Consider the following 72,089-nt stretch of genomic DNA (forward strand, 5'->3'; position numbering starts at 1 on the left):
TGAGGCTTCTGGAGTCCCCATATTATGTCGGTTCACTTTAGCAGGATCATGAAATGTTCCTTTATCACTGAGAATTAACCGTGGTAAAAATGTATCTTCTTCTATGTCCTCAGGCGGAGCACTGCTGAAGTCAACACGTTTCCTTTTATTATCAACTCGAGGAGCTTTCACTAAGTTTAGTCTGTATAATTATAGACTAAAAGGTGCCTTAACTATCGCCAGACAGCCGTATGAGGCATTGCCAGTCAGTTCTCCGCTTATGCGGCGAGTAGACTTTCGTGGACTCCTCTTTCCACCATGTGATCGGAAGTGTGGTCGACCTAGACCGCTGCACATGCATTCTGTCTCTTCAGATTGCCGATAACAACGACTAATGTATTTGGGTGCAGGCGAAGCAATGCTCAAAGGCCGACGAAAAGCACGCAGGACCGAAATCACTGACTCACACTTTGCAAACTGCAGCACACAGAACGCCCTCTGTTGAGCGGACGCCATCTTATTTCTGAATGACTGAGAAAACGTATCGACTGACATCTAACGGCGATTTTCTGGAACTATAGGTTACCCTTATTAAAACAACACACGTTTCCTTGCTGGCACGTCCCATGTTTCGTAATTATTATCGTCCAAAATCGTGTCATTCTTTTTGAAACATCCTGTATATTGAAATATTTCTGTAAAATCATGAATGTTAGATCTTTATTCAAGCGCGAGCGATCGCGAGCTAAACAAAATTCAAACGATTATCGGGGAGATTATGAGGCCGCCGTGTTGGTTTTTATATACAGCCCCCCTCAAATGGCATTGGCACAGTTCTTTATGCAACTTGGCGACGCCACTCAACAAATCGTCATTCACTTCATTTCGTTCACTGATTTTCATTGTCACAGTTAATTTGCATTTACAAACAGTGTCATTTCACCACTTCTGGGTTGAAATCAGTCAGTACACACAATGACGGTGCGTGGCTTCCTGCGACCTGGTGCGAGCCCTAAATTTGCCACGACCCCTTTTTCACAATTAAGCAGAAAATAACTGAAACATTTGACAATGAATATCAATATCTGCTTAATACTTACAATCAGAAGATAGACACGTTAAAATTTATTTTTCCTGCCTGAATTTGTGAGTGTCTTCTACGCCTTCCGTTATGCTGAACAAATCGTTTCCGGGCTTTATTTACATGGCTTGTTTGTGTGAACTGTCAATGTTCAGAATATTCAAATGTGTGTGAAATCGGCCGGCAGAAGTGGCCGTGCGGTTAAAGGCGCTGCAGTCTGGAACCGCAAGACCGCTACGGTCGCAGATTCGAATCCTGCCCCGGGCATGGATGTTTGTGATGTCCTTAGGTTAGTTATGTTTAACTAGTTCTAAGTTCTAGGGGACTAATGACCTCAGCAGTTGAGTCCCATAGTGCTCAGAGCCATATTTTTGTGTGAAATCTTATGGGACTTAACTGCTAGGGTCATCTGCTCCTAAGCGTACGCACTACTTAACATAAATCATCCTAAGGACACACACACACACACATACCCATGTCGGAGAGAGGACTCGAACCTCCGCCGGGAGCAGCCGCACAGTCCATGACTGCTCTACCTGAGACCGCTCGGCTAATCCCGCGCGGCGTGTGATTTGTCCGTAACCGCAAAGAAAAACATTATATATTTAAGACGATTTCAAAAAGAAAATGTGTTCTTTTACTCACTGAGAAGTAAATAATATGCTACATCTGAACCTACAGGGAATGGGCTTTCATAACAATACATTATGCTGCTCTGATTTAAGTTTGGAGAGTACTTTCACATATATTTAATATACAGGGTGATTCAAAAAGAATACCACAACTTTAAAAATGTGTATTTAATGAAAGAAACATAATATAACCTTCTGTTATACATCATTACAAAGAGTATTTAAAAAGGTTTTTTTTTTCACTCAAAAACAAGTTCAGAGATGTTCAATATGGCCCCTTCCAGACACTCGAGCAATATCAACCCGATACTCCAACTCGTTCCACACTCTCTGTAGCATACCAGGCGTAACAGTTTGGATAGCTGCTGTTATTTCTCGTTTCAAATCATCAATGGTGGCTGGGAGAGGTGGCCGAAACACCATATCCTTAACATACCCCCATAAGAAAAAATCGCAGGGTGTAAGATCAGGGCTTCTTGGAGCCTAGTGATGAAGTGCTCTGTCACGGGCTGCCTGGCGGCCGATCCATCGCCTCGGGTAGTTGACGTTCAGGTTTCATAACTAACCTTTTTCGTAGGACTCTCCATACAGTTGATTGTGGAATTTGCAGCTCTCTGCTAGCTCTGCGAGTCGATTTTCCTGGGCTGCGAACAAATGCTTGCTGGATGCGTGCTACATTTTCATCACTCGTTCTCGGCCGTCCAGAACTTTTCCCTTTGCACAAACACCCATTCTCTGTAAACTGTTTATACCAACGTTTAATACACCACCTATCAGGAGGTTTAACACCATACTTGGTTCGAAATGCACGCTGAACAACTGTCGTCGATTCACTTCTGCCGTACTCAATAACACAAAAAGCTTTCTGTTGAGCGGTCGCCATCTTAGCATCAACTGACGATGACGCCTAGTTAACAGCGCCTCAAGCGAACAAATGTGCAACTAAATGAAACTTTATAGCTCCCTTAATTCGCCGACAGATAGTGCTTAGCTCTGCCTTTTGTCGTTGCAGAGTTTTAAATTCCTAAAGTTGTGGTATTCTTCTTGAATCACCCTGTATAATAATTCCTTCTCTATAGCAGCTTATAAGGCATTTCCACTGCCCATTATATGAGGAGCATCCAGTCTGCGTATGCATAGGCATGCTCCAGTTCGTCGGGTTATCACCAGCTGACAGGATAAATTCAGTTAAACAGGGCTTTGTTGGGTTCAGGAGAATTTCACCGCTGACAACAGCTTACGTCGACGTATTAACTTTTCGTAAGGGTCGAATGAAAATAATAACCAGTAGCCTTCGCAAGAAGCTGTGAAAGCGCTAATAGCAGAGAGGAAAGTGCTAGTAAGAGATGAGAATGACAATGCTTATACTGGGGTGGAAACCAATCAGTCTGTTACCAATCAGTCTGTTGTCATCCTCGCCGCTTCAGCAGGAGGACTCGGTCTCGTCCATGTTAGAGCCACGACATCCGTACGTATTACGACGAGGCATTGGCGTTGATCTTCCACATCCCTTATGCGCGGACTCTTGGAGGTTTTTATCCGAGTCTTCCCTGTCTCGCCGGTCAATGTGGACCACATTGCCCAACGCTTTCCCACATATCGTCGTACTTTATCGAACTCAGCTATGTGAACGACGCCCTTCCGACCACGCGTGTACCACAAGCGAAAGACATTCACAAGTTTATTTTCGCAACGCAATCCCCACAATACACTGGGAAACCTCCGCACAGATGTGTGTTGGACAACAGTATGGAATAACATCCATTTGATGCTTCGGGTCACGTTCAAATTTCGTCGAACCGTTTTGAACGGTCCCTAGTGGTTCCAACGTGTATACGACAGCAAAAGCTGCACTCGCGGTGCACTCTTTAAGTGGTGCGACCACGTTTTATGTTAATGCAGCTCCACCGTGTCGTTAGAGAAGGGCTGAGGCGCCCGGGGCTGTTAGGAGCATCAAAGGTTGTCAAAAACGTCGTCCTGCTGCTCACCGCACTCATGACTGTCGATTTCGACCGCGAAATGTCTGGGAATGAACACCCCAAGGAAAGGGGTGGCTTCAACGCTATGCGTCGCAATTCTGATCTCCGTCGCAGAGGCATCGAAAGAAGGGGTGAAATGTGGGTAAGACGGGCTGTCACAACCTTCCCATCGCGTGACACGTCCACAATGGCGTTGGGCAGAGTTTTGGTGAAATTTGGTACCAATGTGAAATCATTAACCCAGTTCACGCGTCACATAAACTTCTGATCTCTGGCCTATTTTTTTCGCATACATCGACACGTTGATGTTCTGACAAGGGAACCTCCCCATCGCACCCCCCTCAGATTTAGTTATAAGTTGGCACAGTGGATAGGCCTTGAAAAAGTGAACACAGATCAATCGAGAAAACTGGAAGAAGTTGTGTGGAACTACGAAAAAATAAGCAAAATATACAAACTGAGTAGTCCATGTGCAAGATAAACAACATCAAGGTTAATGTGAGCCGAGGATCGCCGTGGTCCCGTGGTTAGCGTGCGAAACTGCGGAACGAGAGATCCTTGGTTCAAATCTTCCCTCGAGTGAAATGTTTAATATTTTCAGTTTATGTGACAAACTCTTATGTTTTCATCACTTTTTGGGAGTGATTATCACGTCCACAAGAAAACCGAAATCGGGCAAGGTAGAAGAATCTTTTTACCCATTCGCCAGGTGGCTCGACGACATATTCCTGTCATGTGACGCACATGCCGTCACCAGTATCGTATAGAATATATCAGACGTGTTTTCCTGTGGAGGAATCGGTTGACCTATGACATTGCGATCAAATGTTTTCGGTTCCCATTGGAGAGGCACGTCCTTTCGTCTACTAATCGCACGGTTTTCCGGTGCGGTAGCAAAACACAGACACTAAACTTATTACAGTGAACAGAGACGTCAATGAACGAACGGACAGATCATAACTTTGCGAAAATAAGTAAACTTTTCACTTGAAGGAAGACTTGAACCAAGGACCTCTCGTTCCGCAGCTGCTCACGCTAACCACGGGACCATGGCGCTCCTTAGCTCAATTTAACCTTGACGTTGCCTATCTTGCACACGCACAACTCAGTTTGTATATTTTGCTTATTTTTTCATAGTTCCACACAACTTCTTCCTGTTTTCTCGATTGATCTGTGTTCAGTTTTTCAATGCCTATCCAGTGTGCCAACTTATATCTAAATCTGAGGGGGATGCGATGGGGAGGTTCTCTTGTGAGCGTCGTCGAGTCCTCGAGTGACGTCGGAGGGTGGCACTCTTTTGGGCCATTACAGAGGAAGGTTGCAGGCATCTTTGGGCCAAATTTCAAATTTACACTTAGCAATGGGGTTCAGTTGCGGTGTTTCGAGAAAGTGATCCTTTAACCGCGATGCGCATTGTAGAACGAGTACAGTGCCACCGGCGGTGAGAAGGCGGTGTCTTAGCGTAGCTGGCGATGATGTGCTTGAGGTTACTGTCCAGAGAGGACTGACTGTCGCTTACTTTGCGTTCGGTTATTTGGCCGTTTTCGTAGCTCTCAGGCTGCCCATCTGCGTGTCAGACGATAACGTGGCTTAATTATCGCCGATTGTAGCGGAGACGCCAAACTAATGACATCCGTGGTCTCTGGTATTGGTTCATCTCTGTCCATCGATGGCACAGACGTAACAGCAACACTTGAAGAAGACGAGAGGGCCATTAGCCGCAACATTGTCCACCAGGAAGAATGTAAGTGCTGGGATACACGATAAATCTTTTTTCTTCTCAGACAGTTCGGTTCAGTTCAGATAGTACTCGTACAATTGTTCACACTAGGGGCGAATTTTCACTAATAGTTGCTGTCTGATAGTTCCTGCAAGTACTTTCTGTAAGTGTCTGAGATTACTGCGAGAGCAGACGTCGGAAGCGTTTACATACAGTAGGATGGGAGTGTCACTGAGAGACGAGAAATCAGTCTCTGCGAGATTTTCTGTGGTTGTTCTGTGCGCGAAGGAAGAGGTTGCAATGGAAGACGGTCGAGCTACAGCTGTAGTTTTATTATTCTTAGTAGCAAAGAAAAAAACCATAAACGACCATGATCGTGTTGAATAAGAGAGCAGTTTAAGCCGCGAGATGGTTTTGGAGCATTCAAGAATCTCATTGTAGAGCTTGTGATGAAAAATCAACAACGATATCGCAATTTTACGAGAATGGCAGCGTCGGAGATGGAAGAAATACTCATTACAATTGGACCCAAAATTGCCAGTCTAGATACTGCTATGCGTAAATCCGTTAGTGTCAAAGATAGACTACATGTGACACTATTGTTTCCAGCATCAGCTACGTTTATTCTCTTTAATCTATATATATAAAACAAAGTCGGGTTTGTTACAACACTTATAACTCGATATCTGCTGGACCAATTTTCATGGTTTTTGATTTGTTGGATTTGTCTCCGCCCCGAATAGCAGTATACATCTTAAAAATAATGAAAAATTGACGAATAAAAATTTTCATGGTTTTTGATTTGTTGGATTTGTCTCCGCCCCGAATAGCAGAATACATCTTAAAAATAATGAAAAATTGACGAATACTTGAAAAATGCGTTATTTTCCCTAAAAGTTCTTTAGTTTCGGAGCTGTCAAATTTTTTTGTCAAAATCTGTAAGTAATGATTAACATTTATACATGCGTTCATAAACTATTTAAAATGGATGAATAAACTATTATGTGTATTTTTTTAAAAAAAAGATTGAAAAATATTACGCGTGCGTTCAGAAATGTGTAATGAATACTTAATCATTTCAATAAATGCTCATTTGTTTATTACATGTCAAACATTTGTTGTCCAATCCTGTCAAATACTGTAACAATTATTTATGTGTGCGTTCAGAAATTTATTTTGTGTATAATGTCTCGAAAGTTCAGGTAGGTACTGTTATATTTGTTTGTTTTAGACATTAATTTGTGTAAATTATTTATTAAATTAATTAAAGATTTATTCTGCAGGTTAACAAAAGTGTAAATGTCTTTTCATAGGTTGTCTATGATTTTTCTTGATAAGCTATTGTCTATGTCTCGATTGTTTTATGTGGTTTTGTGCGAGTGCATATTCAGTATTACTATTAATAAAAATGCCGCGTCCTAGAAGATCTAATCTTTCCCAGCGGAGCCGTAATGCAATTAGGCAACGGAATATCGCGAGTCAATTATCTGACGAAGAACGAGAAATTGCACGAGAAGAGCGCCGCGTTAGGATGGAGCAAAGAAGGGCCTTAATTCGTGCTTCTCAAACACAAGAGCAAAGAGAGGCAGCCCGTGAAACGGCTAGATTAGAAACGAGAAATCGTCGAGCTTATCGTACAGATGAACAGAGGAATAATCTTCGAAGTGCAAGAAGAAATGGTTCAAGTATTGATTTGAATCGAGCAGCGTTTCGATATGATTGCACCATCGACTACAGCTTGCATCGATTAGTTTGCATTGGTCCAATGGACATTGTTTGCCAGCATTGTGGCGCATTGAAGTTTGCTGGTGAAACGCCTGGTTTGTGCTGCCTTAGTGGTAAAGTGACATTTCCATTAGTGGTCCCGCCACCAGAGCCATGGCGAAACATTAGAATCACGACATTTTCTAGCGAACACTCAAAAATACAATGTCTGTTTACAAATGACTTCATTTGGGGCGGAAATTATCGAAGAACACGGATATAATCCGATATTTAACGTAATTTACGTTAAAAACTTTATTTTCTATGATTGTAAAAAAAATTTGGAATGTAGTTTGTTAGATTTCTATATTTGTCTCTAAAATAAAAATGGTATGTTATTATTTGAAAAAAAAAGTGTTTGTAAATCTAACTATAACTATGGCTTTGAATTTACAGATTCAAGGCCAGATTTGCCATCGCATTGGATCATTGCAACCTACTGAAGGTGCATAGCACTAATTCTTGCAAATATACTTCATGGGCAATATGGAAGAACAACTTGACCGGCGTCGAGGGATCAACACAGCTACGAAAAGAGCAATTCTCCAAGATTTGCAGCAAATGCTTCATGAACATCATGCATTGGTCAGGCTGTTCAAGACTGCTTTAGAGCGCATGCCAAGTGATGACTATAAAGTTGTAATCAGACCAGATAAAAGACCAGCTGGAACACATGAACGCAAATTTAATGCTCCAACAATCGATGAAGTGGCAATCCTGATTGTTGGTGAAAACTTGGAAACACGTGATATTGTGCTTGCACGACGCAATACTGGGCAACTACAAAGAATATATGAAACACACCGTTCATATGACGCGTTACAATACCCGCTGATGTTTTGGCAAGGAGACGATGGATATCACTTTAATATCAAAATGATTAATCCATTGAAAGGTAAGATCAATATCATTGTTTTCATTTTAACTTGATACACATTTTATTCTGTTTGCTTTTGGTACACAAAAAAAATTGTCACTCCTAATTTAGTAGAGAGTAGCTGTAAGAGTCGTTAACCTATTAGGGGTTCTAAAATACAATTTTTACTGTATTTGTTTCAGGTGAGGAAACTACCAAGAAGGTTAGTTCGATGAATTATTACGCATATCGTTTGATGATTCGTGAAAAGTCTGACAATTATTTGTTGCGATTTCGTCGACTGCTTCAACAATACTGCGTTGACATGTACGTTAAAATCGAAACGGAGCGCCTGACTTTCATCCGGTTGAATCAAGCTAAATTGCGTTGGGAAGAGTATATTCATTTACGCGATGCAATAAGCACAGAAGGAGATTCAGAAAATGTTGGTCGATTGACTATTTTACCAGCGACATACACAGGTAGCCCGCGTCATACGCATGAATATGCGCAAGATGCAATGACATATGTTCGTTATTATGGTCGGCCAGATCTATTCATTACATTTACATGTAATCCGAAATGGATGGAAATTATTCAATTGCTGCTTCCCGGACAAACATCAAGTAATCGACACGACATCACCGCACGGGTTTTCAAGCAAAAAATTCGGTCACTAATAAATTACATTGTTAAGCAACACGTCTTTGGGATTACTCGATGCTGGATGTATTCAGTCGAATGGCAAAAACGAGGCCTACCGCATGCTCACATTCTAATTTGGTTAGTAGACAGAATTCGGCCAGATCAAATAGGTGACATCATATGTGCGGAGATTCCTGCTCCTGAAACCGATCCAGACCTACATGATGTTGTAATCACGAATATGATTCATGGACCATGTGGCACTATCAACCGCCAATCACCGTGCATGATCGACGGCAAGTGTTCCAAACGGTATCCGCGAAAATTCACGGCAGAGACCATTACAGGCAACGATGGTTATCCATTGTATCGGCGTCGATCGCCCGATGATAATGGTAGAACTATCACAACTAAAGTGAAAGGAAACGATTTCATAGTTGACAACAGTTGGATTGTTCCATATTCGCCACTTCTTTCCAAAACATTCAAGGCACATTGTAATGTTGAGTATTGCAATTTGGTCAAATCTATTAAATACATTTGCAAATATGTCACGAAAGGGAGCGACATGGCGGTTTTTGGTATCCAAACATCCAATATCAACGATGAAATCACGCGCTATCAAGTTGGTAGATATGTGAACTGCAATGAAGCAATTTAGCGTATATTCTCATTCCCTATTCACGAACGTTATCCCACTGTTGTACATTTGGGGGTGCATCTAGAGAACGGTCAGAGAGTATATTTCACAGCCTCGAATGCTGCTCAACGTGCCGAAACACCTCCAGCGACAACACTGACCAGTTTCTTTGCGATTTGTCAAAACGATCCGTTCGCACGAACGTTGCTTTACTCGGAAATGCCACGTTATTACACTTGGAACGCTACATCGAAGAAATTTCAACGTCGGAAGCAAGGCGATGCAGTTCCTGGTCATCCAGATATGCGTTCTGCTGATGCTCTTGATCGTATTTACACAGTTCATCCGAAGAATGATGAATGTTTCTATTTGCGGTTGTTGCTGGTACATATTCGAGGGCCAACATCATTTGAATCACTACGAACTGTTAATGGTATAGTGTGCCCCACATTTCGTGCAGCATGTCAAGAGCTGAATTTTCTTGAAAACGATACTCATTGGGACACGACAATCGCTGAAGCAATTATTTCTGCATCTCCAAGTCAGATACGCACATTATTTGCTATCATCATTTCGACATGCTTCCCATCGAACCCACGTGACCTGTGGAACAAATACAAAGATAACATGTCAGAAGACATTTTATATCGAATTCGTGTCAGCTCAAGAAATCCCGATCTTGAGGCGAATGAGGAGATGCATAACCAGGCTTTGCTCTTGATCGAAGATATGTGTTACCTCATGTGCGGCAGTTTGTTAGTTAGGTTAGGAATGCCAGCGCCAGATCGCGGAATGAATGACGCATTTAATAGAGAATTGGAACGTGAACGTGAATATGATCCACATGAACTAATCCAATCAGTTCAAACGAATGTGCCACTGTTGAATCCTAAGCAGAAGGAAGTCTATGATACACTGATTAATGCAATTGATGATGGAAATGGTGGCTTATTTTTTTGGATGCCCCCGGTGGAACTGGGAAGACATTCCTCATGTCATTGATTTTGGCCACTGTACGTGCGAGATCCGAAATTGCGGTAGCAATTGCTTCTTCTGGAATAGCGGCCACATTGTTAGACGGATGCCGTACGGCTCACTCAGCGTTAAAATTGCCATTAAACCTTCAAACTACTGAACAACCGACATGTAACATTTCGAAACACTCCGCAATGGCCAAAGTTTCAGTAGCATCAAAAATCATCATATGGGACGAATGCACAATGGCGCACAAACGCGCATTGGAAGCACTAGACCGAACATTAAAAGATCTGCGCAATGACTCGAGATGTTTTGGTGGTTCAATGATTTTATTATCTAGCGATTTCCGACAAACACTACCAGTAATTCCAAGATCTACTGCTGCCGACGAAATAAACGCTTGCCTCAAAGCATCAAATCTGTGGCGATATGTAAACAAACTTCAACTGTCTGTAAATATGAGAGTTGCATTGTTGAACGATCTATCTGCTGATGATTTCTCGAAGCAATTGCTGACTATCGGTAATGGCCGTGTTCCTGTTGACGAATCGAGCGGTTTGATTTCATTTCCTCCAAATTTTTGCAATTTCGTCTCATCAAAAGACGAGCTTATCAACAAAGTATTTCCGGATATCATTGCTAACCAGAAAAATACTAAATGGTTAAGTGAGCAAGCAATTTTGGCGGCTAAAAATAAAGATGTAGATGACCTCAATTTTATAATTCAAAATCAAATCGTAGGTACTCTGTATTCATTCAAATCTATCGACTGTGTGACAAACGAAGAAGAAGCCACTAATTATCCAACTGAACTTTTGAACTACTTGGATGTGCCTGGTTTACCACCGCACAATTTACAACTGAAGGTTGGCTCGGCAGTCATCATGCTTAGAAATTTAAACCAACCAAAACTGTGCAATGGAACGCGTTTGCTGATAAGAAAACTGATCAGCAATGTGATTCAAGCGTCGATACTTAAAGGAAAATTTAAAGATGAGGAAGTTCTTATTCCAAGGATTCCGATGATCCCAACAGATATGCCCTTTGAGTTTAAACGAATTCAATTCCCGATTCGTCTTGCCTTCGCCATGACGATCAACAAATCACAGGGCCAATCCTTGACTATTTGTGGCCTCAATCTAGAAAATGCGTGTTTTTCTCATGGTCAATTGTTCGTGGCATGCTCACGTGTCGGCAAACCATCCGCATTATTTGTTCTTGCGCCTGACCAAAAAACAAAGAATGTCGTTTACCACAAGGTGCTTGAATGAAAATCCGATTAATGAATTAATCAGAGTTCAGCTGAAAGGTAAATTGACTGTTAGGCGGTACGAAGTTCGCCGGGTCAGCTAGTATTTCATAAAGTAACATTTACTATGGAACACCTATAGACGTTAAAAAGCCAAATAGGACAGATATCTGACAAATAATACATTTCAGGACATATATTTATTACGTTTTTACTTATATTGACTTAAGGAACCACTCGTGAATTCTTGAAGGCCTGTTCTTAAACACCCACGATTAATAATACCATCAATAAATATATACAGGGTGAGTCACCTAACATTACCGCTGGATATATTTCGTAAACCACATCAAATACTGACGAATCGATTCCACAGACCGAACGTGAGGAGAGGGGCTAGTGTAATTGGTTAATACAAACCATAAAAAAATGCACGGAAGTATGTTTTTTAACACAAACCTACGTTTTTTAAAATGGAACCCCGTTAGTTTTGTTAGCACATCTGGACATATAAACAAATACGTAATCAGTGCCGTTTGTTGCATCGTAAAATGTTAATTACATCCGGAGATATTGTAACCTAAAGTTGACGCTTGAGTACCACTCCTCCGCTGTTCGATCGTGTGTATCGGAGAGCACCGAATTACGTAGGGATCCACAGGGAACGGTGATGGACCTTAGGTACAAAAGAGACTGGAACAGCACATTAAGTCCACATGCTAACCCCTTTTTATTGGTGTTTTTCACTGACGCACATGTACATTACCATGAGGGGTGAGGTACACGTACACACGTGGTTTCCGTTTTCAATTACGGAGTGGAATAGAGTGTGTCTCGACATGTCAGGCCAATAGATGTTCATAGTGGTGGCCATCATTTGCTGCACACAATTGCAATCTCTGGCGTAATGAATGTCGTACACGCCGCAGTACATCTGGTGTAATGTCGGCGCAGGCTGCCACAATACGTTGTTTCATATCCTCTGGGGTTGTAGGCACATCACGGTACACATTCTCCTTTAACGTATCCCACAGAAAGAAGTCCAGAAGTGTAAGATCAGGAGAACGGGCTGGCCAATTTATGCGTCCTCCACATTTTCGAGCAACGTTGGCAGTTCATTCTGTAGAAACGCGATGTATGTTGCAGCTGTTTGGGCCCCTGCAATGAAGTGAGGACCAATGAGGTGGTCGCCAATGATTCCGCACCATACATTTACAGTCCACGGTCACTGTCGCTCTACCTGTCTGAGCCAGCGAGGATTGTCCACGGACCAGTAATGCATGTTCCGTAGATTCACTGCCCCGTGGTTTGTGAAACCTGCTTCATCGGTAAACAGGTGGAACTGCAACGCATTCTCTGATAATGCCCATTGACAGAATTGCACTCAATGATTAAAGTCATCACCATGTAATTGCTGATGTAGCGCACATGAAACGGGTGAAAGCGGTGACGATGCAGTATGCGCATGACACTACTATGACTCAGTCCACCGGCTCTCCCAATGTCCCGTGTGCTCATGTGTGGGTTCATGGCAACAGCAGCTAACACACCAACTGCACCCGCTTCTCCTGTGACGGGCCTGTTACGGACCCGTTTGCGTGCTACGACCATACCTGTTGCATACAGTTGACGGTAGATCGTTTTGCAATGTGCGGCACGTTGGATGCTCTCTGTCCGGGTACCGTTCTGCATACACCCTGCAGGCTTCAGCTGCATTTCGTCGACACTCACCATAGATGAGAATCATCTCCGCCTTTTCAAAGTTCGAATACACCATGGTCACAGTTCCTACAACACTACACTATCACAGACGTCTGGTAACACGGTGTACTACAGCTGGTCTGCGTGCGGAGACGAATGCAGAATAACAATAGCAGCAAGCGCTACATGCGGACACTGCGACAGCTAGACTAAACCACAACAGTGCACTACAGCCACACTCGTAAACACGGTCGTCATCGTAAACATGTCCCTGCAGATGCTGCTCGCCGACCGTGACCCGTGTTTGTAACAACACGCAACTGAACGTCGGAGGTTTCAAGCGTCAACTTTATGTTACAATATCACCGGATGTAATTAAGATTTTACAATGCAACAAACGGCACTGATTACGTATTTGTTTATATGTTCAGATGTACTAACAAAACTAACGGGGTTCCATTTTAAAAAAAACGTAGGTTTGTGTTAAAAAACATATTTCGGTGCATTTTTTTATGGTTTGTATTAAACAATTACACTAGCCCCTCGCCTCACGTTCGGTCTGTGGAATCGGTTCGTCAGTATTTGATGTGGTTTACGAAATATATCCAGCGATAACGTTAGGTGACTCACCCTGTATATTATAGATACAGACGTATCACTTGAAGTTAATGGGCAATTTTCCGAGTTCCAAAACGATTACTCTCAAACTTATCTTTACTTGTTTCTCTGTGTTAATTAACCCATGTTATAAAACTACTTTGTCTGATTCCTTGAACTGTGGATACCTGATTAGTTTCTTCTACGAAGGTGTTGAAACTATAGCTAATTCGGCCAGCAAACTTTGCTTCTTATCTCATTTCGTGTGGTGCATGAACTGTACACTCCATGACGCTGGCCTTTCCTCGTTCAAACTAATTAAAGGTAGAACTTCGTCCTGAGTGCCCTTTCTGGCAGCTTTCTTCAGTACTATTTTGCTGACACATCGCTGACATTCACTCACAATGCGTATCCATCCCGACAGTAGATTCAACTGGCCTGATATTGCGGGTAAACGTCTATAAAGCGGTTCGTTATATTGTTTATGTGGCGTAGTGGATTGCGCGCTGACAAAACATTCATATCCTCAAGTTAACGCGTAACGGAATCTCTCCAATGACTGTTTTTTTATTTTTTATTTTCGTTTGTTAATGCTCTATAATATGTCTATAATGTTCCTATATGTTAATTGCTGCGTAGCTTTGCACAAATCTAGAATTTTCGAAATAGGCTAACTACAGCCCGCATCTCGTGGTCGTGCGGTAGCGTTCTCGCTTCCCACGCCCGGATTCCCGGGTCCGATTCCCGGCGGGGTCAGGGATTATCTCTGCCTCGTGATGGCTGGGTGTTGTGTGCTGTCCATCGGTTAGTTAGGTTTAAGTAGTTCTAAGTTCTAGGGGACTGATGACCATAGATGTTAAGTCCCATAGTGCTCAGAGCCATTTTTTTGCTAACTACTCGTGCTATTTGTTTAGCAGGTAAAACAGGTGATTTCTTCGCTCAGAAACATGCCACGGCCACACATTATGACGCAAAACACGCAGTTTCGTGGGTGTTTTTATTTGATGCGTGCGTGAGTACGGCAAGATACGTTACCAACAAGTGGTGGCGTACAAACTGTCAAATACGGCACATATCTGGAACGAAACATGGGCGCTCAGCTGTCTCCGAGTAGTCTCTGTTCTCCCGATATGGCGGTATTATTTTTCCTGACTGAGAGTTTAGGCGACCAGCTCTCGAGAGACGGAGGTCGACGCTCACGCGACAAGTCTAAACTCGCAGAGCGCCGCTATCTGAGATCTTGTCCCACCCACGACACTGTCGGCGAGACGACTCTCGACGCCGCTACAAGACACGTTTTACTCGCGAAAGCCCTCTGAGAGTGAAAATCTCTCAGGTGTATCTCTTTTACTTCTGACTGGTTTGATGCGGCCCACAGCGAATTCTTCTCCTGTGCCAGTCTCTTGATCTCAGAGCAGCACTTGTACCCAACGTTCTCCATTATTTGTTGAATATACTCAAGTCTCCGTCTTTCCCCGTAGTTTTTACCCTCTATAGCTGCCTCTAGTACCATGGAAGTTATTCCGTGAGGTCTTAACAGATGTCCTAGCGTCCTGTCCCTTCTTCTTGTCAATGTTTTCCGTATATTCCTTTCCTCGTAGATTCTGCGGAGAAGCTTGTTATTCCTTACGTTATCAGTCAATCTAATTTCCAAAACTCTTCTGCAGCACCACACCTGAAATACTTTGATTTTCTTCTATTCCGGTTTTCTCACAGCCCAGTTTCACTACCATTCAATGCAGTACTCCAAACGTACAATCTCAGAACTTTCTTCCTCAAATTAAGACCTCTGTTCCGGTTTTTTCACAGCCCAGTTTCACTACCAGTCAATACAGTGCTCCAAAAGTACAATCTCATAACTTCCTTCCTCAAATTAAGTCCTATGTTTGATACTAGTAGATTCTTCTTGGCTACAAATACTTTTTTTTCCCGTGCTAGTCTGCTCTTTACGTCATCCTTGCTCCGTCCGTCACGGATTATTTTGCCGGCTAGGTATGGGAATTTCTTAACTTCATCTACTTCGTGACCACCAATTCTGCTCTCAAGTTTGTCGCCTTTCTCATTACTGCTACTACTCATTACTTTCATCTTTCTTCGATTTAGTCTTAACCCATATTTTGTGCTCATTAGGAGGTTCATTCCATTCAGCAGATCCTGTAATTCTTCTTCACTCCATTGAGTATGTCAGCGTCATCAGCGAATCTCATCACTGGCATCATTTCACCTTGAATTTTAAGTCCATGTTGAAGCTTTCTTTTATTTGCCTCGTCGCTTCTTGGACGTATAGATTGTAAAGTAGGGGCGAAAGGCTATGTCCCTACCTTATACCCTTTTTAATCCGAGCACTTTCGTTTTTGGTTTTCCACTCCTATTGTTCCATCTTCATTCTTGTACGCATTTTACATCACCGGTCTTCCCCTGTACATTATCCCTATTTTCCTCAGAATTTCGAACATCTTCCACCATTTGATGTTGTCGAACGCTCTTTCCAGGTCGATAAATACTATGAACGTATCTGGATTTTTTGTTAGTCTTGTAAGAGGTCCATGCTTAAGGAATTTATTGCTAGCGCACTCGAGCAGATATAACTGCGATGGATTGCTCACGCACTGCCTGCGATATGTAAGCTACAATAGAATCGCAGACCAGAGAGCAGCGTCGGCAGCAGCAGTGGTAGTAGGTCGCAGTCGGGCGGTTGGGTCAGGTCGCTCTCAGAGAGCAGTTGTCGAGTTGTATAGCTCGCAGAGAGCACTTGTGTCCTGTGTGGAGTTGCCGGGACAGGTCGTGGACAGCGATGGCGGTGCCTGAGCGATGTAGTATGAGGTAAAACCAAAATTACTATTTTTAGCCGCGTGCATATGTAATTTGTAACAACTGATTTTGTACTATTGTTAAATCAAGTCCCATATAAATGTTTAAAAAATCTTTTAATAATAATCGTTGTTATAATAACTTTTGGCAATCGTTCATCTGAATTTAAACATTTTACTAATTTCTCCTATCCATGGTCATCCCGATTATCGTAGAGAAAAATCAGTTGTTTATTTTTATACATGACAAATCTAGCAGCCAGCATTGCACTAGGCTGTGCCAGAAAAATTTCTTATATGAGCAGATATTGTAACGTCCCCTTAAAAAAAATTTAATGAATTACTTTGCTGATAAAACTCTTACTCTATTTGATTTTCAAACAGCTGAGCAAAACTGAACGTACTCAGACATTTCGCTCTTTACCCATTCTGTTCAACACTAAACTGACTCACAATATTTTTAGCGCAACGCAATCTGACTTTCAGTAGTCGCTACAAAAGAATGACCCTGACTAACAATAACCCACACCTTTCATGAATCACTTACCGGTACCTCACAGAAATCCTCGTTACTCAAACAACTGCAATACAGCGAGCGGCAATACTGCCAGCTAAATAAAAGATTCTAACCCCTGAAGGCACTAACTACTGATAGGCATAGTTAGCAAATGAAAGATTTTGATGGAGAACAAACAATGTATTTACCATAATAGTGTTCAAAAGTCATAAAATGTATATCAGTTCATGACATCCAGTCTTCCAAATATCGTTTTTCTTACGGACACACGTCCAGATCGTCCGCTCTCAAAACTCTGCCATTTCTCTTCCCATATCCACCACTGCAGGCAGCTCAGCTACAACTGCCCAACGCTAAGCGCTGTTCACATCCAGCTGCCCAACACTACAATAGCAAACAACAATGCAAACCAGCCACAGACTGCACAGAGCACAGCCAGTGATTTTCATACAGAGCGCTACGTGGCGTTACCAATATAAAAACCTAAACAGCCTACTTACAATATATATACGCGTTATCCGGCGACTTCATTGAGGTAAGAATTTTCAGTTTATTCAGAATGACTTTTCAGGGCGATGACACGTCCAGAGTTACTAGTTTAGATTCACAATCAGTTAATTCTTGAAAGGTTATATATGAGCCACAATTTTATTAAGAGATTAGTCATTATTATTCCGAGGTTGGGGAAGTAAACTTGGGAGGTGCCGGGGCTAACAGTGTATTTAACACTAAATTCTTCTAGAATCTACCTATGTAAATGACGCTCTAAGCCCCCCCTATTCTAACTCCGACTTTTGCTGTTGCACATGGATTAAAAAGATACGCAAACTGACTGTGATCAACCCTGCAAGTGGAGTAGAAAAGAGTTTGGCACCTGCAATAATTTAATTTGATAATAAGTGAGAAATGATAGGGTTGCTCTACCGATTAACAGAATGAAAGTTCTGTCCAAAATAACAATATGATTTATTAAGACTAAACACAAAATAATAAACAAAAACACATGAAACATTTATAATACATCAAATTGGCTCATATTGGATACTCAAACAAACGCTATGAAGGTGATGTTGCCCTAAACTAGATTGTTAGAATGAGATTTTCACTCTGCAGCGGAGTGTGCGCTGATATGAAACTTCCTGGCAGATTAAAACTGGTAGAGCACTTGCCCGCGAAAGGCAAAGGTCCCGAGTTCGAGTCTCGGTCGGGCACACAGTTTTAATCTGCCAGGAAGTTTCATTTTAGATTGTGAGGTTTATGATGAAGTGGTATGTGGAGCCAATTCCTTGCCACTCAAATCTTAAGAGAGACAGACAGCTAACCCAACATTAATTGCTGCTACTCAAGACAGAACAAAGTTAGAAAAAGACGAACAGGCGCGCTCTGCTGAGCTCTGATTATCATCTAGGAAAATCCCTATCTGCCGGTGCTGCGGACATACATTACCAAACTGTCTTCTTAACTGCCAGAACACGATCTGGCGTACCAGAGGCGATGGCTGGTTGTTTCGACGTCCTCGACCGAAAGGCGAGAGCCGACTACCTAGAGCACCCGTACAGGCCGAACAGACAACATTCCCGCCCCCACGACAGTGGCCGTGGTTAAACGTTCCAATCAGCAACTCGAAAACTGGCGGAAAATTCCACTCTATTGCCGGAGCACTACCATTCCACCAATGGAGATTCTTGGCGCCAATTTCTGCGCCGATTTTGCTACGTCACGGAGCTATGCCCTGAGCAAGCCAATCACAGTTACTATTTTGCAGAAAGCGCGGGAATTTTCCCGCCACAATTGCCTGGGTACACAAGTCATTCCCACGCCTCGCTGGTAGCCCGCCAGAAAGTGTTTTCGCAAAGTTTCTGGGAAGTAACGGAACGTCTAGTCCAGCCGCTACTTCAGACCCCTCCGGGCGTGTCTTTTGACAATGTCGGCGTCTGCAAAGCATTCACTCGACTTCCTCACACCCGTCGGCTTAACGCTTTCCAGATCAGCGGAGCCCGCCTGTCACCGGACCACCCGGGTGACGAGAGACGCTGCGTGGGAAGTCCGCGTGTGAAGGAATAGCGACTTTTCACTGCATGCAATTAGAGAGGAAAATCGTAAGATAGAAATATGAGAGGGGGCTCATGCCACCTCTCATTAAACTGTTGGGAGGTTAGAGTCTTACTTCCATCATCAGCAGCAACTTGTATGTTCAAACCGTGCTGAGGAAAGGTACGGCTGTTAGCAGACTACGTTCGACAGGGCGGCCAGTTTTTCTGTCCTCCTGCGATGTCGGGTGGAGGTGGTTTGGAGGCGGCGCCACCTGCTTAATGAGAGCGGACAGCGGGGCGCCGCGGCAAGAATCCGCGTAACGAGGCGGCAGCTCCGGCGCGGCAAATCGAGTTTGCGAGCGGCGGGTGGCGTGGTGGCTGGTGCCTGGTGCCTGGTGCCTGCTGCCCGCCGATCGATGCGGCCGCGGCGTCGCGGGGCGCTTTGAATCATCAGCTTAGCGACACATGAGCGGCCGACGTCTCTCTGCCGCCCGCCAAATCAGTGCGGCGCGCGGAGGCCCCACCCCCCCCCCCCCACCCCTCCTGCCTCTGTCTGCTCCCACAGCCCCGACGTCTCATAATTGCGCTCTGCGCCACAATCGCTCTGCGCAAAGCGTGCTCCTTATTGCTGTACGCGTCTGTCAAGGAGTTCCACTTTATGTTGTCTGAGGGTGCAAAAGGCAATACACTACGGTGACAAAAGACATTGGATATCGATATGCACGTATACAGATGGCGGCAGTATCGCGTACACTAGGTATAAAAGGGCAGTGAACTAGCGGAGCTGTCATTTGTACAGAGGTGATTCAATTTATAAGGTTTTCGATGACATTATGGCCTCACGACGGAAATTAATAGACTTCGAAAGTGGAATGGTAGTTGGACCTAGATGCGGAAATCCTTAGGGAATTTAGTATTCCGAAGTCCATAGTGTCAAGTCATTACCGTATTTACTCGAATCTAAGCCGCACTCGAATCTAAGCAGCACCTGAAAAATGAGACTCGAAATAAAGGAAAAAAAAATTCCCGAATCTAAGCCGCACGTGAAATTTGAGATTCAAGGGGAGAGAAAAGTTTTAGGCCGTACCTCCAAATCGAAACAACGTTGGTCCATTGTAATAAGAGACACAATTTAGGTCGAATAAATGACGATACAGATACATTAGTTTGGTTAGAGTCGTAAGCTTAGCAGTTAAGCTTTACCAGGTAGCCATTGCTATGCGTCACGTGCTCCGTCCGTATTTATACGGGTACCCTTCCTTTTTCACGTGCTTCGTCTGGTTTGAATCGATTGCTTATTTTGCTTTGATCTGATAAGTGCCGTTTTCTTTGTTATAGGTGTTTACGTCACTCTATGCTGAAAATGCATTATTGTGCTGTGTCATGCATTGTTTGTCGCATTCTGATAGTGCGTGTTTACGGCCTGTCGCCGTTCGCGGCATGGCTTGCTTTTGTGCTCGCTACCGCCGCTTACAATTAAAAAAAAAAAAAAAACGAGAGAAATCGTCTCATTAGCGAAACAGTGGCAAGAGACTGCTATTTGTTCTTACTTACACTGCTGCTTTCTTTGATAATGATCACCAAGGAACCAAATAATAGACTGCGTATGATAGAACATGTTCTGAACGAGAGTTAGGCGAAAATTTTTCTCCGTTTGAAAATCTTTGCGGCCCCTTCTTTAGTACATCAAATTCTGCACAGAAATTAGAGTCATCTTAGATTTAAAAATCTAGTCAGTTGCCGTGCTTCATTTCTGACTGTATCACTATTAGGCATAAGAATAATACGAATATAAACATGACACGATATGTATATTCTTCCGCGTTTGTTGTACTATCACTCTAGTTTCGTAGTTTATTAGGCAGACAGGATTTAAATGAGATAGCAGCAAACACGAAAGAATGCATGGCAAAATGTTTATATTCGTATTATTCTTATGGTGAACAGAATACTGCATGTGATTCACATTTCATCAGGTTCCTATTAGCAACCCTCTCTTCTCACAGGTATGAAAAAATTCAGAACGTAGAGTTGGCCATATTGACAAACATCCTAAACAGTCTTGCCAGTCTGATTTTCGTAGTACATTGAAATGCTGCTACATTCGGAGATGAACAATACGGCATTTGTATTTACTTCGTTGGATAATGTATGATACTGCAGTGGTCGAAACTCAGGGCGGAGAAAAAAAAGCTCGTCTTCCACCTTTTTTTGTTAAATTTATTTACTGACGCAGAGGTTTTGGCGCCAGTATTTATCTTTGTGCCTACAAAGCAGGCCTGTGTAGCGCTACATATATTCGACTGCAGAAGTTAGTTGTGGCGGCACTTACCAACATTTTCAGAACTTCCGCTTGCTTTGCAGTCGATTCTAAGCCGCAGGCGGTTTTTTGAATTACAAAAACCGTAAAAAAGTGCGGCTTAGATTTGAGTAAATACGGTACTTCTCACCAAGGATAACGCAGTGGCCCAGTGCCTTCACATAACGACCGAGAGCAGCGGCGTTTGCGTAGAGTTGTCAGTGCTAACACACACGTAACACTGCGCGAAGTAACCTTAGAAATCAGAGTGGGACGTACGACGAACATATCGATTAGGACAGTGCGGCGAAACATGGCTGATATGGCGCGCGCCGCTATCCTGTGATCTTGTTCAGAGCGCGCACTGTAATCGATTATAGTTCGCTGTCCTGGTGCGGGTGGCGCTGCGGTGGCGATTTGCTATGACGTCGCTGGTGTGTGTTTGCGGTGGCCGGCGGAAAGCGAGAGGGTGGTTGGTTTTCCGGGTATTGCACGGAACGTGAAGTTCGCTCCGCGTCACCTGCTGGTGACTAGCGCTAAGGTGATTGTGTCTCGCAATATGAGCAGAGTGGTCTGGGGCGGAGGCGACTCGCCGCTGTGCTGGCCATCCGGTGGTGATTAAACGGAGTCGGCGTACTTGTTCTGCCTGCCTGTCTGATGTGGAGGTTCGGTGGGGTCCTGTGATACTCTGGCCCGGAGACAACTAGTTGCTGAATTTTGGAGTCGTCTGCCAGGTTAGGGTGTGGGCTCGGTTGGCTCGTCAGATTTTCCCCTGGAAGCTCCAGCAGCGGCTTCTGAACTTTTCTGATGTGGGACGGCGTTGTTGGAACTTTTGCTGTGTGTGTGGCTCGTTACGATATTTGTTGGTACTAATTTATTTGCTCAACTGGAGTCCTGCACGGAGTTGCGTTTCTGTATGGTACATTTGGCAGTCGATGTGTTAGGTAAAGTCTGCCTAAGAAGGGCGGTTTTGTACAGTATATACATCGTGAATTACTGCTGCTTGGTATATGTGGTCTTCTGGGATCTGAACAACACGCTCTCGTCAATTTGGTTGTGTAACAGCATTTAGTGGTATGTTCTGTATTTTTTTTACTGTGTTATTATTAACTTGGTGGAATAGTCGCGTTTGGTGTCGTTAAGGCACTTCCAAGACTGTGGTTTGATTATTCATGTGCGCTTGGCTTTTATTGTTTCGTTTTAAGAAGCGAGAATTATTTGAGATTTGTGTGTTGGCTTCCGGCATTTATTTAGAGCGCCCGAGTTAACGGCGCCGTGGTTATCATGTGCTGTCGGGATGTTATACTGTATTTTTTAATTTTATCTTGTGTTGATATTATCTGTCGTGTGTTACAGAACATAACCAAGGTGAGTAAGTGATGGGCAGTTGTGAGAGGCATGTCGGGCAGTTCTCAGCGGTTTATTTCGGGGACCGTTTCTGGTGGGAAGGCTCCGAAGTGTTGAGAGCTCGCTCGTCTGTGATTGCGTTGGGAGTTGCCCTCGCCCTTTGGTTGTATCAAATTATTACTTTGTTACTATATTTATTGCTTGTGTGTTGCTCTTCTTTCATTTTATGGTGCCAAGCGCCATTTATATAAATCATTTTAAATTGCAATGCCCAGTTAACTTATTATTGGATTTTGTCTTTTGCGTAAAATCTAAAAGCACTATTGTAAAAGGTTCTTGATTTTATGGTGACACACTCTTTAACCATTTGTTAAGTCTTGTAAGTTATATGAGTTTGTTGTTATTTAAAAGAGTTTAGTATTGGCAATTTAATAAATTGTGTACAAGGTCTGCTGTTTGGATATTATTGGGTGGAACTCCTTTTATAGTTGTCCTATAAGAAAACACATTTCAATGGCATTAATAGGTTGCGGCAGCAGACAAGCGACGCCGGTGCCTTTCCTGACAGCACGACATCGCCTGCAGGAACTCTCCTGGGCTCCTGAGCACATCGGCTGGAGTCTAGACGACTGGAACGCCTGTTCAGTTGGAAAGAGCTGATTGTAGGTTTTTAGTGTGACGCAGACTTCACCAAGCCATAGACCCAAGTTGCCAAGAAGCCAAGCTAGTGGTGCCTCCATAATGGTTTTGGCTGTGTTTATGTGGAATGGACTGGGTCCTCTGGTCCAGCTGAACCCGTCATTGACTGGAAATGGTTATGTTCAGCTATTTGGAGACCATCTGTAGCAATTCATGGACTTCATTTTCGCAAACAACGATGATATCTGTTGTGTCCTACCTACTCTTCGAATATGGGATGCCTACGAAACCTGCTTTCTCGGATCGCTAGACAACAATTAATGAATTTTTATTACAGGAAGATAAATGACAATATATAAAGATAGTAACTGTCCTCGAAAGAACAGATACCATTGATGACCGAGCAGATTCTATAGAATAAATGATAATTAACTGTGACCCTTAGCTGCCGCAGGTGTTGTTGTTATACCTCGATGGGGACAGCTGAAAATGTGTGCCCCGGCCGGGACTCAAACCCGAGATCTCCTGCTTACATGGCAGACCTTCTATCCATGGTTCAAATGGCTCTGAGCACTATGGGACTTAACTTCTTATCCCTTGCACGCCCCTCGTGAGACCCACATTCCCAACTGTCCACAATCTACATACGTAATATTCTTAATAGATATTTTGCCGATCCACTAATTACTCGCACCAACTAAGGTGACGATTCCCGAAAGAGTTCGGGCAACCTGTGCGCATTCGCACACACGAAGGTCAGTGGCCGGGTAGCCTAAGTCCCTGCAGTCGCGCTATTCATCTGTGTCCTCGGTGGCTCAGATGGATAGAGCGCCGGCCAGGGTGGCTACGGTCGCAGGTTTGAATCCTGCCTCGCACATGGATGTATGTGATGTCCTTAGGTTAGTTAGGTTTAAGTAGTTCTAAGTTCTAGGGGACTGATGACTTCAGAAGTTAAGTCCCATAGTGCTCAGAGCCATTTGAACCATGGGTAGAGCGTCTGCCAGGTAAGCAGGAGATCCCGGGTTCGAGTCCCGGTCGGGGCACACATTTTCAGCTGCCCTCATCGAGGTAAATCAACAACACCTGTGCGCAGCTAAAGGTTTCAATTAATTATCATAAATTCTAATACTTTGAGAATTTTAAATGAGGAGTCGCGAGCAGTTGGCGACAGACAAAATAAGAAAACATTTTCAGTATACACAACTCCTAATACAAGTGAAACAGTACAGTTCCTAAGTAGCTGTTGCAGAGCTCGTAGTACGGCTGGTCTACAACTGGCCGCGGCCAGGCGGCGCGGTCCTCATGTTCTCTTCGCCTAGAGGCCGCTGCTGTCTCGTTGTCGTCCTAGAGAGGGGTCGGCCAGCGTGCTATTGGCTGACCTCTTCTTCACAGCCCTCTATGCTCTACCGTTCCTGACCGTCGAGTCGGCGCTTGACTTTCACGCCGAAAAAAAAACCTTATGGATGGCAATGCGCCATACCACCAAGCCACTATCGTTAACGATTTGTCTGAAGAACACTCTGCCCACCCAGATCGCCCGACATCAATTCCGCCTTACTGAAAGTGAAGAAGGACTACAGGACATCTTGAATGCAAGAAATAGTCTAATGAGTACAGAGTACCGAGAGAGAGTAAGCAGAAGAACGACAAAAGAATGAGGAGTCGCAGAAATGAGATTAGCGATAAACTTAACATCAAACTTGAGAACCACGCAGTAGAGGAAATTAAGGAATTCTTCTACCTGGAAACAAAACTACACCCGATGTACGAAGCAGGCGGACATAAATATACACTAGCACAGGCAAACAGGATATTCCAGGCCAAGAGAACTCTATTGGTTTCAGACATTGGCCTTAATATAAGGAAAACATTTATGGAATGTACGTTCGCAACACAGCAGTGTATGGTAGTGAATCACAGACTGTGGCAAAACTGGAAAAGAAGGCAACTGAAGCGCTTGAGATGTGGTACTATAACTAGATGTTGAAAATCAGATGAACTGATGAGATAAGGAAGGAGGAGGTTCTCCGCAGAATCGGAGAGGAAAGAAATATGTGGAAAACATAATGTGAATAAATACTTCATATCCTTTCAAGACGTCCTCAGTGCCGATGTTATTTTTGTCATACTACACGTATAACATGCAAAAATAATTTTGAGAAAAATTGCATTAGTCTCTTCTTTTAGATTATAAACAATTTTAATGCTCATATTTACCAAATATATTAGTTTTATTGAAAAAAAAACATAGTTACTGAAATTGATAGCAGGAGACAGTGTTGTACCTAGGAACACACTTAGATTTTTGCTCGCTACTTCAGTCTGTTTTGAGAACCATATGAAGAAGCGCGCACTAAAGATTGCCAAAAGCAATTTTCCTCTTTTTTAAAGACATTGGGTTGTATTTAGCATAGCATTTGTAAATATTTCGTGTTCTACACATTTAAGTACCGTATAGCATACCAATACTATTTGGGATATATTGCTAATTTTTCCTGCTATAGAATTTTATGGTTAGCAACCTGCTATGTAGCACTACTTGTATAACTTATGGCCGGTTAAGCCAACTTCTTCGGTCGTGCACCGCCTCGCACCTTCAAACAGAAGATGATCTTTTATCGTGAAATACTTCAATGAACGGAGTTTCTTTAATATCTTAACAGTGTTAGCTGTCTTCAAAATGGAAATGTGAGTCCCTTTCTAATAGCTTCTGATTCAAAAAATATTTACCTCGTATCTTGTTTTCGACAAAACTTCTGCTTAATTTGATTTCACTTACTGATTATTGGTGTGTAGTAGACTAATAATGAAACAGATACACTATTAAATACAGCACTGACAAAATTTTCTCGATTGCAATTAACTTCAAGATTTTTCTAGGCACATGACTATGTTATATCTCCGAATATGTTATCATACTTGGAAAAAAATATGGAAATTTGTGGTAAGGTCTTATGGAACCAAACTGCTGAGGTCATGAGTCCCTAAGCTTACTAACAACTTAATCTAACTTAAAGTAACCTAAGCTAAGGACAACACACACACCCATGCCCGAGCGAGGATTCGAACCTCCGACGGGGGGAGCCGCGCGGACCGTGACAAGACGCCCTAGACCACGCGGTTACCCCACGCGGCTATTTTTGTAAAAAAAATATTAATTTTCGGGAGTAAGTTTTTTCAATTAAACAAAAGTCTGCAGCACTTAAAAAGTGCATGTAATTGTTTAATAAAAACGCAATAAGAAAATATATTAAATTTCTATCTAGATGCGAAAATCTGAAAAAATACCGAGGTACAACACTCACCCCTTTTAAAAAAGGCTGGCATAGCTACGTGCTAGAGATTGCTTGCATCGTGAAAAGCGAGGCTAGCCCCAAAGCAAGAAGGTCTAAAAACTGCTCAAACCACGTTTCACGTAACCATGTCGCATGTATACTAACAAAACTACAGCTTACACGACATTGTGGACGCGTAGAAAATAAGTGGAGATATGCAAGGCAGAACAGTAATTCTAAGTGTTCCATTCGGTCGAAAAAACGGACCTCACATAAAGAGAAATCACACTTTTCTGTTCATTCGCCTGTGTTGCAGCTGCGTACCATCACTCTTTTAGACGAATAAACCTTTCATGTAGCTGAATGGCGTGCCTACGTGTCTTATCATGCTTGTCACATCTCCCCTACTGTGCCTGTATTGCTATTATTTTGTTACCCAGGCCAATAAATTTTCCAAATTTTCTAGTTGTGTCCAGGGTTAGACTCGTACTGACTTTCATACTGTTTTAGAGTGCTGTCCTAATATTAGTCATGCCTTTTTTACCTTTGCAGTATATCCGTTGAATGTTATTTCCGTATCAAGTAATATTATCGTTACTTCATAAATGTTTTTCTGTGTCGTTTGAGAAATGGTTCAAATGGCTCTGAGCACTATGGGACTTAACTTCTGAGGTCATCAGTGCCCTAGAACTTAGAACTACTTAAACCTAACTAACCTAAGGACATCACACACATCCATGCCCGAGGCAAGATTCGAACCTGCGACAGTAGCGGTCGCGCGGTTCCAGACTGTAGCGCCTAGAACCGCTCGGCCACCCCGGCCGGCTCTGTGTCGTTTCTTGCAGCTCGAAACTAACGTTAGAAAGTCATTTTCGTATGAAATCAAAGTTGCTACTTACATTGCTGACTGACAGATTCCAGGCATGATACATACTCACTAGCTATGTAATTTGCATTCTAAACAATAAGTACTAGGTAAGGGCAGTTGTACTTCTGTCTCCACGTCTAAGATTGAGTAAATGTTAACTATAGAAAATGTTGTTTCACACGCTATACGTTTATATATGATGCATCGTAGTAGATTCATGCTTGTTGGGTCTTACTGTTTGTCAAATGGTTGATATTGCTTACGTTAATATAATTTGACGACTGTCGAAACAATGCCACAAGATAAGTTCCATTTGCCTCGTTCGGTTGTTGGTCTGGTATTACTTACATAATTAATCACCACGTGTAAAAAACGCCTAGTATTCAACGTATTTCATTTTTAGAATAATACAGAAACTGGTCAGCCAGAACATTACGACCACCGAACTACTAGCAATATAAACCCGTCCAGACGGTGGCAGCACCACCTGCGAGGAATGACTGCTAGTCAGACACACACACAGTGCGTGCGGTATCATTGAGCGTCTGTCCATGTGTAGAATGGGGAAGGAAAGCGATATATCTAAGTTTGACCGAGGGCTGGTTGTGATGCCCAAGAGGCTCGGCATGAGCAATTCAGAAACTGTGCGACTTGTCGAGTGTTAGAGAAGTGCTGCTCAACACGTGGTAAAACGAAGGTGTAACCACGGCCAGACTTCGCAGGGTTGGTTGGCCAACTCACATTACAATGCATTACCTTTTTTTTTTCTTTATTGTAATTTCATTCCCCTGCCTCATATGGGCAGGGGAGGGCTGTCAGCAGCACAATCCGCCGCTCTTCAGCCGAGTGACATGACAACTAAAACAAGAATAAAATAATACATACATAAGGAGATAAAAAGGGGAACATAAAACAGAGTAAGGGGAGAAAATGGAGGTTAAAATACACTGACACGTAGACGTTCATTGGGGACAGTTAAAAAAAAAAGTCACCATAAAGTTAAAAAACACAGTTGGCGATTCTTAAAACACAGAGAAGACACTGGATGCGCATGCACAGTTTAAAAGTTGGCCACAGTATTAAAAACACTCCGAAACAACACACTTAAAACCCACTTGGAGCACACACGACGAAGAATAAAACTACCAGGTGGGACCTGCCGAGGGAAAGGTCAGAGAGGATGGGAAAGGAGGGGAGAGCATGGGGCAGCTGGGGAAGCGGCGGGATGAAGAGAGGAGGGGCAACCGTGGGGTGGGTTCACGAAGAGGCAGGAGACATATGGGGTGGGAGAGGGAAAGGGAAGACAGAGCAGGAGGGAGCGCAGAGACACTGAAAGAAGGCGCAAGATATGGAGGGGGAGTAGGAGGGGAAATCCGCTCAGAAGGAGGGAGGGGGGGAGAGGGAGCCCTGAGGAGGAGGCAGGAAGAGGGGGTTAGAGTTGGTAGGAAGGGTAGATGTCAGGGCAAAGCTCATCATCCGGGAGGGGTAGACGGTGGAAGTTGTGTTGGGAAAGGAGATGGAGGGTGTGGAGATGGAGAGAGGGAGGGACACAATGGTAAAGGCACGGCAACTGGTTGGGAGTGGAGAGGAAGGGAGACACCAGGGGGTGAGGGGGATCAAGGCGGCGGACAATATATAGTGTGCGGATGTGTTCAAGGAAAAGGAGAAGGTGCGGGAAGGGGATGAGGTCATAGAGGATGCGCGTGGGGGGCGGAAGGCGGATGCGGAAGGCGAGGCGGAGTGCATGGCGTTCGAGGATTTGGAGGGCTTTATAGAACCGGGGAGGGGCGGAAATCCAAGCGATGCTGGCATAACAAAGGATGGGGCGGATCATGGATTTGTAGGTGTGAAGGAGGGTGGAAGGATGCAGACCCCACGTCCGGCCGGACAGGAGTTTCAGGAGGCGGAGGCGGTTGTGAGCTTTGTTTTGGATGGATGGAGATGGGGAGTCCAGGTGAGGTGGATGCATTACCCGCGATGTGAGCTTTTAATTCATAAAATCTAAGGAGATGGACTCGAGCTTAAATTGTCATCATACTGAAGCAACTTGAGCTGCGCCTGTACGATATCAATACTTAGAATTTATCTAACAGTAGTTTCTTTTTCAGACTAAGAAAACAGTTATGTAACAGTAGAGAGGTACCTAAAGATTAACTTCGTCTTGAGTGCTGAAAGAATACACTGTAATTTTTACACCATTACTGTTGCGATGAACTCCAGAGCGCGTACCTGCAGCTTGCAGGAATAATGCACATTTCTCATTGATAATCGCAGACCAGTGTAATTGGCTTAAACCGAATTTGCCAGCGGCTTTCTATGGATTCCTCTTTTCGTTTGCAGTGAAAGATGAGCAGCAGCAGCAAAGACGAGCCGCTGGTACAGAGCGAGATACCGCGAGGTCGCCCATTATCGGTACACGCTTTACTTTTAAAACGCCAGTGACGTAGTCTAGCTCAGAGCGTTCGACGTTACCACGTGTAGAGCTCCGTCTCTCGACCCCCAGGACATGCAACCAATGGGAGTGGCTCGCTGCCAGTCTAGAGTTCCGTCTTATCTCAGATGACTACGGATGACGCTCAAAGGCGTGGTCGTGTTTTGTCTTTACACATATTAAAACAAAGATTAACTTGCCTTAATTTCTTCATTCATGGTCCCGCATAAAAATATTAGTTTCACTGAAGGTCTTTGTTAAGACAAATGTGTAGGTATTCCAGTCTTTTCGTACAAGAATAAGAAAAAAGTTTCCTTTACTAATTCCGTTGTCAAGGCAAGCAGTGATATAGTAACAGCAAATGCCGTGAAAATACGAAACCATCTGGCGCTTGCCAACAGTCTTTCCTCCCGCGCACCATTCGCGAATGGGACATGGAGACAGGACTCATAGTAGCATCCAAAATATGCTCCACCAGACACCCTAAGTTACTAGCGGAAAATTGATGTAGTTTTACCTCTTCTAGCGCACGCACGCACCCACCCACACACCCACACACACACACACACACACACACAAACACACACACACGATAGCATTGACAGAATTTTACTTGGAGACTCCCTTTACACGTGAACGACGAACACTCCGCGCTGGGTAGCCGTGCGGTTTGAGGTGCCTTGCCACGGTTCACGCCCCCCCCCCCCCCGTCGGAGCTTTGAGTCCTCCCTTGGGCATGTGTGTGTGTGTGTGTGTGTGTGTGTCTGTGTGTGTGTGTGTTGTCCTTAGTGTAAGTTAGTTTAAGTTACATTAAGTAGTGTGTAAGACTAGGGACTGATGACCTCAGTAGTTTGGTCCCATAGAACTTACCACAAATTTCCTAATTTTTTAACGACGAACAGTGTGTATGCGTAACTCAGTAGCCGATGCAGCATTTCCCTCTATAAAGCTAGCACACGAGCAGCCAGTGAGGAAGAAATCGTGAGCTTATCTCGCCAGCCGAAATGTAATATTTCATACTTCTTCTATTCTGTGTAGCTAACAGTATCTCGCTTGACCCTTTCCCTGATAATTTAACGTCCTATTTACAGAAATGATGTGAGACAGAGACAAATTTTTCTAATTACATTGTGCCATACAGAGTAGTCATATCCTGGTAAAGAGTTTGGGACCTAATAAAGCTTTCTATAACATGAAATGTCATCGAAGGCGTATTACATAGACCATAAAACACGTTTCTTAAATTATAATTTTACAGAATCAACGGCAAACACAATGAATATCTCAGTCAAGTGACCGAGACTGGTGGAGGTGTCTCAAAGTTCAGTCCCTAGCCAATTTCTTTCTCTGATGACGGTCGATAACCTACACCAAGTTAAATAAAAAAAATAAAGAAAAGTATAAAATACAGTTTCCATAATTTCAGAAGGTGTGAAATTCAAGGTAAATGGGATAGTGACAAAGGAAATGCTTAACATATAGATATACAGGACGAAGCGCAAGTTTCTACTAAAACAGATCAAAGTTCAGAGTATAAGACTCTTTGTTGTTGTTGTTGTGGTCTTCAGTCCTGAGACTGGTTTGATGCAGCTCTCCATGCTACTCTATCCTGTGCAAGCTTCTTCATCTCCCAGTATCTACTGCAACCCACATCCTTCTGAATCTGCTTAGTGTATTCATCTCTTGGTCTCCCTCTACGATTTTTACCCTCCACACTGCCCTCCAATGCTAAATTTGTGATCCCTTGATGCCTCAAAACATGTCCTACCAACCGATCCCTTCTTCTAGTCAAGTTGTGCCACAAACTTCTCTTCTCCCCAATCCTATATGTATAAGAATCCTCAAGTACTGTCTGACACCTATCAAAAGCAGTAACTCCTTGAAAGGAAATAATTAAAATTTTTAAATCGACATATACCCTGAGAACTCCACAGAAACCAAAAATTTTATACTAAAAGTATTGCACTGTAGGCTACATAACTGAACAATTAAGTGACATGAGAATCGCGGTGCGTACATTTAGCAACGAAACGAACTGAAATAATGCGTACTCACTTGGCTTTTTACATGATACTTCTTATGTGAGTTGCTTACTAAATGCAAAAATGTGAGATTACATAAGAGATAGATGCCTGCGCATTTCTTTGAGCCGGCCGCGGTGGCCGTGCGGTTCTGGCGCTGCAATCCGGAACCGGGCATGGGCGTGTGCGATGTCCTTAGGTTAGTTAGGTTTAAGTAGTTCTACGTTCTAGGGGACTTATGACCTAAGATATTGAGTCCCGTAGTGCTCAGAGCCATTTGAACCATTTGAGCCATTTCTTTGAACTTGCCGCTTTCGTTCTTGTCATTGCTGCGGTTACGAAAAATGCCACAATTGACTGTACTTCGGATTTACATCTACATATTTACTTCGCAAGTTTATGACAGTTCATTGTGCTGGGTACCTTCCCAAATATTAACCATTTCCTGTCCGATTCTATTCCTGTATGATGCCAAGAGAAAAATGCAATTTTCTTCCTCCGTACATGTGTTATTCCCACAATATATATTATTTCTTAAGTCAACATCCATTTTTCTCAACACTTACTAATCGTACAGAGATGAATGAGTAGTAGTTTTAACCGGTTTCTGCGGTTGCATAACGATTTTGCGATAAAATTTAATATTTGTGAAAATTTTTAACATAAGAAAAGAGTTTTAACTATCGTAGCCCAAAAAAGGGCGTCAGTTTCATAGCGATATTTTACGAATCTGGGTTATAAATTATAAATAAGAGAGTCCCGTTTCAAATTATTGTATTACAAATACGACTTTATTTGTTTTGAAGTACTTATTAACTGGATAATTTGTAAACAGCATTGTCATAAATAATAAACCTGACTACTGCGACTGTTTGTTATCTCTGCAATTCGCATAAGCTGATTTTTCTAAATGAAGGTATTTTCCGATACGACAAACATACGGTCGAATTCTTACATTCATCACATCCGTCAGGACTACCACCACGTAAGCTTATACTGAAGAAAAACGCTATTGTCTTGTTGATAGGAAGCCTGAAAGTTAAACAGGGCTTTGTCAGTGTAGCATTTTATATCTTAGAGTGTATTCATGGAAAATGGCTGAACTATGATGACTCAGAGTGGAGCATTGCTAGAATAAAACTCAGTGGGAAGGTACAACTGCTACTCACCTGAGTGACACCGGCAAAACTGCTGTAATACCATGGACAAACTTATCAACATCTGATGCAAGCAAGGTTTTTCAGTTGACAAGGAGACAGTCGCCTATTGAAAAAGCTTTTGCGATCACTAGAAACAAGTCCCAGAGACCAACTCTTCAAAGATCAGGATTGTATTTAACAAATTTCGTCTTTGCTCACAGACAGTTCTAGGTAGCCTTTTCAGTGGTAATTGAATGAACTTAATTCTTGTGTCCCTTAAAGAAGATGAAAAACAAAAATCACGCGAAGATTACACTCCTACCTCAAATATCGTTTACGCCGAGGTATTGTGCAAAATTATGTTCCTGGAAATGTGTATACAAGGAGGTATCATAAATTCATGGTTATTATTTCACGTCGTTCGTTTGACTTGCCAAGACGTTTTCTCTTCATTCCCACAGCTACTCTTCTCAACGACTTGTCGTTATGTTAAAGTGCGAAGGTTCGCAAGGGTCCCCTGGTACAAAATCCTAGCGACCAGCCCGAGCTTAGCACAGGGCCGGCGTACCTCAGCCATCAGCGCCCCACACCACCCACATAACAATGCAGCCGTGCATCAAAGGCGCCGCGCCTCCGCGTTGGCTCATACGCCTAGCACGGCGGTCGCGTCAGTCCGCAGCGAGTATCAACACTCCTACTATAGTTCCTTAAAGCAGCCTTCACATACAGACAGAAAAATGAGGCGGCGGACTAATTCATCATAGTTACGGCAATTTGCATCAAACATTTACAAATTACATACACGAACTTTCCTCGTGAATCTGTTGGTGAGATTAGCCTTCATACGAGGTGCATTCAAGTTCTAAGGCCTCCGATTTCTTTTCGCCGCACTGGAAAGAGATAGAAACATGCGGATTGTTTTAAAATGAGGCCGCGTTCATTGTCAATACATCCCAGAGATGGCAGCACAGTACGGCAGATGGAATTTTACCGCCAGCGGCGAGAATGAGAACTGTTTTAAATACTTAAAATTGCGACGTTTTCCTTACTTGAACAGCGTGGAATCTTTCGTTTCCTGAATTTGCGTGGTGTGAAGCCAATTGAAATTCATTGACAGTTGAAGGAGCTATGTGGTGATGAGGAGAGGAGAGGAGAGGAGAGGAGAGGAGAGGAGAGGAGAGGAGAGGAGAGGAGAGGAGAGGAGAGGAGAGGAGAGGAGAGGAGAGGAGAGGAGAGGAGAGGAGAGGAGAGGAGAGGAGAGGAGAGGAGAGGAGAGGAGAGGAGAGGAGAGGAGAGGAGAGGAGAGGAGAGGAGAGGAGCCTTGTTTCATACGAATTTTGATGTCAAACCAATACTGATTGTCTCAAGGAAATGGCCTCTAGGATCATGTAACTAAAAGATTCGATGACATTGACTTATATTTCAGCGCAACCGTCTTCTTTACCCTTCCTGTAAATGGAATTGACTCCTACTGTTTTCCTGTCATGGATGCCATTTGAAACAAGAGATGGAACTTACGATTTATATGATCTATGGAATGAATTGCTTCTGCACTACATTCTACGTAAAACCTAAAAGGAATTACATCGTAGCTTGGTTTTTTATAGTTTCGAGGGGGTTCGATGTGTTGTTATTTACTGAAAATCTGCCATTTGTTTGTGGCAGGGGGGGGGGGGGGGAAGGATAAGGTTTTGTTGCGTTCGTATGTCCATCATTTTCTGTTAAATCACCAGTTTTGCTACCCTCTGCCAGGCACTTAAATGTGATTTGCAGAGTATCCATGTAGATGTAGATGTAGAAGTGTTATGCCACCCTATATCTTTTCCGCTTTTTTCTTTTTTTTTTCAATACCAAGCCGCTACTAAGCCCAAATATGCTACAACGTGTTTTGTGTGTTCAAGTCTTTGTGCATCTCTATTATTTTTCCCCTCTGCTGCTCCCTGCAGCGAACAGTTACCTGGCCGAGCTGTTCTAGGCGCTAGAGTCTGGAACCGCGTGACCGCTACGGTCGCAGGTTCGAATCCTGCCTCGGGCATGGATGTGTGTGATGTCCTTAGGTTGGTTAGGTTTAAGTAGTTCTAAGTTCTAGTTGACTGATGACCTCAGAAGTTAAGTCCCATAGTGCTCTGAGCCATTTTGAACAGTTACCTATTCCTGGGTGCCATAGGAGAGGCTCCACCAACCAGTCCCTTCCTCTGACATGTGTCTTCTACAGACTTCGTTCTTCGTATATTATTTCTCGTACTTCTTCATTCCGAACTTAATCTGTTCATCTAATTTTAAAATTCTTCGACATCGCCTCGTATCTGATGCCTCCAGTTTCCTCTTTTTCAGACTTTCGAAGGTCCATGTTGAAAGGTCTCTGTTGGATTCCTTTCATGTTAATTTCTTAAATCTGTTGTCATTTGCGGTATAAATTCCTCTTCTAAATTTACTGTGATGTTTCTGACTATCTGGGAGAAGACTGAGCAGTGGAACGTGTTACTTTTACACATAAACAAGAACGATCAGTCACACTACTACACTTTAAAACACAGTTTATATGTAATTCATGTCACACAGTCTCATACGGAACCTACATCCGCTTACTTTTATATACTGTATATGATAAGATACTGTCATCCCCCTTCCCTTCTGTGTGACAGGATGAATGAGCAAATGTATTTCTAGTTGCATGCTTGATGGTAGCAGACAAGCCTGTCTGCTAGAGAACAGTAGGACCAACGTCGGAACAGGTAGCTACGCTTTCTAAAAGCAGAAAGGTTTCTATTCTTAGTATGGTCCTGTCCGTCCCTTGTCATGTTGGTATAGGAAGCTGCCTCTCTGGTCACTTCCGTTTGTATCTGTTAAAGCACGCTAGGTCAGTCCGTCCGCGGCGAGCGTCTGAAGTGGTAAGATCTCCGGCTAAGCGCGTGTCTGCTAAGTCCGTAGGACAATGGATTTCTTAAGTTCAGCATAACTGAAAATTTAATCACATTTATTTCAGGTTTAGCTCTAAAATATCTAATGTTATCTTAAATCGGAATGCAGTGTAATTCGAGAGTGAAGTTCAGAATATCTTCCGGTAGTTGCTTTGTCACTACTTTGTGAGTAAAGTGGAACCACGTGTTGATCACTAACTCTAACTAAGATCATCAATCTTAAATGCTAATGTGCATGAGATTATAACGTCTCGTCTTGACAATATTTTTCAATATAGCAACTTTTCTTTATGTTCAACCCACGTGGGGTGTACTTTGTGAGACCACTACCACGTGCTTATACAATTGTTTGACCCATCAGGTTAATAGTAAGACGATAGTAACCAGTTCAAGGTTTTTCTTTTGTAAATTGCGTTTCGATGTAATTTATTTCAATTATCAAAATTATTGTGAAGTTACACTCTTTGTGTAAACGAAGTGGACCACGCGAAGCATGTGGTGTAAGCATCAAAGTAGACCTCAGCTACTCTTTTCGGGAAGATTTCACAGAGAGTTAGTATGAATTTAGTATACCAGTGTGTGGTAATTTCATGACGGACAGGATTACGCTACGAACGTAACTTCTTTGGGTGAAAAATGAATCGGTTGGTTGTGGTTAATTTCCTCTTGCATATGTTTCAAAGTTCTTCGTGTGTTATTTTATGAATGCAGTGTTGTATGTAGTCTCCCAATCTTGGCTCCCTATTTGATGTGTTCCGTAAGATTACAAACTCACATTTACACAATCCTAAATAAGGCACCAGTTTAGCTATGAATCAACTTTGATATGCTGAAATTTTAAGGAAACAATGATCAATGTTAAAATAAATGTCCAAATATAAACTGATTTATTTCTTTTTATTTAAATTGTCTTTATATATATATATATATATATATATATATATATATATATATATATCATCAGTTATCGTAAGATGAGTACTAAAAGGTCATAATTAATGTTAGTCTGGTTGGTAATTTGGTAAGCTAGACTGGATACCCGGTGAAACCGTTGCGCAGTAATGCAAGGTTAACTTCCTCAGATAGCTCACAGCTTTTAACCCACTTTTATGGTCTTGAATATCAGCACCGCTTTCAGAACAAATTAAAGCAACAACATTACAATGTTTCACTGTCTAAGTATTGTAAACACTGTCGAAGACATTGCTCCAGTCCACAAACGCTAAGAATTTTTCTTTGACCCGCCTTCCATTAGTATGCACAATCTGAGAATGGTTTTTCTTGTACCTTTTCATCTGAAAACCAAACTGTTTAATTTTTTTTCTATTGCATTACATATTCTTCTGGTAAGCCGAGTACTAGCGTGAACTGTGTAAGTGATCGTCCTATAATTTCCACATTAATCCATGATGTTGTGTCTAGACAAGACAGTCTAGACACAAGGCGAGGAAGCCGAAAGGGCACGCGCTTAACTCACGCAGGCTTGCTTTAGGTCTGAAACAGGATACGTAATGAATGCTATAAAGAAAAGTACGTAGCTGCTGGAATACTTAACTTTAATCCATCATTTGTATACAGCATTCTTGATGATACAAGTGAGACTCTCTCTAGAAATGGTTAATGGCGCCTTGCTAGGTCGTAGCCATGGACTTAGCTGAAGGCTATTCTAACTATCTCTCGGCAAATGAGAGAAAGGCTTCGTCAGTGTAGTCGCTAGCAAAGTCGTCGTACAACTGGGACGAGTCCTAGTACGTCTCTCTAGACCTGCCGTGTGGTGGCGCTCGGTCTGCAATTACTGACAGTGGCGACACGCGGGTCCGACTTGTACTAATGGACCGCGGCCGATTTAAAGCTACCACCTAGCAAGTGTGGTGTCTGGCGGTGACACCACACATGAAATGATGATAATGTTTTCTGTAAGTCTGTCGGTCGTCATGAAGAACTCCTTCATCAGCCAGCAACGAATAAGAAAACACCGTTCATGTAAACCCAACTCGTGTTCTTCTCACATGACAGTCAGGTAGATGCAGTATTTGTGGCTAGGTGCCTCGAGATGACTGGGTGTTGTTGTGGCGTCTTTATCGCTATCATTCATCCCCGTTATGGTCGGAGGAAGACAATGGCAAACCACCTCCGCTAGGACCTTGCCTAGTCGGCAGTGCGGGTCTCCCGCATCGTCCCCTACGCTCCACGGTGTGTGGAGCCTCATCATCATCAGCGTATTCATTGGCAGGAAGAACGCAACCTTATCTTCGATGGAAAATGGTCGTCAGATGTAGAAATAACTTTCGGCGTGCCCCACGGAGGTGGGTTTTGACTCGTATGTTTCACAGTGTACGTTAATGATTTTGTGCAGAATATTAATAATAACCTCAAGTTCTTATCAGACGATGCAGTTACAATGAAGTGAGGTCTGATAGAAGTGACACAAATATTGTTAGAATTTGATAAGTTTCAAAGTTTCAAAATGTTGCAAAGTTTGTCACCTCGCATTAAATTTTCAGGAATGCAAAACTGTACGCATCCCAAAACGAACAAATTTAGTATACCATGTAAGGTAAGATGCGGAACAGCATGGTCAGGAAATTCTTATCAGAAATTAAGCTGCTAAATACTGAATACAGATTTGTTATAAATGACTAATATGATGACGAGAGTATTTATCGATTTGGAAAAGTGTTTTGTGAATAACTGATTTAAGGTGAATTTGCTGTTTTGCATATTTGTACATAGTTATCACTCTGTTGTAAAATTAATTGTTATACCGAAATTTGAATAGATTGCTCACAGTTAGGTAAGTTAGTTCTTCTCACTCACATATACATTTTGTGAAAGGATAGAGATTATTTTGGGTAGGTTAACGTTTGGTGTAAAGCAATTTTTTGAGTAATCAACCAGTCAGAATTGTTTCTAAAACCACCAGTCATTTTTCGTTAAGCCAATATTGTTCACCATTTTCAATGCCAAGTTATAAAGCAGTTATTCTCTTTAAACTGATTTAGAAAAATCATTTGTAGAACGTTAGCATCCACAATTAATCACATTCGGGAAAAACTATGTTGCTTGTGTAAACATTGCACGCGGTGGTACACACACTCTTGAATGTCATTTCTAGTTTACCATTTTAATTTAGCTTTGATCCGGCGCCGCTTGCTGTGCACCACTTAGGAGAGAACTTTTTGTGGCGAGGTAAGTGCAAGAGTAGTTCAAGGCCGTAGTTATACAGTTACCCTGTACATACAGAACAATATCATTACACAGTTAATCAGTAATTACATAAGATAGCTTACATTCAGTTTGGAAATTATTTTCTTGCTATACAAAGTACATTTCAGTGAACAGTGTGCTATACCCGTGTATGAAACATTTTTCGTATTCTGAGTTTGTTTCGCAAGTTAGCTACGTAAGTAAGCAGTAAATTTTTGTACTGCTATTTTATTTTTAGTTTTATCTCCCTGTTTTGATGTGCTGTGTCCAATCTTGCCATTTGAACGATACCAATTCCCTCACCATTTGGCTCTGAATTGAACTTTTGGGAACGGGCGCTGATAACCTCGCTGTTGTGCGCCCTAAAACACTAATCATCATTAAAGTAATTTGGATAATTTATTCAGACAAAATGTAGTAGTTCATTTGATGTATAGTTTTTATTGGTTTTATTTTAGCGTATTTTTGAGATGCCCAAAAATATCAGCTGTGACGTCAGGTAAAACACCAGTGTCCACTCAGCTGCGCACTACGCAGCTTAAGTAGTCATCGTTTTCAGTAATAAGTTTCGCACACTTACGCTCTACATTGCACACATTCAGAGATATAAAGTAGAAAAGTTTAAAAGTTCAGTCGTAGGTAAAAGTAGGTGACACCCAGATCATTTGTAGGATACTAGGAAAATATATTCAGTCTAGAGAAGAGAACCTTAACAGAACATCAGCGCGACCCAATCTGCAATACTACTCAAATGTGTAGGCCCCATACCATGTAGGAATAACAGAGAAAAATTGAACGTAAGGCAGCACTGATAGTCACAGGTTTGTTTGACACTGAAAGAAACTGAAGCGACAGGCTGTTGAAGACACAAACGAAAATTTCAAGAGACAGCTTTAAGTGAAAATGTACAATATCCTGCAACCCCCTGCGTATTGCTCCCATAGGGCTCGCGAAGACAAGCTTGGAGTATTAGAGCGAGCGCACAGGTGTTTAACGAAGTATTCTTCCCATGTTCGGTATCAGAATAGACTGGGAAGAAGTCTTAATAAGTGGTGCAGCTGGAAGTACGCTCTGCCCCACTCTTCACAGTGGACCATACAGTACAGAGGTAACACTCTGGCTCTTTACTTAGCTTGCGTTAATCGCGAATCTCTAGCCCAGTGCCAACTCCGAAGCGACTGGAGAAAATTGTAGATGACTCCTGTATGTAAGAAAGGTGAAAGAACTGGCCTGCACGGGTATTAAAAGCCAATATCCTTGACATCGATTTCCTGCAGAATTCTGGAACACATTGTGAGTTCGAATATAATAATTTTCCTTGAGACAAAAAAGCTCGTGTCCGCAAATCAGCACAGATTTAGAAAGCATCGCTCGTGCGAAATTCAGCTTCCTCTTTTCTCACGTGATTTCCTACAAAACATAGATGGAGGGCAACAGGCAGATTCCGTATTTCTAGATTTCCGGAAAGCATTTGACACGGTGCACCACTGCAAACCGTTGACGAAGGTACGAGAATATAGAATAAGTCCACATGTGACTACGTAGGCTTTCCCGGCGTAATAAGTCTTGAAAGTCTCTTCGGGTTTGCTGCCGGATCCTAAAATCAACTTGACTCGATATTTCGGTGATCCAACTGTTCGCCATCTTCAGGAAATGCTGCTTCTGCTGATGAGTCCCGCTGAGAACTGACGCAAGATTGCAATTCGACGTCCTATATACGCCACCGTTCAGTACACGGCGCATGCGCCGCCCATAACGGTTTCTGCCTCCCAAAACAGGGAGGTGGCGCCGCCCTTAGTGAAACACTGCTGGCAACGATATATCGCAATCAAGGCCGCACCGAAGAACGTTCAGTTTTGATGCGAGATAATACAGGGTTCCACGTTTTGCTAAGAGGAAACCCATTGTCCCTGTTGATTAAATTATCAGCCAACCTAATTTCAATCGCCTCTTTATACACACTATTCCAAAAACCGGAAATGTTGGCAATTACAACAGTTTCCTCAAATTTCATTTTGTGTCCCTCATTTAGGCAGTGTTCTGCTACGGCCGATTTTTCCGGCTGTTGTAGCCTCGTGTGACGGCGATGTTCCACACACCTGTCATTCACTGTGCGAATAGAACGGCCAACGTAAGCTTTCCCACATTGACACGGGATTTTGTACACAAGAATAAGTCCACAGATATGTGAGTGGCTCGAAGACTTCTTCAGTGATAGAACCCAGTACGTTGTCCTCGAAGGCGAGTGTTCATGAGAGACAAGGGTGTCGTCGCGAATGCCCCAGGAAAGTGTGACACGACCGCTCTGTATACACAAATAATATGACGGACGGGCTGAACAACAATTTGCGGCAGTTTGCTGTTGCCGTTGTGGTGATGTCATTGAGTCACTGTAGGAATATACCAGATGACTTAGACAAAATGTCTAACTGGTCTGACGAACGGCAGCTAGCACTAATTGCAGAAAGCGTAAGTTAATGCGGACGAGTAGGAGAAACAATCCTGCAACTTTTGAATACAGCGCTAGTAGAGCTGCTCGACACAGTCAAGTCTATTAAATATCTAGGCGCAACGCTGCAAAGTCTTATGAAGGGGACTGAGCACGTCAGGCCGACAGTAGGGAAGGCCAATGCTCGACTTCAATTTGTGGGAAGAATGTTGAGCAAGTGTACCTCACACATAAAGAAGACGACGCATAAAACGCTAGTGCGACCCGTTCTCGAGCAGTTTTCGAGTCTTTGGCATCCGCACCATGTCGAAGTAAAGGAAGACATCGACGCAATTCAGATGCGTGCTGCTAGATTTGTTACCGCTAGGTCCGATTATGGAGATGCTTAGTGGCCTCAAATGGGAATCCCTGGAGAGAAAGCGACGCTCTTCTCGCGAGGCACTGTTGAGGAAATTTAGAGAACCGGCATTTCAGACAGATTGCAGAACGTTTCTCCTGCCGTCAACGTACATTTCGCGTAAGGACCACGAAGGTAAGATGCGAGAAATTGGGGTTCGTAAGGTGGCTCTGAGGCAGTCATTTTTCCTCGTTCTATTCGCGAGTGGAACGAAAGGAAATGATTATTTGTGGTACGTGGAGCCCTCCACCATGCACCTTGCGTTGGCTTGCGGAGCATGTATTAGATGTAGATGTAGATATAAACACTGAAGGGCCAAAGAAACTGATACACCGGTCTAATATCATATAGGACCCCCGCGAGCACGCAGAATCTCCAGCACGGTGTGGCATGCACTCGACTAATGTCCAAAGTAGTGCTGGAGGGAGGTGACAGCATGAATTAGCAGGGCTGTCCATAAATTTGTAAGAGTACCAGGGTGTGGAGATCTCTCCTGAAAGCACGTTGCAAGCCATACGAGATGTGCTCAATAATGTTCATGTCTGGGGAGTTTGGTGACCAGCGGATGTGCTTAAACTAAGAAGAGTGTTCCTGAAGCGACTATGTAACGATTCTGGACGTGTGGGGTGTCGCATTGTCCTGATGGAAATGCCCAAGTCCGTCGGAATTCACAATGGACATGAATGGATCCAGGTGATCGGACAGGATGCTTACGTACGTGTCACCTGTCAGGGTCGTATTTAGACGTATCAGGGATCGCGTATCGCTCCAATTGCACACGCTCCTCACCATTACAGAGTCTCCACCAGCTTGAACAGTACCCTGCTGACATGCAGGGTGCATGGATACAAGAATTTGTCTCCATACCCGTACACGCCCAACCGCTCGATACAATTTGAAACGAGACTCGTCCGAACAGGAAACATGTATCGAGTCATCAACAGTTCGATGTCAGTGTTGACAGGCCAAGGCGAGGCGTATAGCATTGCTTCGTGGAGTAATCAAGGGTACACGAGTAGGCCTTCGGTTCCGATAGCCCATATCGATGATGTTTCGTTGAATAGTTCGCACGCTGACACTTGTTGATGGCCCAGCATTGTAATCTGCAGCAGTTTGAGGAAGGGTTGCACTTCTGTTACGTTTTACGATTCTCTTCAGTCGTTGTTGGTCCCGTTCTTGCAGGATTTTTCCCCAGTCGCAGTGATGCCGGAGATTTGATGTTTTACCGGATTCCTCATATTCGCGGTAAACTAGTGAAATGGTCGCTCGGGAATATCCTCACTTCATTACCCGGAGATGCTGTGTCCATCGCTCGTTCGGCGTCTATAACACCACGTTCACACTCATTTCAAACTTGGTAACTTGCCATTGTAGCAGCACTAGCTGATCTAACAACTGCGCCAGACACTTGTTGTCTTATATTGAAGATGCAGAGCGCAGCGCCGTATTCTACCTTTTTACATATCTCTCTATTTGATATTCATGCCTATACCGGTTTCTTTTTTGGTTTCTTTGGCGCTTAAGTGTATATAGTTAAGGGAATCGAATTGTAAACAATAACTGCCGGCCGCTGTGGCCGAGCGGTTCTAGGCGCTTTAGTCTGGAACCGCGCGACCGCTACGGTCGCAGGTTCGAATCCTGCCTCGGGCATGGATGTCTGTGATGGCCTTGGGGTAGTTAAGTTCAAGCAGTTCTAAGTTCTAGGGGACTGATGACCTCAGATGTTAAGTCCCATAGTGCTCAGAGCCATTTGAACCATTTTTAAACAGTAACTTTATTATTTATACCATCCGTTTGCTGTCTTCTTTTTCGTCGCGTTACTCAACCAGAACACAGTGAATGGCAGGTGACTTTTGAAGTGTGTATTGATTTGGTTTAAAATGGTGTCCGGACGGTATTTGCCGAGTTGTGGCAGCTGGTGTTGTAGTGTTGCAAGAAGAGCCAACACTGTGTTGCAAGAGGAGGCCGAAATGCACGCGTCAACTCACGCAGGTGGCGCTAGGTCTGAAACAGGATACGTAATGAATGCTATAAAGAAAAGTACGTAGCTGCTGGAATACTTAACTTTAATCCATCATTTGTATACAGCATTCTGGATGATACAAGTGAGACTCTCTCTAGAAATGGTTAATGGCGCCTTGCTAGGTCGTAGCCATGGACTTAGCTGAAGGCTATTCTAACTACCTCTCGGCAAATGAGAGAAAGGCTTCGTCAGTGTAGTCGCTAGCAAAGTCGTCGTACAACTGGGGCGAGTGCTAGTACGTCTCTCAAGACCTGCCGTGTGGTGGCGCTCTGTCTGCGATCACTGACAGTGGCGACACGCGGGTGCGACATGTACTAATGGACCGCGGCCGATTTAAAGCTACCACCTAGCAAGTGTGGTGTCTGGCGGTGACACCACAGGTGTGGTACGCGTTACTGGGTGCAGGCAGTACCTGCTGAAGGCCGGGGCAGCGCTCGCCTCCCGCGGCCAGCTGACACTGGCGCGGCTGCCAGTTGCCGGCGCCCGGCCGTGAACCCGCGACCCGCGCACGCGCTGCCCGCCTCGTGCCTGACCCCGCGCTCCAGTCCGCCACTTTGTATCACTCTGTGTGTTGTGTTACTGAGGCGCGCGCGTTTTTACCGCGGAGGACCGCGCAGATAGCCGCGCCGGCTTCCGTGGAAAGTTTCAAGGCCTCCCGGCTGCTAAAGGAGAACCGCACAGCGCCTCGCTTCGACTCGGCCGGCCGAGGTGTGCGCTTCCGTGCCGTCAGCACCGGCTACCCGGCACCCAGCGCTCCCCTTCCCTCCCACGTCCTGCGGGCGTATTTCAAGCCCCGTCCGTACTGCCACTGAAAGCGTGGTTTACTTGCAAACGTGTTTCTTCTTAAATGTCTCGGTCTGGACTGGCGGGAAACATTTCCCGCGGCGTATTCGCTACGTGTGCATCTTTCTTTCCCGTAGTATGTCTGCATCGTCAGCTAGGCTATGGTAGGCTACGCTCGTCATGAAAGAAGTGTGGTGCCGCACTGTTAATGCTCAAAAATTGATGCAAAACAGGAGAGGGGCGTAGTCTTCGTTGGTGAGTGTGAACATACTATAGAAGAACTGGCGAGAATAAACTGCGACACAATGAATTTTAACACTAAAAGGCTTTTGTGCTCAAACAAATGTCAAATATAATTGCAAACTATGTAAGAAAGCTAATCCTACAGCAATAGAGAGTTTTTTAAACCTTGTCAAGGAACAAGAGTGGCAGGATGTTTATAAAGTCGATAACATAGATGATAAATACAGGATGATTCAAAAAGAATACCACAACTTTAGGAATTTAAAACTCTGCAACGACAAAAGGCAGAGCTAAGCACTATCTGTCGGCGAATTAAGGGAGCTATAAAGTTTCATTTAGTTGTACATTTGTTCGCTTGAGGCGCTGTTGACTAGGCGTCAGCGTCAGTTGATGCTAAGATGGCGACCGCTCAACAGAAAGCTTTTTGTGTTATTGAGTACGGCAGAAGTGAATCGACGACAGTTGTTCAGCGTGCATTTCGAACGAAGTATGGTGTTAAACCTCCTGATAGGTAGTGTATTAAACGTTGGTATAAACAGTTTACAGAGAATGGGTGTTTGTGCAAAGGGAGAAATTCTCGACGGCCGAAAACGAGCCTCCAAGAAGACCTGATCTTACCCCCTGCGATTTTTTCTTATGGGGGTATGTTAAGGATATGGTGTTTCGGCCACCTCTCCCAGCCACCATTGATGATTTGAAACGAGAAATAACAGCAGCTATCCAAACTGTTACGCCTGATATGCTACAGAGAGTGTGGAACGAATTGGAGTATCGGGTTGATATTGCTCGAGTGTCTGGAGGGGGCCATATTGAACATCTCTCAACTTGTTTTTGAGTGAAAAAAAACCTTTTTAAATACTCTTTGTAATGATGTATAACAGAAGGTTATATTATGTTTCTTTCATTAAATACACATTTTTAAAGTTGTGGTATTCTTTTTGAATCACTCTGTATAATGCTTTTCTTAACACATTTCTCATGCTCTTTCAGAGTTGCTTTCCAACGGAGTACTAGCAGTAATAAGCAGCCCGGGTGGCTGACTAGTTGGATAACAATATGTAGAACAAAGCGGGAATTATATCAAAATGTTAGAAATAGTCACAATCAAGCTACAGTAGCCCATTACGGACAGTACTGTAAGCTGCTTAAAAAGGTTATTAGGAAGGCAAAGAGTATGTCGTATGCAAATAGCAGAGCTAATTCACAGGACAAAATTAAAACCATTTGGTCAGTTGTGAAGGAAGTATGTGGTCAGCAGCACAAGGGCAACGATATAAAGTCAGTTCGCAGTAAAAATATTTCTGTTCCTGATAAATCAGATATATATATATATATATATATATATATATATATACAGTATTTAACAATCATTTTCTGAGCATTTCTGGTGAATTAGGTAAAAATTCAGTTTGTACAGGAAATCATATAATTTTCTTGGCCTTTCCGAGATTGATGTCTGAAATACTCCTCTGTGATGCGGACAAGCGGGAGATTCAGTCAATAATGAAATCACTGAAGAGTAAGGACTCTCATGGATATTAAAGTACTGTGCTGCACATGTTAGCCCTGTATTTAGCCATATTTGTAATTCTTTCTTTACTTATGGTCAGTTTCCTGAGCGATTAAAGTATTCAGTAGTAAAGACGCTTTATAAAAAGGGAGAAAGGGATAAAGTAGATAATTTTAGACGTATTTCTATGCCATCAGTGTTTGCAAAAGTTATTGAAAAGGCTGTGTATGTAAAGATAATTGAACAGTTCATTCCACACGATTTGCTATCAAATGTACACTTCGGCTTTAGAAGTCGATTAACAACTGAAAATGCTGTATTCTCTTTTCTCTGTGAGGTGCCGAATGGGCTAAACAAAAGGTTTCGAACGCTTGGCATTTTTTTTATTTAACTAAGGCATTTGATTGTGTTGTTCACAAAATATTGCTGCATAATTTGGACCGTTAGGGAATACGGGGAGTAGCTCACAATTGGTTCACCTCTTACTTTAGCAACAGGCAGCAAATGGTCATTATTCACAATGTTGATAACGGCTGTAATGTGGGGTCTGAATAGGGTACTGTCACGTGGGGGGTGCCCCAGGGATCAGTGTTGGGGCCACTCCTGCCCTCTAGTATTATGGGTAACTGTAAAATATTTCTGTTTGCTGATCACACTAGCTTGGCAGTCAAGGATGTTGTGTGCAACATTGGCTCGGTTTCAAATAGTGCAGTTCATGACCTAAGCGCATGGCTTGTAGATAATGAACTAACGCTGAATGACAGTAAGACTCAGTTTTTACAGTTTCTAACACACAAGTCAAAGAACCTGACGTTATAATTTCACAGAATGGTCATATGATTAGTGAAACTGAACAGTTCAAATTTCTATGTTTTCAGACAGATACTAGACTGTCATGGAAAGACCACGTTCAGGATCTTGTCCAAAGACTTAATGCTGCCATTTTTACTATTCGAACGGCTTCTGAAGTGAGTGATCGTTTGACACGACTTTGCTTATTTTCATTCTCTTATGTCGTATAGTATTATATTTTGGGGTAACTCTTCCCATTCTGAAAGGATATTTTTGGCTCCGAAACTGGCGGTTCGGGCAATAAGTGGTGTAAGTTCACGAACCTCTTGTCGACCCCTGTTCACGAGTCTGGGTATTTTGACATTGGCCTCTCAATATATATATATTTCTTACTGTCATTTCTTGTTAACAATATTAGCTTATTCTCAAGAATAAGCAGCTTTCACTCAGTGAATATTCGGCATAAATCAAACCTGCGTTTGGATCGGACTTCCTTAACTCTTGTGCAGAAAGGTGTGCAGTATACTGCTGCATCCATTTTCAATAAGCTACCACTCGAATTCAAAAATGTTAGCAGTAATCCATGCGCTTTCAAATTGAAACTGAAGAGTTTCCTCATGCGTCATTTCTATTCTATCGAGGAGTTCCTAGAAAAATTAAGCTCGGTCTTGCTGTATTGTTGATTGCGTTTACTTAAACTTATGAATTGACTTTTTCAGGTTCATAAACGTTTTATTTTTATCTGTTCTTACTTTTATGTTGTAATTTCATGTACTGACACGTTCCATGACCTTGGAGATTTGCTCCTCGATTTGGTCCTACGGAACGTGACGTGTAAATAAAAATAAAAGTAAAGACGACGCAGAAAAACTGAAGTGCCAGAGGCTTGAAGACCGTGGCAAACTATTCTATGGAAAGCTTTCTTAAATAGTTTCTAGAACGTACGTTAGAGAGGAATGTAGAAACATACTACAAATCCGTACGTACCTCTAACAAACGGATCGTGAAGGCATAATAATTGCAGCGCACAGAGAAGCGTTTAAGCAATTACTCTTCCCGAATTCCAGAAGTGAATGAAATATGAAACACTCTAATAACTAGTACAATAGGAACTTTTCTCTGCTACACATTTTACAATGATTTGCAGAGTATAGCTGTAGATAAATTAGTTTGGAAACCTAAACTCGTCTACGACTTGCCTTTATTTCACACGTTTCTCTCGAAAGACCTGGGCATCTTCAGAAATTTACACTCCTGGAAACTGAAATAAGAACACCCTGAATTCATTGTCCCAGGAAGGGGAAACTTTATTGACACATTCCTGGGGTCAGATACATCACATGATCACACTGACAGAACCACAGGCACATAGACACAGGCAACAGAGCATGCACAATGTCGGCACTAGTACAGTGTATATCCACCTTTTGCAGCAATGCAGGCTGCTATTCTCCCATGGAGACGATCGTAGAGATGCTGGATGTAGTCCTGTGGAACGGCTTGCCATGCTATTTCCACCTGGCGCCTCAGTTGGACCAGCGTTCGTGCTGGACGTGCAGACCGCGTGAGACGACGCTTCATCCAGTCCCAAACATGCTCAATGGGGGACAGATCCGGAGATCTTGCTGGCCAGGGTAGTTGACTTACACCTTCTAGAACACGTTGGGTGGCACGGGATACATGCGGACGTGCATTGTCCTGTTGGAACAGGAAGTTCCCTTGCCGGTCTAGGAATGGTAGAACGATGGGTTCGATGACGGTTTGGATGTACCGTGCACTATTCAGTGTCCCCTCGACGATCACCAGTGGTGTACGGCCAGTGTAGGAGATCGCTCCCCACACCATGATGCCGGGTGTTGGCCCTGTGTGCCTCGGTCGTATGCAGTCCTGATTGTGGCGCTCACCTGCTCGGCGCCAAACACGCATACGACCATCATTGGCACCAAGGCAGAAGCGACTCTCATCGCTGAAGACGACACGTCTCCATTCGTCCCTCCATTCACGCCTGTCGCGACACCACTGGAGGCGGGCTGCACGATGTTGGGGGGTGAGCGGAAGACGGCCTAACGGTGTGCGGGACCGTAGCCCAGCTTCATGGAGACGGTTGCGAATGGTCCTCGCCGATACCCCAGGAGCAACAGTGTCCCTAATTTGCTGGGAAGTGGTGGTGCGGTCCCCTACGGCACTGCGTAGGATCCTACGGTCTTGGCGTGCATTCGTGCGTCGCTGCGGTCCGGTCCCAGGTCGACGGGCACGTGCACCTTCCGCCGACCACTGGCGACAACATCGATGTACTGTGGAGACCTCACGCCCCACGTGTTGAGCAATTCGGCGATACGTCCACCCGGCCTTCCGCATGCCCACAATACGCCCTCGCTCAAAGTCCGTCAACTGCACATACGGTTCACGTCCACGCTGTCGCGGCATGCTACTAGTGTTAAAGACTGCGATGGAGCTCCGTATGCCATGGCAAACTGGCTGACACTGACGGCGGCGGTGCACAAATGCTGCGCAGCTAGCGCCATTCGACGGCCAACACCGCGGTTCCTGGTGTGTCCGCTGTGCCGTGCGTGTGATCATTGCTTGTACAGCCCTCTCGCAGTGTCCGGAGCAAGTATGGTGGGTCTGACACACCGGTGTCAATGTGTTTTTTTTCCATTTCCAGGAGTGTAGTAGCCGTTAGGCATACGTCAAATATACACTCTGGTAACGAAAGTAATGGGTTATCTCCCAATATCGTGCGGACCTCCTTTGCTCGGCGTAGTTCAGCAACTCGACGTTTTAGGGACTCAGCAAATCTCTGGAAGTCTCCTGCAAGAATAATGAGCCACGCTGCCTCTATAGCCGTCCGTAATTGCGAATGTGTTGCCGGTGCAGGGTTTTGTGCACGGACGACCTCGCTGTTATCTCCCTTATATGTTCGATGGGACATGGATGGCCAAATTATTCGCCCGAATCGACCAGAATGTTCTTCAAACAAATGGCGAACAATTGCGGCTCGGTGGCATGGCACATCCATAAAAACCATCATTGTTTGGGAACATGAAGCCTACTAATAGCTGCAAAAGGTCTCCAAGTAGCCGAATATTACTACTGTCACTCAATGATCGGTTCAGTGGGTTAGTAACTTGAGATTCATATCACTACTTTGTATATTTATTTCGCATGTAGTAGCAAGCTATACCTGACATACTACGCGCAGTATGTGGAGCTCTGGTTGAAGGACTGAACAGTCCTGAGTGATTTCTGACTTCATCTACTTCCCAATGGAACTGCTGCTGTTGTTAAATACAGAATCAGTTCTTATCGAAGAGCCCTGTTTTTAGTTTACAGTCTTGTAGGTGGAATTACTCACATTCCACAGGCACTCTTCTGTCTCTCGAAATGACGTCAGTTCCAACTTTCCAACTGTTTCAGTTTTTCAGACATAATGCAAACATCCATCAGCTGTAGTTGCCGGAAATATATTGGAAACATTGTTGAAACTTGTTGCAAGCTTCGTTGTGAACGCAGCTCCGCTGGTCATGTTTTGTTTGCTTGCGTCCATAGTAATGTAGTATTTTATAAATGGCAAAATATTCCACCTGGACTGTTATTATATCTTTCATTTACACTAGCGATCACATCTATTGTGGCATTGTCAAGCGACAGCTGTAACAGCATCAGTTGCTTAAGCAGCAGTTCAACTTTAACAATACCTTCCGTTCTAAAAAAAATCCGTAAAAGTCGAATTATTTTTTTATTAATTTGTACTCCTTCATGCCTCGTTATGAATTGTATCAATGCATAATCGTTTCTTTTAAATGGAGACACTCCTTGTAACAACCACGTTTGCACATATTCATAATAAGTCAGGATTCTTCATCATCTACCTAAAAGTACGCAGTGGCCAGATATCATACCTGGAATGCCACGCGTAAATTCTTTCGTGAATTCTATTGTTACATGTTACGTTTTTTAGTTACAAACGTGGAATTTCTTTAAACCTGTTGTGTTTCTAAGAAAGAGGAGGGGGAAGTATCTTTTTTTCATTACAAAACAGGTATCCTATGAAAATAATAAACATAATGACATACATCTTACAGAATATCTTATGTCATTGTTTCAACACACAATGTTTGTATTATTGTATGAGATTTTATTTACAAATGAATTGTCTGCATTTGACGTTCATTGTTTCCAACATACGCTATGTTGTTGAGACGGCATCTGCTGATGTGAATCCAACTGAATATGCTCGGTTCCAACATATAAAATGCCATATATTGATTTTTTGTGTCTTTGAACTTTAAAGTGTCAATTTTTAAATGTTTATTTTCGCAACGGATTTTTATGTCTGTTCATATGATGTAATCTGACCGGAATGAAATGTTAATGTTGATCATTGAAATTCCCGAGTCTTTAGCTTTAAAAACAGTGTTCTGATGCATCTTTTGCTTTGAAGAAATATTCTGCTACACATGCGTATAGCGTGTTCTGTGTTACTTTTAAAATGATGCTGAGGTCCACTTACGTGCGTCGATCGTTTTTTGCCGTTGATTCGTAGATAAATGATTAAATGAAGTAAGACACCCAAAATTATTCGTTTTGAGCTATAGCTTGTTATTTCCACTTTACAACTATTACCATACAATATTACCTTTGATTGCACAGCATTTTTCATTACGTTCACCACTTTGTTAAATAAAAAACTTATTCTATGATTTTCTTATTCAATAGTGAGACCTATTTTAAACCCTCAGTACTCTTTCGAAAGTTAATTCTCTCAATATTTCTACATCAATCCAATATAATTCGTCGTCGTTCACTCTTATGCCCACCAATTTGGACTTGCTACCTCGCTGTCTGTGTTGTGACGCTAAATCGGCGCCCCTTCAGTAGTTTAACCTCCCTAACTCATACGCTAGGCTTTTCACCGACGGGACCACATTGTTCCTGTGATTTCCGGATGACTGCAGTACTTATCCAAAGAATTCCCTTTCCTTATTGGTATTTTTTTTTTCTCTCATCAAACTGCTACAAAAAAATAGGGCGGAGTTCAAGGAGAATTTTTTTATTCATTGACGTACATAAAAGTTAATTTTCTCAGTTAGTAAAAAAATGTGAGGTTACACTGGATGTTACCGAAGATATAGTCGCCTTACAGACTTGTAGTCCTTCTCGCTCGCACAGTGGATGACCTCAGCAGCGACGTCTTGACCAGTTTGCACACAGAACGCAACGAGGATGACACAGTGCCGCGTCTTACAGAGGAGGTAAGTTTTGTTACGTAGATTCTCATTTTTGGAAACCACTGCCCTTTTGTCATATTTCATTGTTTTGTCTTTATTCATAGTAAAACTACGTTTCAGTTTCATATTACTTATTTTTTCACTCCCTCATCGCTCTGAATTTAGTCCCACACAGATATGCTGATACTTAGGTGGTTAAGAAAGTTTTTCGAGTTGTTTTTTGTTTAGACATACAGTAATTCCATTCTCAAACCAAACGTTAGTTTGAACATAACTGTGCTTTAAAGAGATGGTGCTTTCGCAGGTAGCTTCCTCCGAACATAAGCAATTACAGAGAAGCTGTAGATTAACGTGAACGCCGAAACACGGTGCAATTTGTTATTTTTCACTATAAACAAACTAATACCAGACACAAATCACGGCAGAGAGAACTAAATGAACTCTTATGCCGGATCTTCAGATGTGGCATTTATTCACTGTCAAGGGAAGCACACGTCGACTTAGCTCATCTCTCACACGACTTTAGTCCACAGTTGGATGTAATGCATGTTTCAATCCACAAGCGTTTTCAAAAATCGAGTTTCTAAATTCCCCCTTTTTTATAATGTTCCGTGAATTGCATGGATGCGACAAATCACGTTTCATCGGGAAGGAAGAATAATAATAATGATAATTACTGTAATGCATTCTAAGAGAGGTATAATCGAGATTCGAAATATGACAAGGGATCGAGTTGAAATAAATGTTTATTTGTCGATACATTCATGCGCTTATCGCAATGACATCATACCAGACAACACTTGCTTTGAACAGCGTGCACTGTATTTGCGATACGCATGCGAATATTTCGATAAACGAATGTTGCTCTTGATTCCTTATTAAACCACGATTATACATCAACACGAATCAATCACAATGACTTTCATAATTGTTACTGTTCCTTTCCGCAGAAACATGATTCGGTGCAGGAATATACACTGTATGATAAAAAGAATCCATAACCGCTATGTAACGCACAGTTGAGTACTGTGTTTCACGAGACGGACCCGCCAGTGTACAAGGAGGTAGGTACTATTGTGTTGTCAGTAGAAAAAGACAACGACTCAGTGTTGTGCCAGATAAAACGGAAATGAATGAGATTTTCACTCTGCAGCGTAGTGAGCGCTGATATGAAACTTCATGGCAGATTAAAACTGTGTGCCGGACCGAGACACAAACTCTGGACCATTGCTTTTCGCGGTAAGCGCTCTACCAACTGAGCTACCCAAGCACGACTCACGATCCGCCCTCATATCTTCAATTCTGCCAGTACCTCGTATCCTATCTTCCAGACTTCACAGAAGCTCTTCTGGGAAACCTACAGAACTACCACTGCTGGAAGAAAGGATATTACGGGAACATGGCTTAGCCACAGCCTGGAGGATGGAGGGGGGGGCGGGAGGTCGTGTGTAGTACTTGGGTAGCTCAGCAGTTGGTAGAGCACTTGCCCGCGAAAGGCAAAACTCTCGAGTTCGAGTCTCGGTCCGGCGTTTAGTTTTAATCTGCCAGGAAGTTTCAAAACGGAAATGGTATAAAGGTGACTAAGTGGCCATACACCAGTACAATTCAGTGAAGGACAACGTACTTTTTAAACGTCGAGATTCGGGGGATTTTGCTGGTGGTGATCCCAGGGGACTTGATTAATAAACTAGTGTGGTATACACACTTGAGTAGCGCTCGTTTTAGTGCTCAAAAACGTTACGAAAAGTTCAAAGAAGCCTGATACTTAAAACAATATGTGCACAGCATGGCAAAAGGCAAAACCGCACATGGTATGGTACGCAGCACCAAACTGCCGAATAATTCCGGCTAAATTAGGTGACGTGGCCACAGTGGACCTGTTTCGGCCACAGGTTACTCCTATGTTTTTGTAGTAATGGAAATGAGATCAAAGTTTGTGACCTCTGTGCCCCTGTAAAAGGCTATTAGAAAGATGAAAGCGGCTGTTTTTGCAAGTAATTCCTTGCGTGAAGTAGATATGATGAGACGAGTGGTCTTTGATAATGGCCCATAATTTCAAGCTCGACAGCTGAACACGACAAGGAACAAAGGTAATGGAGGGTAATGAAGGAACTTGTAAAATTATGTAGACTCTACTGCTCCAGGCAGCATAAAACTTGGGAAGTAAATTTTTGGTGATTCCAGCTTCTAAATGAATCTTCGTTGCTTCTCCCAGTCCTCATTCTGAAGAATCAAGAACTACCTAACTGTAAGGATGTGACATGATACGTGCAGTATACCACCATCAAATAATTATGTTGACCATTAAGGAGACGGAAACTTGACGGATTAGTGGACTAAAGGTATGGGCATTGAGCTACTATCATCCCCCAGAAAGATTCTATGGCAAGTAAATAAAATGAGTTTTGGAAAGTAAAATGAGTGTGTAACTTAGTCATTTTTCTCTGAAACGGTCCACTGACATATTTCAGAGCATGATATGGAGATTCTCTCCAGCAAGTAGTCGTTCCGTTATACTGCTCTGTAATTGCAGATTTTGATTAGCGTTTCCGGTGACTGTCTTCGCTTCATTGTTAATTTTTGGCCCTTCTTATGTAGTTGGTGCAGGTTTCGAAGACCTGAAAGCCTACAAGTTGGATGCACGAGCTAAGGGTCCTTTAAAAGAAATTTTCCGCCTGTGGGCAGGCGCCGAGCCACACATGGCTGGGCTGGCATTCTCGCTATGCTGGAGGGTTACGCAGTTTGGAACATAATTTCTTCAAGAAAAGTATAGGCTTTTCGAAAGTTAAGAACAAGTGGTAGCATCATCTATTATGATCCTGAAAGAAATGTTGATATTAAATAACGCATATCGCAAGTTTAACTGAATAACACTTCTGGTTTAGGTCTTGTTAAAATAATAAAATAACAGAAGTTTACTTCTTGTTTGACTTTTTATTGGACGCTTAAAGCCCATGAGGATGATGGTTTCCCAGAGGACGATGTCTCTCCTCAAGGCAGAAGCACTTGCCGGTAGCAGGATTGTGTAGCTTTTCTGTTCAAATGGTTCAAATGTCTCTGAGCACTATGGGACTTAACATCTGAGGTCATCAGTCCCGTAGAACCTAGAACTACTTAAACTTAACTAATCTAATGACATCACACACACACCTATGCCCGAGGCAGGATTGGAACCTGCGACTTTAGCGGTCGCGCGGTTGCAGACTGAAGGGCCTAGAAACGCTCGGCCACAGCGGCCGGCAGCTTTTCTGTAATGAATATGTGTAGTTCGATTTCTTTTCAAATGTTTGCGCTGCTTATGTGGAGTGACTGTGGCTAGCGCCGCATTTCGATTAATCTCGACAGCGCTTTTTACAGTGACGTCAGCACCAGTCCTCCAGCGATTAATTTTCTAGTTTCGTTAAGTGGTTGTGGTGGCATACGCCACCCAAGTCCCTGTTCCACGATCTAGTGCGCTCTTCTCATCTGCAGCTACTTTTAAATAATCATGCAAAAATTAATTGTAGTTCTCTCTGGGTTTCTTCCTAAGTCTCCAGTGCAGAGGAACAAATCTTCCAAGCCACGGAGACAAACATGCGTAATTAACACTGGGAACGTCGTAATTGTAAAGTATTTAAAATTATTGCTGTGTGGTTTGTCATTGATGAACCCTTACACAATCATTAATGCTCGTTATCAAAGTTTGCATTATTGTTTGCAAAAATTACATTTCTCTGGAACAGAACATTACACTGTAACAGAATGTGGGTATCCTTGTAGTAAGCACTTAGTACTGTTTCACTGTTACTGCAGTGTCTAAAGCTTTATCAAGGTATGACAATCAATCTTTTGTTCAATAATTAACATTTTTCTGCTTTAATGATTTATCTAACTACACTTCTAGGAGCTGAAGGTGAGATGTTTGTTCAGTTCTAAGGCCCCCTAATTCTAGCACCACATTATTGCTGGCTCTTGTTTCCAAACATTTAAATTTCATCCATATTGTTTTCAACTCATTTAAAACCATAAAACTATATATAAATTATTTTTCCGTTTCTTCTAGCGTCCCAATGACGTTTTTCTTTAAGCCATTTTAATCGTGTCCATTAATAAAAATCCTAAATTATCTGCAGACGGTGTTCGTTTCAGTTCAGGCAAATAGATTACAAAACTCAAAAATAAGATAACATAACACAGAGAGTTGACGTGGTCTAATCTTCCAATCCTACTTTGTGAAAAGTAATTTGTTCTCTTTTTTATCCGCTCCTACGTTCATGTTGCCTGTCAGAAAGACATTATTCAATCAGTGATAGGCAACATCAACTTATCTGAATAATTTCCTAAGCAGAAGATCGTAGCTGATCAATATAAACCTAGCAACAACCAACAATTTAAAACATTTCTTACTTTTGTTATAGCCACTGGATGCAGATAATTCACATTTTTATGATACTTGCATATCGTTGTTTGGAATAGATGCTTTTAATTAAACTTCGTGGTAGGTTTGTATAGTGTTCTATAAATAGATTAGTTCTCCGTACGGGGTCCTCGGTTTTTTTTGTCTGCTCTCTTTGTAATGAAGCTATTGTCACATTTCTGCTCATGTTTATGGCAACAATATCAGAATTTCTGATATTTTTTACCCCCCTGTGTTGTATAAGGGGCGATCAAAATGTTTCTGTCCGGAGGCAGCAGAGTCCAAAATCGGTTTGTCAATCAGGCAAAATCGCCGCAGCAGGTTGAAGATACTCGTTTGGTAAAACACCGTTTCCTGCTACGGGAAGAAGTCCGTAACTGCCAGCTGCACATCCTCGTGCGACAGGATTCGTCGACACACCAGGCCAATCTTAAGGTACCGATCGCGCGATTATCGCACGGGGAGAGATCAGCATTGTGGGACGGGTGCTCCACTGTCTTCCACTCGAGCTGCTGTAGCTTCTGCGTTACGGCATTTGCGATATGGGGTCGCGACCAGAACAGAACTTGGCGCTCAATTCCACCACGGTGATTTTCGACAGACAAGCTGCCCCATACACATTTTCCATTCTGCGATGGATGTATACCGGCACGCGTCTTCGGCGGCTAAGAAAAGAATAAGAACAGCCCGTTGGTCCTGTTTGGACGTATTTGGTAGTAACATCTCCCTAGTATACGTTTCCGCATTTACCGCACGCCCGTCGGAAAAACACAAAAGCCACACTAATCGCTAATCACTAATGTCGGTGTTTATGTAACCGCACTGGAGTCGCGTTACACCGCATATACGCTGCAGCAGCGTCCTTAAACGGAAACGTTTTGATCGCCTCTCACACACGCACTGAAGAACCAATACATCTACATCTACATCTACATTTATACTCCGCAAGCCACCCAACGGTGTGTGGCGGAGGGCACTTTACGTGCCACTGTCATTACCTCCCTTTCCTGTTCCAGTCGCGTATGGTTCGCGGGAAGAACGACTGTCTGAAAGCCTCCGTGCGCGCTCTAATCTCTCTAATTTTACATTCGTGATCTCCTCGGGAGGTATAAGTAGGGGGAAGCAATATATTCGATACCTCACCCAGAAACGCACACTCTCGGAACCTGGCGAGCAAGCTACACCGCGATGCAGAGCGCCTCTCTTGCAGAGTCTGCCACTTGAGTTTGTTAAACATCTCCGTAACGCTATCACAGTTACCAAATAACCCTGTGACGAAACGCGCCGCTCTTCTTTGGATCTTCTCTATCTCCTCCGTCAACCCGATCTGGTACGGATCCCACACTGATGAGCAATACTCAAGTATAGGTCGAACGAGTGTTTTGTAAGCCACCTCCTTTGTTGATGGACTACATTTTCTAAGGACTCTCCCAATGAATCTCAACCTGGTACCCGCCTTACCAACAATTAATTTTATATGATCATTCCACTTCAAATCGTGCCGCACGCATACTCCCAGATATTTTACAGAAGTAACTGCTACCAGTGTTTGTTCCGCTATCATATAATCATACAATAAAGGATCCTTCTTTCTGTGTATTCGCAATACATTACATTTGTCTATGTTAAGGGTCAGTTGCCACTCCCTGCAACAAGTGCCTATCCGCTGCAGATCTACCTGCATTTCGCTACAATTTTCTAATCCTGCAACTTCTCTGTATACTACAGCATCATCCGCGAAAAGCCGCATGGAACTTCCGACCTATCTACTAGGTCATTTATATACACTCCTGGAAATTGAAATAAGAACACCGTGAATTCATTGTCCCAGGAAGGGGAAACTTTATTGACACATTCCTGGGGTCAGATACATCACATGATCACACTCACAGACCCACAGGCACATAGACACAGGCAACAGAGCATGCACAATGTCGGCACTAGTACAGTGTATATCCACCTTTCGCAGCAATGCAGGCTGCTATTCTCCCATGGAGACGATCGTAGAGATGCTGGATGTAGTCCTGTGGAACGGCTTGCCATGCCATTTCCACCTGGCGCCTCAGTTGGACCAGCGTTCGTGCTGGACGTGCAGACCGCGTGAGACGACGCTTCATCCAGTCCCAAACATGCTCAATGGGGGACTGATCCGGAGATCTTGCTGGCCAGGGTAGTTGACTTACACCTTCTAGAGCACGTTGGGTGGCACGGGATACATGCGGACGTGCATTGTCCTGTTGGAACAGCAAGTTCCCTTGCCGGTCTAGCAATGGTAGAACGATGGGTTCGATGACGGTTTGGATGTACCGTGCACTATTCAGTGTCCCCTCGACGATCACCAGTGGTGTACGGCCAGTGTAGGAGATCGCTCCCCACACCATGATGCCGGGTGTTGGCCCTGTGTGCCACGGTCGTATGCAGTCCTGATTGTGGCGCTCACCTGCACGGCGCCAAACACGCATACGACCATCATTGGCACCAAGGCAGAAGCGACTCTCATCGCTGAAGACGACACGTCTCCATTCGTCCCTCCATTCACGCCTGTCGCGACATCACTGGAGGCGGGCTGCACGATGTTGGGGCGTGAGCGGAAGACGGCCTAACGGTGTGCGGGACCGTAGCCCAGCTTCATGGAGACGGTTGCGAATGGTCCTCGCCGATACCCCAGGAGCAACAGTGTCCCTAATTTGCTGGGAAGTGGCGGTGCGGTCCCCTACGGCACTGCGTAGGATCCTACGGTCTTGGCGTGCATCCGTGCGTCGCTGCAGTCCGGTCCCAGGTCGACGGGCACGTGCACCTTCCGCCGACCACTGGCGACAACATCGATGTACTGTGGAGACCTCACGCCCCACGTGTTGAGCAATTCGGCGGTACGTCCACCCGGCCTCCCGCATGCCCACTATACGCCCTCGCTCAAAGTCCGTCAACTGCACATACGGTTCACGTCCACGCTGTCGCGGCATGCTACCAGTGTTAAAGACTGCGATGGAGCTCCGTATGCCACGGCAAACTGGCTGACACTGATGGCGGCGGTGCACAAATGCTGTGCAGCTAGCGCCATTCGACGGCCAACACCGCGGTTCCTGGTGTGTCCGCTGTGCCGTGCGTGTGATCATTGCTTGTACAGCCCTCTCGCAGTGTCCGGACCAAGTATGGTGGGTCTGACACACCGGTGTCAATGTGTTCTTTTTTCCATTTCCAGGAGTGTATATTGTGAAAAGCAATGGTCCCATAACACTCCCCTGTGGCACGCCAGAGGTTACTTTAACGTCTGTAGACGTCCCTCCGTTGATAACAACATACGTTACGACCACTGCCCACCGTGAGACAGAATGTTACCTGGTCCCGTTGCGGGCACGTGGCGTGGTAAGGAAAACACACTGAGTTTGTGGATGACGCTGAAATTATCGTCCGATCATGTCAAAATGGCTCTGAGCGCTATGGGACTTAACTTCTGAGGCCATCAGTCCCCTAGAACTATTTAAACCTAACCATCCTAAGGAAATCACACACATCTATGCCCGAGGCAGGATTCGAACCTGCGACCGTAGCGGTCGCGCGGTTCCAGACTGAAGCGCCGATGACGTCAAGTATGTGCTTCGTTGATGAGAGATCTGGTAATCGAGCAGGCCAAGACAACATGTGGACACTTTGTAGAGCATGTTGTGTGAAAACAGCGGTATGCGGGCGAGTGTTATCCTGTTGGAAAACACACAATCCCCACCCTGCTCCCGGATTTCTGTTCATGAATGGCAGCACAAGAGGTCGAATCAGCAGACTGACGTACAGTTTTGCAGTCAGGATGCATGGGATAGCCACGAAAGTGCTCCTGCTCCCATACGAGATCGTACCCTTGGCCGTAACTCCAAGTGTGGGTCTAGCCGGCCGAAGTGGCCGTGCGGTTCTAGGCGCTGCAGTCTGGAATCGAGCGACCGCTCCGGTCGCAGGTTCGAATCCTGCCTCGGGCATGGATGTGTGTGATGTCCTTAGGTTAGTTAGGTTTAATTAGTTCTAAGTTCTAGGGGACTGATGACCTCAGAAGTTAAGTCGCATAGCGCTCAGAGCCATTTGTACCATTTGAGCCAAGTGTGGGTCCAGTGTGCTTGGCACACCGAAAGTTTGGGTGCAGGTCCTGAACTGGCGTCTTTCTGTCCACTGGCACTGAGGCAGAACCACCTTTCATCAGAAAATACAACAGACCATTCACTGCATGAGTGAAGACTGGCCAATTTACTCTGAGTTTGAAGACAAGTTAATTGTTCACACACCTCATTGTTCACGATGTCATATCTCCTGAACTATGTGCCGTGTAGTGATATAATTTTGCAGGTACTTTCAGTCGTATATGTGCTTTCTTCGCACAAAATTTGTTGCGAATACAATAAATAGTAAAATACTAATAATACAAAGCGTCATGCTTTATGCTGAGGTTTTACTGTATGAACAGTAGTAGGAAATTAACTTTTTTCTTTTCAGTCTTTTATGGGGTGTCGTCAGCGGGAAAAGTTTAAGAAAAGGTTAGAAATAATGTCCAAAGTTTGTGCCAGGTCTCCGTAGACATTCCGCATCCCCTGTGATGCGCTGGTTTTCAGCCAAAAGAAACTCAATGGCAGCGCTCTGCTTGGAATGTATCTCCATTACACAGCCCTTTTGAAGGCTACATAGAGCCCCGACACCTATTGGATCTTCTTGAAACTATAGCGGCTCAGGAGGATGTATTCCTTGCTCTCTCACAACTAATTCCGCAGTTTTTCAACCGTAATTGGCCGGGAAAAAATTAGTTGTTTCTCTATAAAATACGCCTCGAAAAAATTGAAAAGTAATTACTGTTCTACAAAATAGCCTTTTTTCACTCAGTGGTTAACTCCATCTTTCTAGGAGCTGCGCTTTCTCACTTTATTTGCTCCGTAACGGTGCTGTATCGGAAGTGTTACTCTGCGAGATCATTCGAGAAGTGGCCACGTGAACTCAGCAGCGCTCATACTGTCCTCCCACTATGTTTGTAGGCACCGTGCTACGACCGTTCTCTTGGTATTACACGAGAAGTCAATACGCTTGAATAAATTAATGAGTCAATCAGAGGACTATCATTTCTTATTTCCCGAATTTACAGAGCATCGCTCGTGCGAAACTCTGCACTTGTCGCACCATATCCTGCGAACCATGTATGAAGACCAATGGATAAATTCCATATTCCTAAATTTCTGGAAAACGTCTGAGGCCGTGGCTTAGAGGAGATTTTTAACGAATGTCAGAGCACACGGGATAGGTTCCCAGATACGTGAGTGGTTCGAAGGCTGCTTGAGTGCGTTGTCCTCAACGGCGCGGCGGGTGTTCTTCCGAGACAAGGGTATCGTCAGGAGAAGTGTGGTAGGACGGCTCTTGTTCTACACACAGGGTGGGCAACAATTTACAGTTGTTTGCTGAAGACGCTGGAATATACGGGAAAGTATCGTCGTTGAGCGACTGTTAAGGACACAGGATGACGGGCCGCGCGGAGTAGCCGTGCGGTATAGAGCGCCATGTCACGGTTCGCGCGGCTGCCCTCGGGCATGGCGTATGTGTTGTCCTTAGCGTAAATTAGTTTAAGTTAGACTAAGTAGTGTGTAAGCCTAGGGACCGATGACCTCAGCAGTTTGGCCCCTTAGGAGCTTACCACCAGGATGACGGACGGAATTTCTATTTGCCTTGGTGAATGACAACTTGTTCTAAATATAAAAAAAATTAAGTAACTGCAGCAGACTAGGAAAAACAATCCTGTGACGTTCGAATACAGTATTAGTTGTGTGCTGCTTGGCACAGACATGTTGGTTAAATTTCTAGGCGTAACATGTCAAAGCGATATGAAAAGAACGGGCACGTAGGGACGCTAGTAGAGAAGGCGAATGTTCACCTCGGGTTTGTTGGGAGACTTTTAGGGAAGTGTAGCTCACCTACAAAGGAGACCGCGTACAGTACATGAGTGCGATCGATTCTTGAGTATTCCTAGAATGTTTGGGATCCCCACCAGGTCGGTTTAAAGGAAAAAGTCGAAGTAATTCAGAGGAAGGCTGCTAGATTTGTTACCGGTATGTTCGGTCAACATGCGAGTGTTACGAACTGTTTCGTGAACTCCCTGGAGGGAATAAGTTCTTTTCGCGCAATACTATTAAAAATTTTAGAGAACAGGCGATTGCAACTGACTGTAGAACGTTCACCTGCAGCCAACGTACAGTTCGAGCAAGAACAGCGAAAACTTGATTAGAGAAATTAGTTCTTGTATGGAGGCATATAGATAGTCGTTTTTTGCTCGTTCCTTTTGCCCGTGGAATAAAGAGGAAACGACCGACAATGGTACGTTATACCCTCTGCCATTCATCATATGGTGGCTTGCGAAGTATGTATTCAGATGCAGTTGTACCAAATGATGTTGTTACTGTATCCAACAACTATAATGCAAAGAGTGTAGTCGTTGGACAATATTCTTGTAGATGAGTGATTGGAACAAAAATAACATTTAAACATTGTGACTTAATTAAATAGCCAAATTATCACTTAAAGTAAAGGGGCGCCATTAGGCTTTAAGTAGCCATGTTACATACACAACGCAAACAACACTATGAAAGCCGCCAGAGATCATTAATATTTCGGTATTTTGGTTACAAGTATTACACACTTAGCGTTAATAGACACTGACTGAATTGTGATTTGCGGGAGCACATTTGATTGAGTGCCCAGTGACTTATTAAGTATTACAACAGACTATCTGTAACATAAAACTTTTAAGTACTACATCCTTTTAAGTGAAAGATCTGCAGTCGCTTAAAGCGTCAACGCAGTTGTCTGGCCTCCCTAACATTGACAGCTTCGACTCACTTTGTAAGGTTAAGAATAATGCGGATACTGCTGTCCTATGTATTTTTTGTTACATTCTTTAGGACTCTGGTTATCCACCTAGGACGCTTATTGACTCTTTAAAGTGATTTAGAGATGATTTGACAGAGTATTGCGATGACTGTTGTATAGGGAAGACATCCTTAGAGAATCGCTCCATAAGCAACATACACTAGCTGGCGAATTACCTATGCACATACTTGTCGCAAGAGGTAGACAAAAGCAATAAGGTTTAATTTCAAGCCACAGTGACAACATCATTGCATTTACGCCAGAGAGAGAGACAGAGGTGTATTATCCAAACGACAACCTTACGTAAGTTGCCAGTTAAGATGGAGATATACTTAATAGCGATCCATGATTAGAGATAAAATACTTAGTGGTTGCAAAGTAACTCGATGGTCACCACATAAGTCTGGTGATAAACCCTTGAGCGCTTCAATGTCGACAGTGATTAAAAAACAACACTAAATACATTTGCGTGGATTGGATACAAAAGTGCAAAGATATAATTAAAAAGTCAGAGGACGTACTCAATTTCTTCCATCAAGATGGAAGGTGTTAGATAAATCAAATAATACTCCTTAAAGTGAAGAATTCCAGTGATATTTAACATTGAATATGTAGCGGAATTAGTTGCTTTTCTTCATTGTACTATTGCACAGCGAATGGTCCCGTGTCATAGGGAAGAATCGCAGGTCACCCTAGTTTACAATGAAAAGGTAATATATCGAATGCACAGAATTGCAGACCAACATTGCTGAAGTCCGCCTGTTGCACGACCATACATCTAACTCTACGTTGAAACATTATGATGTTGCTGAAGGGAAAGTAAACTTTTATACAGATAATGAGCATGGATTCAGAAAGAAACCAGTCGTGTGAACCACAGATGGCTTTATCCATACATGACGTTTCACAAACAGCTAGACACCGTCTTGCCAGATTGCTGAAAGGGATTCCACTCTATACGGCATCGTCTCTGCTACGCAAGATAAGATAATACGGAATGTCTTCGCAAATATCTGATTTTCTAGAGGAATATTTTACTAATGGAACCCAGTGCGTTATACTGGACGGTTAGCCAGAGAAATGTAAATAACATCGAGTATGGCCAGCGGAAGCGTAATATGACCTCCATCGTTTATACAGCGGTTCTAGGCGCTTCAGTCCGGAATCGCGCTGCTGCTACGGTCGCAGGCTCGAATCCTGCATCGGGCATGGTTGTGTGTGATGTCCTTAGGTTAGTTAGGTTTAAGTAGTTCTAAGTTCTAGGGGACTTACCACCTCATCTGTTAAGCCCCATAGTGCTTAGAGCCATTTGAACCATTTGTTTATAAAGGAAAATATCGTCGTTGGCTGACGATAAGGAATTGGATAAATGTATGATAATGCCTTTAAAAAAGAACAAGAGTCGTACAGCATCTTATTAAAAGATCAGCGGTAAACATGTTGGGGACATCACATCGTATAAGCATTTATGGGTTAATACCTACGCGAACTGGAAGGCTGACTACTTGAAGAATATAGTCAATGTATCAAGGAAATGAGAGGCTTGTAAACATAGGAGGAGAAAAGAGAGAATACTTTGAACAGAAAAATGGGCTCAAGTAAGGTAGTTCGCTATCCCCTCTACTTTTCATCGACCTTACGGGTGAAATAATGACAGAAGCGGTACCGTGAAAAGGAGACGAAATTTGAAACCAATGGTGTTTGCAGATGATTTAATGGTGTGGAGAAACGGGTAAGGTGATTTACAAGAAACCCTAAATGTGTGGGAGGAAGTAATGGGACAGTATGGATTGAAATTTAACACAAAGAAGTGTGAAATGATGGTGGTGATGAGGAATAGGAGAAGAGTAGCAACGGATATATTAATTAGAGAGAAAATACAAAAGAAAATGGAAATTTTCTGGTACCTGTGGAGCACAAAGGGAAGGACTGATTTGTGGACAAGTGAAAGGAGAAGACGAGCCCATTGCTTCCAGCAAAGTGTAAGAAGTTTGGTCTATAAGGATGTACCGCCAAAAAGTAAGAAAGCGTTATTCGGAGCGTATTTTTGCTCCAGTACTGACGTATGCATCAGAAACGTAAATAATGGGAAAAAAGACCGCTGAGCAGGATGCAGACTTGGGAGATGAAATTTCAGAGAAGCAGAACAGGCCTTACTATAATGGACAGAGCAAGGAATGAGACAATTACAGAAAAAGTGGAAGAGAATCGCACGTGAAAGACCACGGACAAGACAACATTAAGAGGCTATGGTCATGTTAAAAGAATGGGAGTTGGCAGGATGCCGAGACAGGCCCATGAAATGACTACGGGAGACAAGAGTCCTAGATGAAGGACGAGGGATACAAAGGTCTTTGGAGTGAAGGGATGTGTAATAGAGAGAAGCAGACTGACACAGAGTGGAGAGTAAAACGTGGTTCTAGACAGATCTAGCCAGGGGTTACAAGCTGTACAAGATGATGATGATGATGATGATGATGATGATGATGATATAAAATAGGACGATCACGTAAAATCATCATTAATTGATGAGAATGGGAAGGGCTTAGACTTGTTGGAAGAGTTCTGATAAAATTCGATGCTTGTTAGAGGAAACCGCAAACAATACACTATTTCAACCAATTCTAGAGTATTGCTCCAGTATTTGGAGTGCTTATCGAGTAGGTACAGCAGCAGACGTCCAGTGAATTCAGAGACGTGCTGCTAGGAACGTGAGTGTAGCCCATATGGAACTGTAACAAAAGTTCTCGGAGAACTTTATTTGGCGTGCAATCCTTAAGGACGAAAGAAACGTTCTAATGATGTGTCAGTGCCAAGTAACATGGCTCCATGAAACTTGGACCGTACATACGAATAATTGCTGTGGTACAGTACAGAAGGTAACAGAAAGAAATACCCAGTCAGATGAAGAGAAATGACACATTTAATCGAAGACAATAATTACAGTGAGGTCACTGCGATTTATGATGGTCCCCTGGACATCACGAACGACGGGACACTGTGCTCAGTAGGCAACGCATGCTCATCAGCGTGCTCCCATGTTGACTGGAAGACTGGTAAGGAGTTCTTGTAGTAGGGCGTTCTATTGCTCCATCAGAGCGGTTGACAACTGCAGGATTTTAGTTGGTGCATGTGCATGCGCATGTTCAGCAATACGTCTCCCGAAGGCGTCTCACATGTTCTCCATGTAATTTAAGTCGGGAGAACGGGCAGGCCAGTACATTCACCAAATATCGTCTCGTTCCAAGAGCTCTTCCGCCTGTTCTGTTCGACGGGGTCACGCGTTCTCATCCATAAAAAAAAATCAAGGTCGAATGGAGATGGAGAAGGCCTACAGCGCCACAATAACATTGACAGGTAAGTGTACCGTATACAAAGATTTGGAGATCAGTACACCCAAGCCGGCCGGTGTGGCCGATACGTTCTAGGCGCTACAGTCTGGAACCGCGCGACCGCTACGGTCGCAGGTTCGAATCCTGCCTCGGGCATGGATGTGTGTGATGTCCTTAGGTTAGTTTGGTCTAAGCAGTTCTACGTTCTAGGAGACTGATGACCTCAGATGTTAAGTCCCATAGTGGTGGTGGTGGTTAGTGTTTAACGTCCCGTCGACAACGAGGTCATTAGAGACGGAGCGCAAGCTCGGGTTAGGGAAGGATTGGGAAGAAAATCGGCCGTGCCCTTTCAAAGGAACCAACCCGGCATTTGCCTGAAACGATTGAGGGAAATCACGGAAAACCTAAATCAGGATGGCCGGAGACGGGATTGAACCGTCGTCCTCCCGAATGCGAGTCCAGTGTGCTAACCACTGCGCCACCTCGCTCGGTAAAGTCCCATAGTGCTCAAAGCCATTTGAACCATTTAGTACTCCCAAGCAACATGATACCTCCCGGCACCATAACACCCGGACCACCATAACGATCATGTTCAACAATCTTCCTAGGTGCATTATGTGTTCCCACCTCCAACCATACGAGGGTACGTCGAGAATAGCTAGTGACGCTGAATGTGCTCTCAACCTGACATCAGCACGCGACCCCACTCCTCGTTCGTCCCGCCTCTCCGCTCTTTGGACCATTGCTAACTGTTCTTCCGATGTGCGGATGTCATGGGAACGCAAATTATTGGTCGACGGGCAAAGAGACCACCCTAATACAGTTGTTATGCCACTGTAGAGCTTAAGACTGTGTGCGTTGCAGTCTTGTTAAATATGGCTGCAATCACACCCGTGCGGCAGGTGTGGCCGAACGGCTCTAGGCGCTTCAGTCTGGTACCGCGCGACCGCTACGGTCGCAGGTTCGATACCTGCCTCGCGCATGGATGTGTGATGTCCTTAGGTTAGTAAGGTTTAAGTAGTTCTAAGTTCTAGGGGACTAATGACCTCAGATGTTAAGTCCCATAGTGCTCAGAGCCATTTGAACCATTTGAATCGCACCCGCTGTTTCACGTGAGTGTCTTGTTGCCTGTTGCACAGTCTAGTGGTCATCTGCTGCTATAGTTGAAAGTGGTCGATCAGCTCATTCGGACAGTAGTGTCTTTGCTTCGGAATGCTCCCACGTGAATCAATGATACGAGCAATACCAAACTCCTGGATTACACTCGTCAAACTTCTTCTTTCTTCCAGTTTCCCGATGATTCTTCCCTGGGTGAAGACATGGAAATGTAAAACTTTGAACATAGCTGCTAAGGTTCAGTGACCGTGTCAGAACTATATTAGAACAAATAAGCCCTCGATCACAAATATTAAGTCAAAATTGGCCAGGTTTCGACGCTACTATGAGCGTCGTCTTCAGAATTAGACTAACTGTTATAAAACATATTAGGTATATAATACATTAATAAAATTAAAGTTTGTACTGACTGGAAAAAGATCCAGTACTTACAAGTCACATATTAAAAAAGATCTAAGCCGGAAAGGCGACGTCATGATAGTTGTAAGTAAGATGGCGAGCCGCTATGGGCTGCTCGTACTTTAGTGAACAAGGGTTGCAACAAGACTGAGGCGCCTACGTTAATTACTGGACACTTGCCTAAAGCCATAGGCGATAACAATATTCTGCATACCAAAAAGAAGGGGTGTAGGTTAGATGTTTTAGAGGAATTGGAGATTTTCAAACATCTCTCTCGTCATGATGGGCTCATTCTCAACGAACAGCTGCGGCTCCAAAATAAAAACTTTTTCGACTGTATAAAGCCATTGCTTGATCTTTGATTCAGATTTCCTCATGCAATTTACCGAAATGTTGTTTCCCTGTTACATCTTTGCTGTTTTCTTGTATGTCATAACTAACGTTTTTTTACGTTACAAAATGTATCTCTGTTTAAAGCAGATAAATATGTAACTTCATCCTATTATTATTAGCGCTTACGTTATGCCTGAATCAGCTGCATCACAAGTTCATGTGTCTAATTTTGAATGTACAGTAGCCTAGTTGTTTCTGCGGCTGCTAGATGGCGCTCGTAGCAACACCATGTTTACTTGCCCACATTTTCTAAAGTGGGTACCTCAGTCTTGTTGCAACCCTTGTTCACAGTACGAGCAGCCCTTAGCGGCTCGCCATCTCACAACTATTCATGACGTCGCCTTTCCGGCTTAGATCTTTTTCAATATGTGACTTGTTAGTACTGCATCTTTTTCCAGTCAGTACAAACTTTAATTTTATTAATGTATTATATACTTAATATGTTTTAGAACAGTTAGTCTAATTCTGAAGACGACGCTCATAGTAGCGTCGAAACCTGATCAATTTTGACTTAATATTTGTGACCGAGGGCTTATTTGTTCTAATATAATTATCATGGAAATGTTGTCACCGGATCTTGTTGTGATGAACAGCACCACAACTTTGCAGCATAACAGCCTGCTGATTGATATACACGGTCCTTTCCCGTTCCTTCAACTTCCTCGTGTTGCGAGGCCAGCCCCAGCGCTAAAGACACGCTAACCTCACGCTACCTGCTGTTCAACTTCCTGCGCACTACTAGGAGACGCCTGGCAACATGCTTCCACACGTTCATTCATTTCCACTGCGTAGTTAATATGTTATGTTATTTTACGAGTATCTACCTTCTCCTTAATTTTGCATAACAGTGTAAATGGGTATCCTTCGAAGAAAGGAAAAAATCCTGTTGGGTGACTTTAACGTGTGTTCGAAAAAGGCCTTGTTGTCACCAACGTATGGATCTCGAAAATAATGTCAGTTTAGGCCACGTACATAGGCCATATAATCCGTCATTTTTTCCTCGATCAGTACGTGAATGAAATAGGATAGGAAATCGATAAGAGCGGTACGATACTGCCACCAACATTGTATTCTGCCGTGCGGAGTACGAATGTGGATCCAGATGTGTGTGCCAGTGGTTCGCGTCGGCCCACTACGTCCAGTTGGCAGAGTGAGCAAGGTCTGGCGCAGTGAATGTCCTTCGTTTCTCGGGAAGCCGACGATGCTGCCTCGTCAGCTGCTGTCGCCGCCGCCGCTCCTGGTCTGAGGTTCGGGTTGCTGGCTGTTTGTTGCCGACTCGGTGTCTTCCTGGTGGCGGGCGGATGGAGTTGCGAACGCTGGGCTGCCCCTTACCTGTCACATGGCTAACACGTGACTTAGAAATTAGCACTGAACAGGTGTCTACACTACTGGCCATTAAAATTGCTGCACCGACAAGAAATGCAGGTGATAAACGGGTATTCATTGGACAACTGACATTTGATTACATTTTCACGCAATTTGCGTCCATAGATCGTGAGAAATCAGTACCCAGAACAACCACCTCTGGCCATAGTAACGGCTTTGATACGCTTGGGCATTGAGTCAAACAGAGCTTGGATGACGTGTACAGGTACAGCTTCCAGTGCAGCTTCAACACGATACCACAGTTCATCAAGAGTAGTGACTGCCGTATTGTGACGAGCCAGTTGCTCGGCCACCATTGACCAGACATTTTCAGTTGGTGAGAGATCTGGAGAATGTGCTGGACAGGACAGCATTCGAACATTTTCTGTATCCAGAAAAGCCCGTACAGAACCTGCAACATGCGGTCGTGCATTATTATGTAGGGTTTCGCAGGGATCCAATGAAGGGTAGAGCCACGGATCGTAACACATCTGAAATGTAACGTCCACTGTTCAAAGTGCCGTCAATGCGAACAAGAGGTGACTGAGACGTATAACCAATGGTACGCCATACCATGACGCCGGGTGATATGCCAGTATGGCGATGACGGATACATGCTTCCAATGTGCATTCACCGCGATGTCGCCAAACACGGATGCGACCACCATGGTGCTGTAAACAGAACTTGGATTCATCCGAAAAAATTACGTTTTGCTATTCGTGCATCCAGGTTCATCGTTGAGTACACCATCGCAGTCGCTCCTGTCTGTGATGCAGCGTCAAGGGTAACCGCAGCCATGGTCTCCGAGCTGATACTCCATGCTTGCTGCAAACGTCGTCGAACTGTTCGTGCAGATGGTTGTTGTCTAGCAAACGTCCCCATCCGTTGACTCAGGGATCGACACGTGGCTGCACGATCCGTTACAGCCATGCGGATAAGATGCCTATCATCTCGACTGGTAGTGATACGAGGCCGTTGGTATCCAGCACGACGTTCCTGAACCCACCGATTCCATATTCTGCTAACAGTCCTTGGATCTCGTCCAACGCGAGCAGCAATGTCGCGATACGTTAAACCGCAATCACGATAGGCTACAATCCGACCTTTATCAAAGACCGAAACGTGATGGTACGCATTTCTCCTCCTTACACGAGGCATCACAAGAACGTTTCACCATACAACGCCGCTCAACTGCCGTTTGTGCATGAGAAATCGGTAGGAAACTTTCCTCAAGTGAGCACCTTGTGGGTGTCGCCACCGGCGCCAACCTTGTGTGAATGCTCTGAAAAGCTAATCATTTGCATATCACAGCATCTTCTTCCTGTCGGTTAAATTTCGCGTCTGTAGCACGTCATCTTCGGGGTGTAGCAATTTTAATGGCCAGTAGTGTAATTAATTGAACTTCGAAATTGCAATTCTCGTTTTGAACTGCAGTGTACACTGGAT

The sequence above is a fragment of the Schistocerca cancellata genome, chromosome 6, assembly GCF_023864275.1.
Source record: "Schistocerca cancellata isolate TAMUIC-IGC-003103 chromosome 6, iqSchCanc2.1, whole genome shotgun sequence".
Taxonomy (NCBI): Eukaryota; Metazoa; Arthropoda; class Insecta; order Orthoptera; family Acrididae; genus Schistocerca; species Schistocerca cancellata.